General features: G+C 49.3%; 2 protein-coding genes across 2 annotated transcripts; one reads left to right on the forward strand and one right to left on the reverse strand.

Annotated features, from left to right (window-relative positions):
- Window positions 1-3,783: 3,783 nt before the first annotated feature.
- LOC147673002 (gap junction beta-4 protein-like) lies at window positions 3,784-8,581 on the forward strand. Its single transcript, XM_086946305.1, has 2 exons — window positions 3,784-3,916; window positions 7,884-8,581. Exon 2 carries the CDS (start codon window positions 7,918-7,920, stop codon window positions 8,569-8,571), a length of 654 nt encoding a protein of 217 aa, XP_086802431.1. The 5' UTR covers window positions 3,784-3,916; window positions 7,884-7,917; the 3' UTR covers window positions 8,572-8,581.
- An 18,870-nt stretch (window positions 8,582-27,451) lies between these two features.
- RPS15 (ribosomal protein S15) lies at window positions 27,452-37,072 on the reverse strand. Its single transcript, XM_086946655.1, has 4 exons — window positions 36,937-37,072; window positions 36,315-36,400; window positions 35,837-36,071; window positions 27,452-27,602 (listed from the first exon to the last, which is right to left on the reverse strand). Exons 1-4 carry the CDS (start codon window positions 36,937-36,939, stop codon window positions 27,489-27,491), a joined length of 438 nt encoding a protein of 145 aa, XP_086802781.1. The 5' UTR covers window positions 36,940-37,072; the 3' UTR covers window positions 27,452-27,488.
- Window positions 37,073-71,810: the final 34,738 nt, after the last annotated feature.

A 71,810-nucleotide genomic window follows, 5' to 3' on the forward strand; every position in this document is an offset into this window, starting at 1 on the left:
GAGACAGAGCGTTGTGCTGGAGATAGAGCGCCGTGCTGGAGACAGAGCGCCGTGCTGGAGACAGAGCGCCGTGCTGGAGGCAGAGCGCCGTGCTGGAGGTAGAGCGCCGTGCTGGAGACGGAGCGCCGTGCTGGAGGCAGAGCGCCGTGCTGGAGACAGAGCGCTGTGCTGGAGATAGAGCGTTGTGCTGGAGACGGAGCGCTGTGCAGGAGACAGAGCGTTGTGCTGGAGACAGAGCGCCGTGCTGGAGACAGAGCGCCGTGCTGGACGCAGAGCGCCGTGCTGGAGACAGAGCGATGTGCTGGAGACAGAGCGCCGTGCTGGAGACAGAGCGCCGTGCTGGACGCAGAGCGCCGTGCTGGAGACAGAGCGATGTGCTGGAGACAGAGCGCCGTGCTGGAGACAGAGCGCCGTTCTGGACGCAGAGCGCCGTGCTGGAGACAAAGCGCTGTGCTGGAGACAGAGCGCCGTGCTGGAGACAGAGCGCCGTGCTGGAGACGGAGCGCTGTGCTAGAGACAGAGCGTTGTGCTGGAGATAGAGCGCCGTGCTGGAGACGGAGCGCTGTGCTGGAGACGGAGCGCTGTGCTGGAGACATAGCGCTGTGCTGGAGATGGAGCGCCGTGCTGGAGACAGAGCGCCGTGCTGGAGACGGAGCGCTGTGCTGGAGACAGAGCGCCGTGCTGGAGACAGAGCGCCGTGCTGGAGACAGAGCGCCGTGCTGGAGACAGAGCGTTGTGCTGGAGATAGAGCGCCGTGCTGGAGACGGAGCGCCGTGCTGGAGACGGAGCGCTGTGCTGGAGACATAGCGCTGTGCTGGAGATGGAGCGCCGTGCTGGAGACAGAGCGCCGTGCTGGAGACAGAGCGCCGTGCTGGAGACAGAGCGCTGTGCTAGAGACAGAGCGTTGTGCTGGAGATAGAGCGCCGTGCTGGAGACGGAGCGCCGTGCTGGAGACGGAGCGCTGTGCTGGAGACAGAGCGCCGTGCTGGAGACAGAGCGCTGGGCTGGAGATGGAGCGCCGTGCTGGAGACATAGCGCCGTGCTGGAGACAGAGCGCTGGGCTGGAGATGGAGCGCCGTGCTGGAGACATAGCGCTGTGCTGGAGACAGAGCGCTGTGCTGGAGACAGAGCGTTGTGCTGGAGATAGAGCGCCGTGCTGGAGACAGAGCGCCGTGCTGGAGACAGAGCGCCGTGCTGGAGGCAGAGCGCCGTGCTGGAGGTAGAGCGCCGTGCTGGAGACGGAGCGCCGTGCTGGAGGCAGAGCGCCGTGCTGGAGACAGAGCGCTGTGCTGGAGATAGAGCGTTGTGCTGGAGACGGAGCGCTGTGCAGGAGACAGAGCGTTGTGCTGGAGACAGAGCGCCGTGCTGGAGACAGAGCGCCGTGCTGGACGCAGAGCGCCGTGCTGGAGACAGAGCGATGTGCTGGAGACAGAGCGCCGTGCTGGAGACAGAGCGCCGTGCTGGACGCAGAGCGCCGTGCTGGAGACAGAGCGATGTGCTGGAGACAGAGCGCCGTGCTGGAGACAGAGCGCCGTTCTGGACGCAGAGCGCCGTGCTGGAGACAAAGCGCTGTGCTGGAGACAGAGCGCTGTGCAGGAGGCAGAGCGCCGTGCTGGAGGTAGAGCGCCGTGCTGGAGACGGAGCGCCGTGCTGGAGGCAGAGCGCCGTGCTGGAGACAGAGCGCTGTGCTAGAGACAGAGCGTTGTGCTGGAGATAGAGCGCCGTGCTGGAGACGGAGCGCCGTGCTGGAGACGGAGCGCTGTGCTGGAGACAGAGCGCCGTGCTGGAGACAGAGCGCTGGGCTGGAGATGGAGCGCCGTGCTGGAGACATAGCGCCGTGCTGGAGACAGAGCGCTGTGCTGGAGACAGAGCGTTGTGCTGGAGATAGAGCGCCGTGCTGGAGACAGAGCGCCGTGCTGGAGACAGAGCGCCGTGCTGGAGGCAGAGCGCCGTGCTGGAGGTAGAGCGCCGTGCTGGAGACAGAGCGCCGTGCTGGAGACAGAGCGCCGTGCTGGAGGCAGAGCGCCGTGCTGGAGGTAGAGCGCCGTGCTGGAGACAGAGCGCCGTGCTGGAGACAGAGCGCCGTGCTGGAGGCAGAGCGCCGTGCTGGAGGTAGAGCGCCGTGCTGGAGACAGAGCGCTGTGCTAGAGACAGAGCGCTGTGCAGGACGCAGAGCGCCGTGCTGGAGACGGAGCGCCGTGCTGGAAGCAGAGCGCCGTGCTGGAGACGGAGCGCCGTGCTGGAAGCAGAGCGCCGTGCTGGAGACGGAGCGCCGTGCTGGAGACAGAGCGCTGTGCAGGACGCAGAGCGCCGTGCTGGAGACGGAGCGCCGTGCTGGAGACAGAGCGCCGTGCTGGAGACGGAGCGCCGTGCTGGAGACAGAGCGCCGTGCTGGAAGCAGAGCGCCGTGCTGGAGACGGAGCGCCGTGCTGGAGATAGAGCGCCGTGCTGGAGATAGAGCGCTGTGCTAGAGACAGAGCGCCGTGCTGGAAGCAGAGTGCCGTGCTGGAGATAGAGCGCCGTGCTGGAGACAGAGCGCCGTGCTGGAAGCAGAGTGCCGTGCTGGAGATAGAGCGCCGTGCTGGAGACAGAGCGCCGTGCTGGAAGCAGAGTGCCGTGCTGGAAGCAGAGCGCCGTGCTGGAGACGGAGCGCTGTGCTAGAGACAGAGCGCCGTGCTGGAAGCAGAGTGCCGTGCTGGAGATAGAGCGCCGTGCTGGAGACAGAGCGCCGTGCTGGAAGCAGAGTGCCGTGCTGGAGATAGAGCGCCGTGCTGGAGACAGAGCGCCGTGCTGGAAGCAGAGTGCCGTGCTGGAAGCAGAGCGCTGTGCTGGAGACGGAGCGCCGTGCTGGAGACAGAGCGCCGTGCTGGAAGCAGAGTGCCGTGCTGGAGATAGAGCGCCGTGCTGGAGATAGAGCGCCATGGCTCTACGTAGGGCCCTGTCTTACCCGGCTCTCGCCCATGGTGCTGTGCATACGCAAATCCATATGCTGCTCGCCTCAGGAGTTGTGACCAGGGCACAAGTAGGGGGGTACACGGCGTCCACCCTGTCTTTTCACGGGTGGACGCCGTCCTCCCTGCCTAGAATAACAATTTCAATAACACTGTTTTATTTCTTTGATAGCGCTACGCAACCCAAAGCAGGTGTCAGAGCGCTTTACGTAACGCACACATTATACATTGACAATAAATCATGAACATGTGTAAACCAGTGTACACGATGCGTTACATGAGGCAGGGTTACAGGGTGCAGGAGTGACGTGTCCTTCATGGCTCACTGTGCTACAGGACAAGGATTACAATTTATAAACTGCGGGAAACACAAGGAACTCTGTGTCAAAAGCGGTGACCCAGGGCCAGGCGTACACCCCCCCCCCCCTCCCCCTCCCCCTCCCCCTCCCCAGGAGCGTTCCGGACAGAGCCAGCCCTGGGCCCCATCCTGCAGAGGCGCGGTCCAGGGTAATCCGCATCTTCAGCCAGCCCCACCCCTGCCCCCCCCCCCCCTCCCCTCACCTGACGCTCAGCATCTGGTATTTACCATCAAACAGCAGGAAGGCGGCGGCGGCCACACACCTGCCGGGGCCGAGGGGGAGAGAGGAGGGAGGCGAGGGCAGGGAGGGCTCACAAGAGGAAGGACAGAGAGGAGAGGAGACCCAGGGGCCCAGAGGAGAGGGGACCCAGGGGCTCAGAGGAGAAGAGAGGGCCCCAGCAGCAAGAGGGGGCCCAGGTACCCAGGGGAGAGGGCCCAGAGCAAGAGAGGACCCAGGCACCCAGGGGAGAGGGGACCCAGGGGCCCAGAGGAGAAGAGGGGGTCACAGCAGCGAGAGGGGACCCAGGCACTCGGAGAGGGGATTCCTGCGTGGAGTGAAGGACACGAGGCCGACAGGCCGGAGCTGCACCTGCGGGCACCGAGTCAGGTGAGTCCACGCGTGTGAGTGCCGCGTGCCAGAGACTGTGAAAGCGCCGTTCGTGGCAGAGGGCTGGTTCGAGCGCAGTGTGAATATTGCGAGCCAGAGACTGGGGAGTGCTCTCACTGTGGAAGCGCCGTTCGTGGCAGAGGGGGGCAGTCTCAGAGCGTGCGCTCTCTTTCTGTTTGCTCTTCTTGCGGGCGCTATGCCATAAGAGTGCGCGTTTGTAAGGCATGAGTGCAGGAAAGGGCCCCTCTTACATGGTTACCACCCACTTTCTGCCTGACGCTTCTGGCACTTTGAATTGATGTGCCCCACCCATCAGGTTCCACTGGCCTGTGTTTTTTCCCAAAGCTGTACAATTGTACCCACAATTGGCACAACTCTGGCACAGGTCAGCCCCTTGTCAAAGGTACCGAGGGTACCCAGGGCACTGTGACCAGGGAAGGCCTCTGAGGGCTGCAGCGCATATTGTGACACCCTTAGAAGCCTTAACACCCACACACTGCCTTCGCAGGCTGCGTGTTTGGGCGCACAGAAAAGTGGAGAGTCGACACAGCGCACATCCCTGTGTGCCATGCCTGCAATCCACTGCACTGGCATAGGTCAGTCACCCCTCTCGCTGGGTGCGCTATACCAGTGGTGAGGGTACAGGGGCATGAGTCCTGTACCCCTACAGTCTCTAGGTCCATTCTTAGGCATTGTAAGTGCAGTGCTGCCATTAAGAGTATATGGTGCTGGGAGTTTGTCATTACAAACCCCAAAGCTGCATGGTGGCTTTACTGAATTCTGGGAAGTTTGGTAGCAAACGTCTCAGCATAATAAACTCACACTGATGCCAGTGCTGGATTCATTACAAAATGCACTCAGAGGGCATCTTAGAGATGCCCCCTGAAAAACTACCACCCCTGGTGTGGTTCCTGAATGGCTGCCCGCCATTTGCCACCACCAGACAGCTTTCTGGACCCCTGGATGGAAAGCCACCGTTCTGAGTACAGAAACAAAGCCCACCCTGGGCAGAGGCGTCGTCCTTCGCGGGCTGGGACCATGAAGGGGAAGCTTCATAAGCCTACCGCCATTGTGAGCTGTCCCTTCTTTTTGCTGCCCCCAGCAATTGCACCCACCGATCCGGACCCCCACTTTGGGCGGGAGAATCAGCGAGCAGGAAAACAAAAGTGAGCAAGAGAGGTGTGCCCACCTTTGCCAACCCCAGGTGGGGGAGGCAAGGTGAAGCACACATTTCAATCCCCTCCATCTGGAAGATAAGGTGACCCGGCAAATTAGAGAGAGGTTCCTGCCCCTCTCCCACTGGAGGGAGGCATTAGAGGGGGTGTACTAACACCAAGGAAGGGACCTATAAGTTCTGACCTGCACATCCCTGTAACGCCCCTAAGTTTAGTATTTAGGGGCTACCCTGACCCTTGCCTCCTTATATTCAAGGAAGAAAGAAGAAGGACTGAAGAGCCGTGCAGGCCCAGGAAGAAGAGGACATCATCTGCTTTGGCCTCAGTCCTACTGGCTTATCCAAACTCCGAACTGCTTACAGCGAAACCCATGTCCAGCAGCCCCCCAGAACCCAGAGGACCTGCCCTGCACTACTCTGATAGAATCTGTCTCCAGTGAGCACCAGATTTGCTCAACAAAGACTCCAAAACAGAACCCGGATCCAGGCAGCTCCACGGTTCTGCACCTGACGCACATGTCCTGAGTTCGAGAGGCCCAACACTACGAGGAGGTCACCCCAGAGATCCTGGCCGGGGATCTGGTGATCCCTGACCTACCTTGAGGTCCTGAACGATGCCTGCAGCCTCTCCTTGAACGCCCCCGACCGCGTCCTGAGCTGGTAAGAAAATCTGACGCCTAAAGGCAACGCTGACGTAGGTAGTCACTTTCAGGAAACCTCCTTTCCCAAACCTGCAGCCTTTTCTTCAAACAATAGATCTCCATTGCAACCCGCATGTCTTCTTCTTGGCCCTCTGCACCTGGCCTCCCCGTGCCGCTGGTGGTGCAGCTGTGCTGCTTGTTGACCCCTACAGGGCTGATCCTAATACCAGGAGCTTGGCTCCCACGCCCGAGCGGTCTGCTCGTAAGCAGCCTCTGACCAAAGGCCGCCTTAGCCCCACTGAGCCCCTGCACTCTGCACCCGCCACCCCGTGCAGAGGGCGATGCAATTTGAGGTGCCTAACTGAATCTTGGAGAGCCTTGGTTCTAACCCCCAAAAGCTGCTCTACTTACCTCCAAACCAATAACTTTCTTTCCTCCTATAGGAACCAATGTAATGATTTTTGTTCCAAAAATTTTCTGTGTTGAACTGACTTTTTGTATGAAAACCAAAGTAACTTTCTTTAAACCAAAAAGTGTCTTACTTACCTTGGTATTGTAGGATCCGCGGTACGATATCTAGGAATATCACCCCGGGTCGTCGATGCAATTCAAAAGTAATGCAAAAGTAAGTTCTTTGTATTCTAAACTGTTTTAAAAGCAAATACAAACCTGTAACAATTACAATTCGATTCACAACTGCATTTATTTCCCTGTTAAGTTTTGCATTTGAAAGTATATTTTACTTACCTGTGCCAAGTCCTGCTTGGTTCTAGAAATTAAACTTAAGTATACCTTTTTTATACTTGCCCAATTGGTCTGGATTCTGGGAGTGTGTGCCTTTGGGCTTAATTGAGTGAATACAATAAAACACCCTCCTGATAAGACTAACTGCTCAAAAGAGCTGTTAATGATGATCTAATTTAGCCTCTGCTCCACCTCTGGGGATCCACTGGACCTTAATTTCGTATAGTATATACAGAGCCAGTTTCCTCCAATGTGACATTGAATCACTGTTTCAGAGCGTTGCTGTGAGAGTGCTGTCAATGTGAGAGTGCTGTCAATGTGAGAGTGCTGTCAATGTGAGAGTGCTGTCTTTCTGAGAATGAGGTCCAGTGTGGACGCCGTCTCTGCCAGGCAAGTGAGCTTCAGTTCATTCGAGAGCGCAATTCCATTCTGGGCTATTCCGGAGTGCGATACGTGTGAAGTGCTGCTTCCCCTGCCTTAGCACAATATACTAGTCACCATCAGCGTAGGCCGTTGATCAGAGTGCTAGGTACTGTGGGGCTCCTTTATCAGAGCCCTGCGTCACTTTGGCACCGCGTAAGGTGGTGTATGCGCGACGCAGGGCTCTCATTTCGATTCATGAAGCCGCACAGAGCCTCCCTGCGCGGCTTTCAATGACCTCATAAATCAAGAGTAAGACAACGCAGCGCACATCGCTGCGTTGCCTTGCTCTGCACCTGGGAGGCGTTCCATGGACGTTGGGGTGGATTTTCCCACGCAACACTCATGGAATTTGATGCTGCCCAGGATTTACAAAGTGAGGTCTACCCAGGGTCGCGTCAGATCTGTCCCCTCCAAGGTGAGGCGGAATGAGACATATGTTCATTTCTCCTCGTTGTTTCCATTCTGTGTGTGCTGCTTAGAAAGAGGAAAACACCTCGTAGGCTTGTTTTTGTGCAGGAAGGTGCCCCGTCCTGCACAAAACCAATACTGCATGCAGCAGAGGCGCCCGTGCACTATGGTGCAAGGCAGAAGTCGAAGTGTGCGGATCAGAGGGGCATAAGGAGTCCCTACTTTTTTGATTTATGAAAAAACATTCCCTTTCATTTTGTAAAAAAAGACACTCGGTCAGGTACGGTTCATTCCAATACTCCGTGCGCTGCAATCTAACAAACTAATAATGTATGCATCAGAGTGCTGTGTTTGGTGCTGCTGTCCTCTGCACCGTACCACGCGATGCTCTCTGATAGTCTAAGTTGCTGCTCCTAACAGTCTAAATCATACACGAGGGCTGTGTGCCGTGCTGTTCTGGGCTTCTCTCTAACATTCTACGTCGCGCAGCAGAGCGCTGGTTGTTTTGTGCTGTTCTGAGCCTTGACACCTTGTGCTACTTTTTAACAGTCTAAGTTGCCCTTTTTTCATCCTCCAGGAGTCGAGTGCTGCCCTCGGCTGGAATCACTGCCATGGAAGCTGAGACCATGAGCTGCCTCCTGAGTGGTGCCAGTATCCTCACATCCCGCGTGGGCCGCGCCAGCCTGGCCGTCTTTTTCTGCCTTCGACTGGGAGCCTTGGCCATCGGAGCAAAGACCACGTGGAGGGACGAAGAGAGCGACTTCATCTGCAACTCGTCTCGCGAGATCTGCCGCAGCGGCTGCCTCGACGCCTTCTCTCCGGTGTCCCCGTTCAACCTGTTCCTGCTGCAGCTGGTGGTGTTGTTCACGCATGCCCTGGCACTCAGCCACTACACCCGTCAAGACAGCTCCGCCAAGGCCCGCTGGGACCCCTTCCGGAACAGAGTGGGCCAGATCCGGCTGCACTTCCTGTTCCTCCTGGCTAAGGCCGTCCTTGAGTGCACCTTCGTCATCACGTTCAGCAGGCTGTACGGCAGCCTGTTATGGCCAAGTGCTGTCACGTGCGAGCTGGGCCTGTGCGAGGAGCACGTGGCCTGCCTCATTCATGGCGCCAGTGCCAAGAACGTGTTTAACCTTTTCATGCTCGTGGCTGCGGCCTCGTGCGTCCTGGTCTGCCTGGTGGAGATGGGGGCCTCCCTGAAGGAAATGCACCGAGTGATATGGCTTCAGGCGAAGTCCCTCACTGCGCAGAAGGCCAATGTGTGACTTCAACAAGTGAGGGGTAAGGGCCTCAGTGCAATGTACCCTCACGTGGCCCTGAATGAATGAAGGCGAGCAGCCTGCTTGCGGTGACCTTCCTGGTGATCATATAGGTGCTCAGCGAGGGGTTCCTCATTGGAACGTGATTTGGTGAACACTGCGGCTCCAACTACCAGAGTTGGTTGTTAATGGATGTAATTGAGTGGCGTCAGGTTCTTTGCTCTGCACGTGGCCCAGTGTGATTCCGATCCCATTTAACTATGGGTGTAAGAATTTGAGTACCACTCCGGGACGCTGTCTGGTCTGCAGTGGGAGGAGAATGTGACCGTGACACTGAATTTGTACGTTTATACCAAGCAGGAGATGGTGCAAGGAGGGAGCACTTTTCTCACATAAAATAACTTTTTCAGGAAACTACAAAAGGGGGACTATTGGTGACTTTTGATGTAAGCAGTTTTAGCGTAGTGAGGACTGGCGGCATCACAAGTTGTACTTGATGATACTCCATGACAGGAGCTTGTCAAGTAATTGTAATTCTGGTGTTGGGAGCAGTGTTTTAGGTCTTGCCTACCAGACAGAACACAATGCTGGCAAAAAGGCTGACTGACATTTACTTGCGTTCAATTGGTTAGCTTGGGCAGACATCCCTTCCTCTTCTTGTCTTTGTTCCTCCCCTGGAGCACATCCACATTACTTGTGTCCTTCCACTGCTTACTTTTCAGGCACTAATGTTTGTCTTCTGTTTAAGCAATCCACAAGAGTGAATGTGTTTTTCAGCTGTCTCCCTCGTGTATTTCTCTGCAGATCTGTATTGCTCTCTCTCACCCATGTGCTTCTCTCCCTGCTCCCTATGTGAAGTGCTCACCCTAGGGAGCTTCACCCCCATTCGTTCTTTTCTCACCTATGTGATTCACCCTACAGCTCCATGTTGCTCTTTCGCTCACTCGTGTGCTTTTCTTCTGCCCCCACGATCTACGCTGCTCTCTTGTATTATAGTGCCCCATTATTTTGCAGGTTCATCCATGTGTGGATGATATGTATCATCGCTAAAAACCACTGGCAAAGACAATAGGTCCCAAATGCGAGACCTATTGGCTTTCCGATGCTTGTTTATTCCGAGGAGATTTATTATTAGCAGCAGGGTAACAGCAATGGGGCGAGTTTGGGCCTATCACACGCGTAGCAATATTTTGAGCAACAATTGTACTAACACCTAAAATATAGTATCCCAGAATATTTTAAATTATTTACAGTAGTAGGTGATGTGTTTGGATATGGGAAATAGTTAAATGTGGTGTATGTCCCCTCTGCAGTCCCTCTGACAGAGAAAATTCTATCAATGTTGTATATAACAATCCTATTAACAGAGATAAAACATTATATTGGCAATCAATTTTACCTGAAGTTTGAAAACCTAATTTGCTAATATATACATGTGAGGTGACCTATCAGGGCAGGCAACACTAATGAAGCAAGTTCATTGTCAGTGTGAGAGATATGTAGGCAGAGGATACTGGCTGGCGAGAGTGGAGTGAGTGTAGCTGAAAATTGAGTCGAGAGAGGGGTTGCCTTGCCTCAAGTAGCAGGGAAGGGAAACATCAGAGTAAGTCTTTGGAAACTGTTTAAAAATTATGGGTAACTATCCTCTTAAGACAAAATCTTTTAGTTCGGGATAAGACATAAAATATGATATTAACACTCGTGCTGGATCTACAGACATTTTAAATAAGTGACACAGACATTTAAGAATGTAAGAAAATGCAACGCTCGTGTACACGGCGTGCAGTAACACTGCCATTGAGGATGACACACTTCCATCCATTAAGAATGGCCACCACCTGCGTCTCATGAATTGGGATAGACCAATAAATGTCCCTTGGTGGGAAGAGGGGGGTTGTCTGGCAGAATATCATACACAGAAATATCGCCGGATATACATATGGTGTCCTAAATTTCATTTACAAATACATTGTCCCATGCGGCGACATTTTCAAATGATTTTTAAGACACAATATTATGTGATATTCTAACAATGATAATCCAGTCCCAACCCATAGGGGGTCACACGCAGAAGCAAACCCTCATAGCACAAACGTAGGACGGAGCGCAAGTGCAGAGTCCTCAGTGACCCAACTCTTGACTGAAACTGGTTCAACCGCAGGTCCACTGCTCAGGAGTTGAACCAGGCCGGACTTGAAAGATGGCACTGCAAAACGTTTGAGGAAACAAGAACCCCCTTGGATACAAAATGTGGACACATCGTTTCCAAAGAGTATGAAAGAGTACCTGGATTTTACATGCTTCCAGTAAAACACCCTACTTCAGCTCTAACTGAGAGTGGCTGTTCAAATGTAAGGGCTAGTGATAGAAGTTCTACTATCCAAAGGAACTTAAATTTGTGGAAACGTGGTTTCCTTGAGAAACTATGGATATACTTCATGTAAAACAGACTCCCAAGTGAGTTGCAAAGGCTCTAAAGTCACACCCTGATGGTATGAGAGGGAAGAGAGGATGCAAGCATAGGGAAGCCGATGTTCAAAGCAAAGTGGTTCATTATCAGAGCTCCAATGAAAGAACATGTGGCCATCATGAAATACGCAATTGAGCGAAGCCACAATTGTAATACACAGTTTAACCAATTGTTTAATTATTTTGAAGTGTTACTGTACGATAGAGAAGATAGGTAATTTTGAATCACTAGGTTTGTTTTAAAATATAAATGATCCCTTGGTCCATATGTTAAACTTTATTGCACATTGCTATGGAAACCAAGCAGAAGAACTGCCCAGACAAAGTATGATGCAAAGGTTTCATAGAACTATCAGGGGGGAAACTAAAAAGCCCTCGTTACAGGTGGCCCGGAAATCTGAGTTTAACAGTTCCAATGATATGTATCGGCTAATATGCTTTCACCCTTGGAAATGGGACATTCCATGAGCATTCGGCTGCTCACCAGAATATCACAGTCTGTTCTTAAGGAGAGTCTAGGGGGTTGTTTGGTAGAAGAAAGGGGGCAATTCTGTACCTTAAAAAGGCAGACACCTAAGTAGGAGCTTTTTAACCTTTTAACGGTGAGTAAAGGCTCTATTTTCCAGAAAACTAAATCAGTGTTGCTTTGTGTCGGAACAAAAATCTTTAAAACCAGTGTGGATCAGCCTGCAACCATGATGGCCGCCTGACTCCTCGGCTCCGCCGACCCGCCCGCTTTCTTTCCGACACACCGCTGATCCTGGCATCCATCCTGGTAACGCGTCGGTGTTTCGGAATCGGGTGGCGATCCTGATTCCGATGGTGTGCTCCCCGCTGAATATCCTGCGGCAGAACTGGCGATAACTCCCTACTTTCCTTCCAGCGTGGTGCGTGGGCGACCGGGTCTTTGTTCCCGGAGACGGCTGCCCCATAACTCGGCAGCTGTGGATGCTTGCAGCGGAGAGATCGGTGACTGGCGAGTTACTGTTGCAATTCCTTCCTTGCTACAGTGTACCGCCCGGCCCTGCGCACCTCTACACTTACTGCCTGCAATTGTTGCCGGCGCTTTGTTAACTTGTGGCTGGCACTGGGAGCCTAATTGTTCTTTAGCGCTACGGTGAGTGCCTTCTTTCACCGAGCGCTTAATATTTAGGGACTGCCGACCCTGGAGGACTGATCAGAGAGCTCATTAAGGTGCATGCACATTGTGGCTGGTTCTTGGTAGCCAGGGACAGATTGCGGTTACCAACTCCGCGGCTCCAGTACCTCGTGGATCTAACACTGCTATTGCGATGGGCACCGGTGGACATATGCGAAGACGGCAATATGGCGGCGCCCTCCGGGTGCATGAAACTTCTACAGAGGAACCTCTTGGGATTGCTGCTGTTCTGGGCGCTCTGAATAACCTGCGAGCTTTTATGTGTTTCAATGCCCAGGTCCTAGAGGACCGACTGGATACTATACTGCCTGCTGGGCTCCCGCTTGGCGACGCTGCTCGTCATGCTCTGTGCGCCTTGCCCCATCCTGTGCTCGACGATGGCTCCCTGTCTACCCAGACGTATGTAACAGCACTGGACGCCCCCGGGGATAGTGGCCGCCGCACTACCCAGTCAGGATGTGACGAGTTGCGGGACTCTAGATCCTATCCGTCGGCTGGAGGTTTCTTTTTGGACACCATGCTTTGGATCTACTTTGTGGCCCCTCGGTGGGTCCCTTTGTCTCATTATGGGGTTGTTGCTATGGTCCTGGCCGGTCAACTCTCAGGTATTGCTCCTGTGTTTCCACCGTTACTGGGTAGTTCTGCCCGGTTTGGCTTCACGTTGGACAGACCACTGTGGATGGTGTTTGGCTCGGTTACGTCTAAGATGGCTGCTGCTCGACTGGACTTCATTGACTGGCTGGAACGACAGGGACAAGGTTGAAGATGTTTTCTCTTTCTTTACTTCGTTCTGCTGCGGACAATGCTGGTGATTACCATGGACAGCTGGGGAGGTGAACGTTGGTGCGGTGTCGGGTTGGGGTCGGGGGAGGGGCGGCCGAGGGTGAATCCGTTGATTGCTTGTTTGTTTTATCTGGCCCTCCTCCGCTCTTCCTTCTTCTTCGGGGGTTGTCTTTCCCCCGTCTTTCCCTTATGTGGGTACTCTTGGGGCGACAGGCACGTTAGTAGGGGGGGGTGGGCCGTAGCCTCTTCGACGTGCAGGGTGGGGGGGGGATGGGTCTTTATTCCTTTCTCTTTTTGTTTCTATGGCCTTCTTCTTATCTTTATTCTTATTTCTCTCTCTTCCTATATATTTCGGGTCAGACGGGAGGTTGGGTTTGGTTCTTCACGGGACTTTTTTGTGGTTTGCGTCTATGTCTTTATCACATGGTTTATTGATCCCATTATCCAGATATCGATTTTACTACATAGTCATTGAATGCTTACAGAACTTGCTTTTCCTTCCTTTTTCCACTATCGTTTGAGGGCGCATATCCTGTCATGACTTTTCCCATATAATAAGTGTCCTTCTTATATGTCGTTGGATCCTTTATTGTCGCTATATAATGAACCCTTCCATATCCTACCATACCTGTAGACAAGCTAGACTGTAACTCCTGATGTTATATATTGATTGGGCGGGCGCTAATTGGGGCGACATCTATTTCTGTGCTTGTGTATCCTTATTGTAAATGATTCACGCCAATCTTTTGTTAGCGATGTATAACTTGTGGATATCCTTCATGTGGCTCGCCCACTCAGCTACCCTGTCTGACTTTAGGACGATTCGTCAAAAACATAAAATGAAACCCTCTTTATCCTTTTCCTGTGGCTCCTTGCAAATCCATCGTAGTGTTCTTATCTTTTATTTGTTGCAGCGCAAGGTACCCCAGAATGGTTGTATGTTGTCATAGCGGCCGGCCCGCAGTGGTTGTAGGCAGACGCTGTGTACTGTGTTTACGAAAATAAAGGTTTAAAAAAAAAAAAACAAAACCAGTGTGGATGTTACCAGGATATGAACAACCCACCCTCCCCTCGCCCCGGACGAGGGGGGTCCCGTCAGAGCTACTAATGACAGATTGAAGATAGGCAACTGGAATAAAGGTATACTCCTGGAAAAAAACGTCTGTCTGCTGCACCCCTTGACATCAGTCAGCAACACGAGCAACTGTGCTGCAACCCAACACCATTCAGAGGTGCCTGACATGTGACCCACTCTCATCGCCATGCAGACTTGAAAGCACAGGTCTGATATGCCGCTTAATGCGTCTCAGAACTGCTGACCCCTTGAACCCGGTGTGAGAGCGGTTTTAACCTACAGTTGTGTGTTGTTTAGACCCGGTGTGAGAGCGGATTTTACCTATAGTTGTGTGTTGTTTAGACCCGGTGTGAGAGCGGATTTAACCTATAGTTGTGTGTTGTTTAGACCCGGTGTGAGAGCGGATTTAACCTATAGTTGTGTGTTGTTTAGACCCGGTGTGAGCGGTTTTAACCTACACTTGTGTCTCAGCACTGCTAACTTCTTAGACACGGTGTGAGAGCAGTTTTAACCTACAGTTGTGTGTTTAGATCCGAAGCGAGAGTTTTTAACCTACACTTGTGTCTCAGCACTGCTGACCTCTTAGACCCGGTTTGAGAGCGGTTTTAACCTACAGTTGTGTGTTGTTTAGACCCGGTGTGAGAGCGGATTTAACCTATAGTTGTGTGTTGTTTAGACCCGAAGCGAGAGCGGTTTTAACCTACAGTTGTGTGTTGTTTAGACATGAAGCGAGAGCGGTTTTAGCTACACTTGTCTCAGCACTGCTGACCTCTTGGACCCGGCGCGAGAGCGGTTTTAACCTACAGTGACTGGCCTTTTAAAAGAACTGTGCTAGCACGTGACTGACCCTACCCCAGCTCATCATGCTCTACCACTTCGCTGTGGGTCAGACTTCCACTGCTATAATAGATCCAGATTTAGTACCAGTACTGAAGTGGCCTCCATTGTTGCCCAACCTCACCAGGTATTGAATTTTTCTGCCGGCCCCTGGTGTATGTGAAACAATATCTATGCTGAATGACATCACTTATTGATTTTAAAACTGATTTAGAGACTGCAGGTTTCTATTTAAAACTCCTCACCCGCATAGGCTTCTCTGGTTCTTCCTGTATAGTGCCCTGGCTGGAAAGAGACTGCGTCTTGAAGTGGAGGTAAAAACATGCTCCTATGGTTCAAGGACCCACTCCGAGATGAGGAACCAATCCTACAGATTCAACGTCTGTTAGTCAGGGTCACACCCAGATAGATCCAGGTGGAGAGGACGCAGTCTATAGTGACGAAGGTTGGGTGTGACTCAAGTTAGAAAGAACAGGCCCACTGCCCAAGTCCTCATCTAACCCCCACTGGCTTTCCTTGAAAAGAGACTCAGCCTGGAGTTTACCTGCGGGCCTCACCACCCTCCAGCCTGCGCCTCAGGCAAGGGTCCAGCACAGGCACAGTGGAACTGAGGTGCTCTGCTGTCTCTATAGAGATATCTTACTGTATCTCGCATGGTGACTTCTTTTCAAGGGCAACAGTTTACGTACTTCTCAACTGAGAGGCCAAGGGCCCGGCCCTTCTTCTGGTCTCCAGGGGCCCAGCTGGACATCCAGAGTGTGTAAAAGAGGACCGGCCGGAGACTTTGCGACTTGGCACTTCCCTTAGGATACTCTTACAATCCATCAGACTTCCCGGTGGTCTCGGGGAGTGGCCCAGAGAAACAATCTCCCAAAACACCTCCTCCTTCTAAAATGTCTTTCCGGAGACGAGACTTGCCTGAGAGGAAAGGACTTCGAGGAGGGTGGACAACAGCCTGCCCCCTCATCTGTGAAGGTCCTTGTCCTCTGGGGTAAGGCCAGCCTTGCACTTCAGGAGAGACCGAGCTCTGCAGCTTCCACAGTGCTTGCTCCTCAGTGTCCATAATTGACCCTTCAGGGTGGGATATCTGTGCACCTGATAAGGGCCTGAGACTGCAGCTCCTCCGGAGCCCATAACAGAACCCCTAGGGTAGTGCAGAGAACCCTCAAGGCAGAGACTTAACGGCTCACTCCCAGATACAACCTCAGCAGCAAATCTAACCTGCATCCACATTGGTTCAGCTAGTGAGCATTTCTCACAAGGGTTTCTCCAAAAGATGCTCCTGGTAGGCGGTGTAGTACCAAGCAATGTAAACCTAAAGCAAACCAAGCAAGTAACGTGTGAAGAAATGTAGTGCCAGATCGTCCTTCATGCTCTACCAAAACCCTTACCATCTTGACACACTGCACCTTGGCAATGGCGTACCTAAAAGCCTTACCTGCTAAGAGTCTTATCAGGGTAAGGACTCCACAAAAGCAACTCTCAGGAGATACAGTGAGGAATGCACCATCGTCCTGCAGGCTCTACTGTCCGAGTCCAGTCAGTGGCCATTCGCATACACCATATTCAGACAGGCTTTGGAGTTCAAGGGAATTTGCAGGCAATTGCAGGTTCTGCCTGCACTAAATACAGGGCCACTACACCTACATCCAGAGAGGCCCAGACAGGCTTCTCTCACAGTTGAGTCAGCACATTTGCTACCCACCTAGTCGCCTGCTAAGGGCATTTGTCTCCTTGTACGGTTTGTGGCCTTTTAAAGTCTCTTGGGATTCAGTCTCATCCGGGTGCCAGGGAAGTTAGCATGTTTCAAGCCTCTGCTCAATTAACTGCTAAACTCGCCTTTTCTGTCCTGCACATCTGACTGCAATTGGTAGGTGCCAAAGCAAGCGGCTTTAGATCAGTCCCTTTGAGGTTATGAGACTCTTTCCAGGAGGCACGGTCACTGAAACTTTGTACAAAGCAGTATTATCGATTGCCTTTCAACCAGCTGCCCATGCTCTTCTCAACATCAAATATTCTCGCCAGGTCGCAAAGGAGAACCCAGACTCTCGGAGTTCGGAGGATACCAAGCTGCATGGAGGCCCATCACTCTCATCTTGTATCCTCTTATACTTATTCGCCCTTTCCTGTTAAAATCCAAGACGGTCTCCATCTTGTCAAGAGAAAGCCCTGCAGTTGAGGAGCTGCTGTCTTTCTAAGCGTGGTCAGCTTCAATTGCTTGCAGTGATGTTGTGAGGAGGTCATTATAGCCTATACCTGTGGGTACGTTGGAGCAGTGATGAGTCCGGCTCCTCGAGAAGCGCGTGCTACAGCCCAGGCTTCTGAAGTTCAAAATCACTCACATTCTCGTGCTCCAAGGATGTGTCTCTCGATCGTCTTAAATTATTTTTAGTCTGCAGAAGTGGATTCACTGATGCTAGGAGCCATCAAGGAACTGAGGGGCACTACCAGATTCAAGCAGGGGAAGGGGTCTGGTGAGGGAGTGTGCAGTGGTATCTTACCTGCTAGTCGTGCCCTCTGGGCAGTTATCACTTGGCACTCCCCCACGGGCCATCAATCCCTCTGTAGGGGTGCTCCCACTGAAATGGTACCCGGTTTTTATTAAGAGCTTCCTTTCTGCAATGTAGGGGTTCCGCCTCTTGCCCACCAGTGTCCGGTCTTCCTCGGGGTTCCTGGGGATGTTGTGAATTACTGGGCAATATTCTGTGTGGGTCTCGTGGTCTATTGCTGAACTCTGTAGGCCACCAACTCTATTACAGTCCAGTTGGATAAAAAATAACCTTTACGTACCTAACTCTCCAAGAGTGATACGGGAGAGCTGCCGAGACTTACTCTAAGAGGTGGTAGTGGTTAAAAGCTCAGATCACGAGGCTGCAAATAACACTCAAGGGCAAGCCAGAGAAGATCTCGAAGGGGGCAGGACTGATCTAGGGTTAAGAAAAGAGATAAACAGTGAATTCCAGAAGCTTCTGGTATCATCTATGGCCAGGATAGGACCCTGAACGTTTCTACAGCACTAATAATATGCATGCTATGGGAATCAGGGTTTATCTTAAACGAATGCTGCCCAGTGTTGTCCTCTCGGGCTGTGCTGAGGCTGAACTAATTGGGTCTTTACAAAGTTTATTAACAGCCATCTAGTGTCAGGCACATATCGTAGAATGTAGCAACCAAGCTCTGACGTTTGGCTCAGGAGTGGAAGACTGGAAATTTTGCAGCTCAGGCTTACGCTGACTGATTTGTCCACTCTCAAAAATCCTAGCCAATGGCAAGGAGCTTTAGCACCAGAAAGGATCACAATAGGAGGAGCTGGACATTGATAAACCCGAAAAGCAAAGCATTCTATGAATTTCAGTCCGCTCCTAGGACGAGAATGAACGCCTCCATGTAGGGTGGAATGAACGCCTCCATGGAGGGTGGAATGAACGCCTCCATGGAGGGTGGAATGAACGCCTCCATGGAGGGTGGAATGAACGCCTCCATGGAGGGTGGAATGAACGCCTTCATGTAGGGTGGAATGAACACCTCCATGCAGGGTGTTTTTACCCCGTGGTTGGAATGGCAGATGTGTCACCAGTTACATCTGGTAAATGTAGAAAGAGTTCCCAAAACAAAACTTCTTGTCGAGAAGGGAAATCTGATCATATGAAGACTTGAAATCAAGAAAAAGGCTAAATTCTGTGTAAAAATAATGCAGAAGCATTTCAAGCATTAAACGTTAAAATGAGAAGTTTGAACAGAAAACCAGATGAGGCCATTTTTAACAAAACCAGGCTCAGGTGATTGGATCTCCTGGGCTTCTCGGATCACTTGTCTTCACTCCTCCCCCACCCCTATAACGGTCTCACTTTCTCCTACTCATTCGAAATTTAATTCAGTGGTATTGAATTAGACGTTAACCACAGTGCAGTTCAGAGGGGAAGAGGACGATACTGAATTAACAAGCGAGGCACCTTAGAAGTAAGCTCTGGCCTGAGGCGCGTGTTATGGGGGCGCTTTCTGCGGAGCTCTTAGTCCGAAAGGGACACAACTTGCGAAATTGCACCGTATCCATGCGGTGCCCTCTGGGCACAATGGAGAGATTACTTGCTGTAAACACAACACATTTGCAACTATATCAAAGGGTGCAAAATTAATTCGTTATGGTTAATGGGAAATTATTGCCGTTAGCCAGACAGATGTTATACTGCAGAAATCTAGTTGTTTAAAAAAAATGGAAGTGGATTAAACAAATGAACTCCAAATCACTGTTCAAAGCCTTTGAAATACGAGGGTGACAAGTGTATCAGAACTAAAGCTGCTTGGACAAGAGTACTAAGAACTAATTGCATTGAAAGGGAGGTTTGAAAATGATCTTTTAGTCCTTTTCTACTGGTAAAGGTAAAAAGTAGCAAATGCATTTGTAGGTCAAGGCACTCATCTAGATTTTGTACTTTTCATGGCTGTCCAGGACTCCAGGGGTCATCCCCCCTTACGCAAGGTTATATCAGTTCGTCAAACTGACAAGTGTTTATTTGCACCTTCTGTCACCCTTGTACTTTCCTACGGTTTAAGAATCCGCTGCTATAAACATGCCAAGAAACACTGGAGTAACCCGCCAAAGTTGGAGCGTCAAGAACGCTGTGCACTGGAACAAGCATGACCAATGGTATTTCCGCTTGCTTTCTTGCACCTATTTGAAGCCTTGAAATAAGATGAGCAATGACCCTGGTTTGAATCAGAATTGTTACCACCTAGAAAATGTCTTAACCGCATCGCTGCTGCGGCGATTTTTGCGCTGTGCGGTGTGAGAAGTTGGCCCGATATGCAACGTTCGCTATTCTAGCGACCGCTATGTATCGTTCCAACGACCCTTATGGTGTTTGGTTGTAAGTCAACCTATAGACCAGCTATCCTAGTAGCGTGGATACGAGCAGTCTAAGGCTAAAGACTCGAGAGGGCGCGTTAAGCCAGCTGTTTACCACACATGTACCCCTTGAACACCCAGTGGAAGGACACCACACAAGTGTTATGAAAATAAACAGTATATTTATTAAGAATCACAACAGCCCTGTACTCTTTATGAGGACAGGGTACTTAGCACAAACCAAATCTCTTTAGCAAATACTTTAAGTGCACAATTAAAACAAGTGTCCGAGGACACGGAAAGGTTAAGGCAAGTCGGAAGCGAGGGACTCGGGACCCTAGAGTAAGGAGGCTATGCAGGCACTGAAATGCCGAGTTACCTAGCCACGAGGGCTGCGGTTGCACAAGTCTTACAGGCGTCGGGGTCTTCGCTGACGAGCCAGGAGCCGGAAGAAAAGGAGTTGCTGGCCGGCGACCAGTGATGAATAGTTCGTAGAGATCCAAGCCTGGATCGGAGATTGATGAAACCTGAAAGCAGAGGGGACCAAGTTCGTACTACTAGCCAGTAGTCAGAGGGTACCAGGAAGGCACCAGTTGGCCGTCACCTCGACCAGGTGAGTGGGCGACGCTAGGCTCTGCAGTCTCACGGACCAGGAGGCGTTGTCGGCGACCACGGTGGAGGTGCGAGCTGTCCCACGACGGATGACGCTGTCGGCGTCCTGAGTGGACCAGGAGGGTCCGGGGTGCTTCTCGAAAAGATGGAAGCAAGGGCCAGTCTGGAGCAACCAGACCGGCAGTGATGATTCTCGGATGTCGTCACAGAAGGACACAAGCCAGCGGCTAGTGACCAGACAACGTGCTGAGCAGCGAGCAGAAGGGCCCCACGCAGATCGTGGAGATGCTGGGGGACTGCACTTCGGAGCTGGAGCGGCTCAGGGTCGGGGCTTCTCGGACCCCAGAGCACTCACCAGAGAGTTACCTCGATGGTCGTGCTGGTTTTTAAGAGCGTGCAGGTTCTGATGATGGCCGGTCCCTCGAGGTCTCGTCGCACCCACAGATCACAGCTGAGCTGATGACGGGGGTAGAGGTCAGAGGTGCCAGGGAAGCCGGTTCTCGTCGAGCTGGGCCGTCGGATTCCTTGAGGAAGGACTTACAGCAAACCGCAGAGTTCTTAGATGGTGCCCGCTGATGCAGGGTGACTACTCCTTAGCCACAAGGGAGAAATCTTGAGAAGAGTCTTGAAGTCCTTTCGTAGAAAGTATTCTTGATTCAAAGATGATCTAATTTGGAAGGGTCCCCGCTCCGGCCTTTATCCTAAAGAAAGGGGTGGGTACATGACTAGGTCCTGCCCTAAGGGTGGGACCAGGAAGGGGTGTAGTTACACCCCTCTCCCCTGCCGGACTTTCCCCAGGCCAGGGCTGTCGCCCCTGGAACTGGTTCTAACCGGCAGATGCGTAGTGAGCACCGGGGTGCCACTCCGCAGTCACCTTCTCGCAAAAGCCCTACCTACCCAGAATACACAAACCCTGTCTGGGACGGTGCGAACACCGCCCTCGACAGGAAACCCTTTGTCCAAGCGCTCCTCGCTGGAAGGACTCCCAGCAGCAGGAGGTCAGACTCGTGTCTGTGGTGGCAGCATCCATTTTGTGGAGCTGAGGCTTTCGTTAACTTTAACCGGGGTTCACAGTTACGTACATGTCGTGTCCCTCTAGAAGGGCGGAATGCTAACCTCGTCGCCAGAGTTGGTGAGAGGGCAGCATCCCGATTCGTATGACACCTTACTCGACATGTCTTGATAACGCGACACCGAAGTTACCGATGTGGCACGCGTTATCATGGAACAGCCATTGGGTCTTTTCTCCGCAAGCTGCAACCGGCTCGGCTCGGGCCAGAACACAGTTCACGCGAGCCCATGCACTCTGCCTTCAGGATTGTCAAGGCCTGCCATAGGAGTGACTGATAGGGACTCGGGTGTCCATTGTATGGTTAGATATAGAGCTACTATATCTAAAGCAAAGGGTGATTACACGACTTCGCCCCAGCTGTCATGCAGCCAGTTGTGTCAAATTTAGGAGGCCAGCCAGGGGTGGCATAATACATGCTGCAGCCCCTGGCGGCCCTGGGTACACCTATGCCCTGAGTTACAGGGTCTGATAAGGTGGCCCAGTACCAATTGGTAAATGCACCTAGGGTACATATCGTAATTTAGAAAGAGAACAGCCAGGCTGTGGGTCTGATTGGCAGGCCCACAGCCAGAGAAAGTCGTAAACCAGTGAAACAGAAGCAAAAAATCTGGGTGATCATAGGATTGCAGACCCTACTCTCCTACATGCGGCATTTTTTAAATTACCGCGATACATGACAAGCTCAGCTCGTCATCAGCACACGCCACCCGTGGGTGATGACGAGCAGAGCTCGTCATCAGCATCGATGGGGTTAAACAACGCAAAATGGCATTATCTTCTGTAGATGTGTAAAACCTACCCACCAGGCACTAACCCAACACTGGGCAGGGATGAAACTAGCTAACCCGAAAGCGATTATTGAAGGGCCAGCTTTTAATCTGACATTAGGAGCCAGACTAGCCACCGGTTTATAGTTATGAAATATACAGGCTTGCCATTGGTTAATACACTACTTTTATGTTTTACTGGAGCACGTGTGAACCCCGCCATTATTTTTAAAGTCTTGAGCAGAGCAGCAGGTATTTTATCTGGCTGGTAGCATAGGAGTATTGTATCCCAATTGGTGGCTAGCACTGTTATGGGCATTTTCCAAGTGTTAAGATCTTGTACCAGTTATTTGAAAACTGCTCGAAAGTATATACAATATGGTCATGTTCTGCTCTTAGATACTGCATCAGAACGCCCACAAAGAATTTAAATGTATTCAGATCAGCAAGGGCTGAAGAAATATTATGGTCTGTTCATACTTTGATCACAAAAGACGTAATCCATAGATTTCTTATTCGAAGAAACCTGTGGCGTCCAGACCACCATTTTACCCATGCGTTCATTATTCTCACAGAAACATCGGCCTGCTGCCTTTTTTTACTATTTGTTCTTCATTGTTAAACATCTTAGTTATTGGAATGATTTTCCAAACAGGACTTGTGCAGATTTACTTGACGTAGCTAATCCCCCATGAGGGCATGCTAAGGTGTTCGGTGTCCAGCCCAGTGGAAAGGAGTCGGAGCCAGGTCTTTCTGCTGATTAATACTGTATTTATTAACTTGGCAGCTGCCGATTCAATATTGTTCCGTGTTAACTGAAACCGTCTTTTCTTAGGAGGACGAATAATCAATAGTTTACATGCAAAGTGACTTTAAATACATGCCAAATAGTAACTAAATTGATTTGAAAAATAAACACGAATAAAAAGTTTTCTGATGTCCCTTTCCTCATCAGTCAAGAGGCGTTTGTTACAGGACCACCTGAAGGTGGGTGCGGCTGGATGGAGTTGGATGCAATGGCAACTGAACTGGAATGAGCTGAAAAGAGTTATGTTTTTTCCTTGGTGATCGATCCAGCAGCGGCACTAAAATGTTTAGAATGGCATGACCATGGTCTCAATGAGGTGTTCAAGCCACCAAGGGTAGACGGGACCAGATGTGTTCTTTAGCAAGAAACTATTCAGCAAGCTCTAAGTTTCAGCAGCTGCCTATCCTTCGGCGCGCAGCAGACCCTCCAATATCAGGCAGCCAAGACAACTCGATGTAAAAGATGAAGCTGGTTAGAATCATCTTCGATTGACTCGTAGTAATTAATTATTCCCGTCAACATGGGGACAAACACAAATTACTCGTGTCATTCGAGAGAGCTATTGTTCAGATTCCCAAAAAACCACTCCTTACAGCTCTGGATGACTCATATCAAGAGGAAACCTCAACCAGATTTTAATTACTCCCTCAAATCACACTCTTAATAAAATTTAGGAGGCTGTTAACCCTTCCAATTCATGATTTTAACCCGCTGTGGGCTCTGAGGAATGGTCACTTCAAATGTAGGCTCTGTAATTATCCGCGAGTCCTGGCTACATCTGCTATGTGGTTGCCCTAATCTTGCCAACATCTACTGGTCCCAGTCTATCGGGAAAAGTTCGAGACATCGCAAGGAAGCATCTGATTTGTGCTTCAGTAATAATTCAGCCCAAGTTCTAGCAAGGGCTAGAAAGTCTGATACCATTATTTGAACTTCACAATGCCCAGCACTAGGAATCAGAGAAGTTCTATTTTTATTGCACAAATGAACGTCGATGAAAGTCATCAGTAATAAGCGTTGACACGCGTTATTGTCTTTCATACTATACTCTTCCCTTTTGGACTAAACTACTAATTGCGATATATTGCCATCAACCTGAAATGCTACTTTTGGAATTGAAATTCATTTCGTATTGCCAGATTTTATAAATGTGTACACAATTCTTAAATTTTATTAAGTATCAATATGATGTTTGTAATCTACAGTTTATTAACTGTATAATAAAAGATCCAGAGTATACTACAATTATAGATTTGCCGTTGCGAGTTAATGTGTAAGGGCCGCTCCAACAACTGGGATCGGAATGTTTGCAGGATTTCAGAAAATGGAAAACAGTAATTTGCTAATGTGCCTCCTGTGAGTACGAATACATGGACGCCGCCCACTGTAGGGCCCAAAGTCTTTCTGAAAGTAGGTCTCACTTCCAGCTTAAGATATTCAATCAGAATAGCAACTTTCCAGGTTTGACAGAATGGAGCCCTTTTGGCATTGCTTTCTACACAATTTCTGCTCACTCTTCCTTGTGTGAACTCACCCCCACACAATGTCTTTCCCTAATGCTTGCCACCAAGCGACTGTTGTCAAAAGCAGCGGCCCCATCACTGTAGGACGATACCATGGATTAGCGTCATGGGTTGCATTTATTTTGATTGTCTATGCATTAGTCATACTTTTTTTGGTTTTCACCAAGTAGCATTTTTGATGACCCTTTACTCCAAATCGATTCTTTGAATTGACACACTGAAATTAAGAAGGAATTCTTAAACATTGAAAGGCGCTGCTGCACTAACATGTGGCCAGTGTGGATTCTCCTTTAAAAACATCGACGTTTCTCATCTTGGTGACTGAGTTGTTGATAGTGTTTCCCCAAGTAAGTCGTGATTCAAGCTTGGATTGATTCAGGATCTTTACACAGCCTCAAAGAAGTTTTGAGCTGGGTTCGGCAGCATTGCTAGTACTTATATAGTGTCCCAATTTCCAGGAATCACTGTGGAATCTATAGGGGTCAGCTCACTATAGATCGCTTGCATAATAAAGTGAATAAACATAAGTAAAATTAAATAATCAAAACGAAAATCCAATAAAGGGTACTGGAGAGAGGAGCTTTAAGTATTTTGGCACTATTCCTAATCAAAACTTTTAAAGTGGCAATGTTAAGCCAACAGCCGCAGTACACGGGGACTTAGGCACAATTTGAGGCAGACAGTAATGGAGCCCACCGGACACACCAGTGTGTCCTAGTCAAAGATTTTCCCACCCAGCTGAAGTCTTAAGTCCCAATCCACCACAGTAGTACACTTTTAAGCCCTAGCCAAGGACTTTGGGAGAGGCACTCAGACTCAACGCGTGTCACACAGAGGACAAAAGCGAAGTCCAGTGCAGCTGCAGATGTCACTGGATGGTCAGCTGGATACCTCAGAGAAAATGCTTCTTGCACCTTGCTACACCGGTGAGCCAACTGACCATACGACTTCTCTTTTTTGGCCTGGGCACAATAGAGTAGGACATGCCCTTCAGGTCTCTCCTCGAGTCACACACAACAGGTCTAGCCTGATCTGCTTTAGGTCTAGAAAATGTTCTGCAGAGGATGTTTGTGGATGCCACATTTACGCCTGGTGCTACCGTTTGGGAACAACCTGTGGGCATTTCCTAACCAGCGGGGGACAGAATCCCAATAAAAACACTACCCACTTACAGCATTTATAAGATGGGAGTCTTCAGCCATACTAAAGGTGGGCTTGGAAGGCTGTGGGGTTTATTACGGTAATTCTACGGTCCTCTCAGACAATGTATCCATAAGAGACAGCAGTGCGTTCGGGCATCCCTCGGCAATCAGAATGCATCAACAAGAATGGTCTTGGCATCTTTTTCTCGCCCCTTTGGAGCGTGCCCAGAGTGATAAATGTGAACACCGAATACATGTGGAGTGGGATTTGAAACCAGCGCCAACAGCTCCCACCATGTTTGTTCTGTGGAGTCAGAAGTCATCCCTGCTCATTCGGGTCAGCCTAATGTTTGCTCCTGTGAGATTTTTCTGGCTGGCCTCAGTCCTGTAACACAGGGAAAGCTTTGGGTGTTAACATGTTAACACAAAATTTCTACATGTCCAACTTTTTTAAAAAACGCGTCCTACCTTGTGGGTTGGCAATACCCACGCTGACCCGATAGCATGGAACAGGCGCCTAGTGCTAAAATTCAGAAAGTGGCATAGTACTTGTGTAACTCCACGAGTTTCACCCATGCATCCAATTACACTGCCACTGTAAAGGGTGGCACAATAGGTGCTTCTGTCCCAGGTGGCATTCACTTCCCAATACTGGCTACATTTTAAGGTCTCGGCCAAGCGTACACTGCGCAGCCGAGATTTTAGGTTTACAGTATTAAGGGCTTGAAGCCGCCCCCGCCCCTCTTCTGCATTGGCTGGCTTCCTAACCGGATTGACACGCCCCCCCCCCCCCCCCCCCCGCCCATTCTTTAATGGCCGCTGAATGGGACGTGCAGTACCGCCTGCAAGGTGTGGGTGTGCACTGTAGCACTCCACGCTTCTTCCTCTTTTACAGCTCCCCCAGTTTATGTGCCTCCTGCCAGTGGGCGCCTCTAGGGCGGTGCAGCCCTTGTATTCCTGGAGCCTCCCCCGGATCCTGTCCCGTCCGACCCCCGTGTCATCCCGCCGTGGTCTCTGCACTGCAGAGGGACCCAGAAGCGGCAGTGCTTGTCCCGGTAGAGTTTGCTGGGCCCTGACAGGGTCAGTCAGCCTTTTTGTTGGGAGGCAAGCTAAGGAGTGCTGAATGGCGATCTTGCAGGGAATACTCTGGAAGCGTGTGATACATGTAGAACGTTTCTTAAACTGTATTTGTATAGTAGCAAGGTCATTTAAGAGCCACGACTTAAATGACAGCGCTACTATAAAAATAGTTTGAGAAACGTTCTACATTTATCACAATCTTCGCCTCCCTAGTTGTGCCTGCTTTCCGCTGCTGAAGAGCGGAGCCTGACCCCCGGGCACTAGTGGGGCCGGGCTGGTTGGTCTCCCTCCCCCCCTCTCCTCAGGCCGGCCACCATGTTACGCACCAGAGAGGGAGTTAAAGGAGATGGGGCAGCGAGTGCAGCACACGCCCCCTCTGGAGCCGGCGCAGAGTCTCTCCTGGTCGCGTCTTGCAGCTTGGATAACACAGGTAAGGGGTTTGTGCTTGCTGTCCCGCCTCCACCCCCGTCATTGGTTGTGCTTGTTTATCATATAGGAGGGACTTGTAGGCAAGTCAAATATGTATATGGAGAGGTGCAGGCACTTTGTAGCTGGTTAGCAGGATGAAGAGCACAGGGATCTAAAGGCAGTAGAAATTTAGGGTCGAGCAAAAGGCATAAAAAATTTGGCTGACGCAGAATAAGAGATTTCCAACAGATATAAAACACAGCCTGCAAAGAAACAACAGAATACTGCCCAGACAAAGACAAGAGTCTAGTTGAGAAAACTTTATTTACAAACAGATGCCATTTACTTCAGAGGAATGAACCGAGAAGAATGAGTGGCGCCGATACCCGGTCGGCCGTGCTTGACAGGCTTGTAAGTGATCGAAAATTCACCAAGGTAATGGCCAATCATCTCAGGCTGTAAGAGAAAATAGGAACAAATAAGTGACACTTATAAGAATACAAAAGCAACATATTTAAAAAACAGACACCAACCAGAGATGCAGCAATTAAATGAGGCAGCATCCCGTACCCTTAAAAGACGTATAAGCAAGACCAAGCACGCCTGGCTGCTCGTTTTAATGCCAGTCCATTCTAAACAAAAAACAAAAAAAAAACTAAAAAAAAACTGCAGTCAGCATCAAATCCCACCACCCACAAGACAATCCCTTACATTCTGACCTAGAAAGTGCAGAAGCAATTCCTAAGCCCTTATCCCTCAAACATGAAAGTCATATACGCACAATCAAATGATTAACACAAGAAAGTAGCCAGAACAAAATAAGACATTACAAGCCAAATCAGATTTAAGCCTGCACTAGGAAGCCCTTGTATGGAGTCCACTGCGCGGCAGTGAGAGTGGATCTTTAACCCTGCTTGCAGGTCAGGCTGCTCCTCACGCCACACAGCACCTCCGGTGTGTCCCCTCTCCCCCGCAAGTTCGCTGCTCCTCCGCATCATTCTGCACCAGTGATTGAGTTTCCTGTAATTGTGGTAATTGTTGCCTGCTTCTCTAAACTTTTTTGTGTGCCCCTTACTGTGTTACTTTTACCTGTATTGTGCTGACCCCCCTACTTGTGTTGCGCGGACCCCTTTCGCCTTCTGTATCCAGTGTTTCCCCCAGCACTTACCAGCTGCTCCTCCCTCCCACCTTCCCTTATATAGAAACGCCTGCTGGTGAGCCTAAAGCAAGCAAGTCTGCGCCCAGCGCCAGAAACTCTGCTCCCCACGACGCCCACCTCCGCTCGCAGCGCCCTCCACGCACTTAACGTCAGACGATCACGCACCTGCTGTCTATAAGCGCACCCAAGGACCCTTCTCCTGCCGGAACTGCAGCTTCACCAGCATCGGGCCCGCCAACCCACCTGCGAAAGAACCCAACTTCCTCAGATGCATCCTGCCCAACACCCGATCCGCCCACAAACACGCCGAACTCTGGGACCTATTTGACACCAACGCCCCAAATGCCCCACAACCACCTCATGCTCCGACCAACATAAACAACGACGCCACCATCAAGATCATGAACACCATCCACTCCAGATCCCCGGAAACCCCCTCCCACACCACATCTTCAACTAAGCCAGCAGCACCATCCCACCTCATCTCTGGAAAACCATCAACATCTCCTTCAAGACCGCAACGTTCCCGGAGAGCTGGAAGCACACAGAGATCAACACCTTACTCAAGAAACCCATGGTGGACCCCAAGAACTTCCAACCCATCTCCCTGCGAAGGTAATCGAATACGCAGTCAAAAACACAACTGACCAGCATCCTGGACCCGTCCCAGTCCGGGTTCCGCAGCAAACACAGCACCAAGATTGCCCTCATCGCCGTCACCGGCAACATCAGGACCCTGTTTGACAACAGAGAAACCACGACCCTCATCCTCTTGTCCAGGCCAGCCGCCTTAGACACTGTCTGCCACCACACACTACGAACACGCCTCCACAATGTCGGAATCCAAGAGAAGGCCCTGGACTGTACCACCTCCTTCCTCTCCGGCAGAACACAGTGTCAGCCCCCCCCCCCCCCCCGCTCCGAAACCACCAAGATAATATGCGGCATACCCCAGGTCTCATCCCTCAGCCCAACGCGGTTTAACATCTACATGGCACCGCCCCCCCATGTCGCCCGACCTAAACATCTCCTACGCTGACACCACCCAGCTGATCCTCACACCGCCAAAACCAACCTCCACGAAGATATGAAGGCTTTCGCCAACTGGATGAGACAGTCGACTGAAGCTGAACTCTGACATGACTGAGGTACTCATCCTCAGATCCACCCAGTCGGCCTGGGCCGACTCCTGGTGGCCGACAACTAGGAGCACCCCCTACACCACGCACGCAACCTAGGGGTCACCCTCGGCTCCACCCTTTCCATGACGACGCAGGTCAACACTGTCCTCTTCCTGCTTCAACACCCTCCGCATGCTTCTCAGGATCTTCAAGTGTATCCCCACTCAAACTAAAAGGACGGTCACTCAGGCCCTAGTCAGCAGTAGACTTGACTACAGCAACGCACTACGCAGGGGCCCCGGCAAAACTCCTGAAACTGCTCCTGCACATCCAGAACGCCTCTGCACGCCTGATCCTCGACATACCTCGCCGCAGCCACATCACATCCCCCCTAAGAGACCTGCACTGGCTACCCATCAACAAAAAGATAACTTCCAAGCTCCTCACCCATGCACACAAGGCTGTCCACAACACTGGGCCAGCATACCTCTACAGCCCACTCAGCCCCTACACCCCCACCTGCCAGCTCAGCTCACCACGCCCTCGCCACAGCCCCCGCATCTGAAGAGTGACCGCCGGCGGCATATCATTCTCCCACCTCGCCGCCAAGAAATGAAACACCCTCCCCACCTTCCTGTGGCAGACCAAAGACCTCCTAACCTACAGGAGACTCCTCAAGACATGGCTCTTCGAACAGTAGCAGCGTCCCCCGCATCTTAGACCCTCACGGGTATGTAACAAGCTTTATAAATGCTATGATTTATTGAAGTGCAAGTACAATCAGCCCAAACTGCAATGGTTATACTAATAGCAGGGTGCAAGCTATATAAACATTCTGAACAAATGATCGCCACTTTGGGTACATTATTTAGCAACCAGAAACTCCGACCAGACATTGTTTTTTTTATAAAGCTGGAGAGAATTCAATCTCCAGGATTAAAGAGTGAACGGTGGCCACTGTTTTTACTGCACAGTCCCTTGATCTCCACAACAGCAACTAGGCTTGGACGCGCACAAATGGGCCCCATACCAAGCTCGAGTGATAAACTGCACTCAATCAGCTGGAAAAGGTGTCCGCCAACTGTAGCCAATATGGACTGATTAGATGTGGTAATTATGTGGCAACTATGGTAATGCAAGTGGCCTGAAGAAATCTAAAGGGAGGGCCTATGGTATCTGCAGTGACAAAAAAAAAAAATCAATTGCTCATGATCTAGTGGAACAGATGCATTTTGAAGCTGGTCACAGTTCTTCACAAATAGGGCGATATTGGGACCGCAAAGCAGCCCTGGCGATTTTGACAGACCAGTCCCCCTGCTGCATTTGTTACTGTGGGCAGATCTAGCAGCACCCCTGCAAACCAGATTCCCTGTGACAAACAGCCCCCACCGCTGCAAATCTGGCCCCCCACCCTTCCAGTCTCAAGAGAAAAGCTTGATGCCAGTTACGGCCAGTTCACAAAGGGGTTTGGGCAAAAGCCTGGTGGTATAGGGTTCCTGTGTAGAGGCCAGGAGGAGGGTAAAGGAGCGCTCACTGATCAAGATCGGCACAGCCTGAAAGAAACAGGTGTGGTAAGCAGGTCTTAGGAATTGTAACATTCAGATATCAGAAGACAAGCCACAGGCATGTTCTCCAACTTTAATACTAGACAGAGGGCTGCCTGCAGTGGTTAGAGGATCCCATCTCCACCAGGAAGGAACGAGATTAGAGACTATGGCTCCATGTTGAACTAATATCCATGCATGTGGATGTGCTGCTGTTCACCCCGTGTGCCACCCCTTTACAGGCCAAAAGGGATAGCAGCTATGGCGTTGCCACACCCAAGCTTCCCTTGGCGGTCTGATGAGTCATGAGACGCACGTGGGGACGTGCAGGAAGCAATTTTCTTCCAGCGTGTTGGGAGAAAGGATCTCCCACAAAGGGGAGTTCCCAGGATGTGGGATTACAGAAAAGCCACAAAAGTGAGGTAGCATTTTTAATCTGGAGCTCTGGGAGTACACGGGATAGAAGGAAATTTGTCCCGGTCGTACCACAGCTTCCCCAAATAGAAATGTGAAGAACATTACTTTTTAATTTGGGCTTTGAAGGGGATTCCAATTAAGAAATTGTTAGAATCCACACCAGTCACACCTCCTTGGATTCCCCTGGGTGTCTGATCGGTTTCCCTAGGTGGCAGCTGAGCTGGAGCTGACAATCCACAGCTTTGAAAATAGTAAAAAATAAAAATAAAAAAAAAACACATTCATTCTGCTGGGTGAAAAAGGATGTCTCCTAGGGCACATTTTGAGGGGTTCATGTCGCAGGTGCATGCCTAGTGTACCATTTCTTACTCAGGAGCAATGTGGGAATGTATACAGAACAGTAGGCCATTTGTTATTACCAACTGACCATCTCTACGTTTATGCCTTTCAAATGTAAGGAACGGTGAAGCAAGATTTGAAAAACGCACTCTTATTGGCATTTGTTTCAGATGGCCCAAAAGTTCAGAGATGCATAAACTACCAGTGCACCTAAACTCAGAATCTGGTGTACATTTCAGAAATTGTTTCTTGAAATACCTTTTCCATTCTTTATAATTTATCATATAAATAAATCTGTACAAAACGAGAAGGGTCCAGTGGACACAACGGTATATTGCATTAGAAAATATGCCATTGTAAGAAGACACAGATGAACATACACAAATTGTTTATTTCCCCCCAAATGCATTTCAAATTATTTTTTATTGCAACTGGTACTCGTTTCCATCACAAACTGGAAGGAGGTTGAAATCACAAGATATTGGCCATCTCCCACTAAAATGTCAAAACTGTGCAAAAAATAATTAATAAATTCAGATTGAAGCACGCTGTCCCCAAAACCCTCATTTGATGCCATTTGCAAGGAGAAAACAGAAGCACTCCAGCAGAACCAACAAACCCTGGGTCCTATTAAATTACCTACGACGTTGGGAAAAAAAAAAGACGCAAATTTGGCGTGGATGGCTTACGTGGACAAAATGTTAAGAGGCTTAAGCACGAACTATCCCAAATAGCCAAAAAAAAACAGGGCTTAGCATGAAAGGGGGGTGGGGGCATAAAAATGGAGATCACCTATAAGTAAGGCGCAATACACCAACTGGTAGTGAGGCGGAAATGGACAAGAGCCTCGAGTCCCAGGAGATAAAAGTGAGTTTTGTGATGCTTTGATCGCTATTTGTTGACTAAGCCTGGTTACCTAGCATTTTAGGGTGACCTATCAGGTCGAAAGCAGCACAAGATAGGATGAAAAATGGTAGGATTAAAGAACATGAAGTTGTGCGAGCGTGCCTTTCCCTTTGAAACACACAGAAGCAGTGTTGGAGCATATCAATTGTGGTTGCTGAAAGGCAGGTACAACAAACAGGTAGGTGAAAACTAGATTGTCAGCATCCTCAACAGGCATTGGAAATGCAATAGGTCTCGCATTAGAAACGTTGGAGCTATTGGTTTTGTAAATGACAATTTTTTTATGTGTTGGTCTTGAAAATTGCAAAATTAATAGCTTTGTAATTTACAATGCCAACACTTAACTTTGAAGAACACAAACCAGTGAACTGTAAGGGCAGGGATTCCAAGTAGGGACAGGGAGTGCAAAAAGGACAGGTGGGGGTGGGTGGGAAATGGGGACGTGCACACGGCGACAGTGAAGCAAGCAGGACAGAGAAACCAGGAAGAGACCAAGGAGGGTCATCGAAAGCAAGGAACGACAGAGGAGGGCCAGAGAAAGCAAACCACAGGACAGAGAATCAGGGACAGGGCAAGGCATCTGGGGAAAGCACGGAAAGCAAGCAGGGATAAAGGACCGTCAGAGAAGGCAAGAAGGGGCAGAAGAGTGTTGGAGGAAGCAAGCAAGAGCAGGGCAACGAATCTGGGGCAAGCAGGGGAAGGTGAAACAAGAAGGGTCAGAGAAAGTCACCCAAAAAGGGGACATATTAGGTTTACAGAAATCAAGCAAGTGCGGCGGAGGGTCAGAGAAAGCAAACAGTGACAGGGCTAACAATTAGAGGCTGGGCAAGGAATAGGACGCAAGCAGGAACAGAGGAGGGGCAAGGAAAGCAAAAAGGGAAAAAGAAGAGTGCTGTTAAGAAGGGTTCCGTCGCCTTCCCCGCTCTCCGGGGGTGGAGGAGAGGAACACAAAGTTTAAAATCTATTGTACATAGTACCTAGTGCACTGGAAATCAATTGCTGCTGGTGCGCCGCGCTCAAACATGAAGCGCGGTTCCAGTGTACATAAACATTATGTGCGCAGTGCAATGTGTGGGGCCTCTGATGACGCGTTGTAGCAATTTGAGTGAGGTACGATAAGCCAAGGAGAGGCGAGAAGCTGCTTCCATGCACCGGCTGTGAGTTTGTGCACCTTTAAGAAATGCGCTTTCTAAAGTCAGCCCTCCCGCCTCTCTCTAACAAGGCATTCACGACACAGAGCATTATCGAAGTGGAACTGTTCCTGCGGGAGGGTGGGAAGGAGAGGCTTTGTTTTCACAGTAAAGCAAATAGTGGTCGTGGGTGAGCGTTGCTCGTGCATTCAGTGCAGCGGCCGACCGTGAAGCGGGAAGGAAACCAAATAAAATTGTGTTTGTGGTGCCTACATGTCTGTCAAAGTAAAATGGAAGCAGTGCAATGCGGTGATAAGAGGGCGAAAAGGACGGCCGCAGAAAAAAAAGCGCGAGAGACGACCTGGCGGCCGTCAAAGTAAAATGTAAGCAGTGCCATGCGCTCTGTGGGAGGAGGAGAGGGGTGCAGGCGGGGAGCGGAGCCTTTGAAGAGACAAATAGTGACTGGGAGGAGAAATGCATGAGGACAGCGCAGGCTCTCGAAAAGAGAAGACTAAAGCCTTTGATGCAGCAGGGGGTGGAGCGATGCCTTTCAAGTGAAGCTGCTGGCAGCAGATGGCTGGCTTTGATGTGCACGCGCTTTATGTCAATGCGCATTGAGCTTGCTTTTCACGGGCACTGGATGAAATCACCAGTTAGGTTAACCTCTGGATAAGCCCCTATATTCTTGCAAGCGCATTGACAGGAGAGACCTAAAAAGGTATTTTGAGAAAGAATGGTTGGTAGAAATCCAAGAATGAGAGTTTTTTTTTGTTCTGGTGAAAGGAAAACAGCAGACATTTAACAAGATTTGTCAGTACGGGGGGGGGGGGGGGGGGGGGGGGGAGGTTTAAGTAAAACGATTACGCAAAAAAGTGAGGAGGTGAGAGCAAGAGGTTTGATAGTGTTCTGAAAAGCTCAGATACATTTTCTTATTAGCAGATAACATGCCAGCATAGATTTTGGTGGCCAATGTAGTGAAAAGCTATGCAACTCTGCCATAAATTATGCTCACATCACAGTACATGCAAACATACACTAGGCTAAACGATACCCTAGCTTTATAAGTGCAAGTAGTTAAAGAAACAAATTTGGTTTTCCAAACCACTGTTAACGGCACCCCAATCCATACATAAGAAATGGGACACCCATGATGCACCCAGAGATGCCACATCTTCATATTATGCAGGAGGCCATTCAAATTCCATCTGGTAGTGGAAACCCATGATACAGCCTTGTTTGAAACCAAGTGACTGAAATATTTAACTTTTCCACAAGGGCAACATGTGGTGCAGGAATACACTCAAGCCATTATGACACCCAACATGTAGACATTTGCAATCGTTGTGCCCTGCACTACTGTGGCAGAAGTGAGTATTGCCATTGCTTCAGGTTACCTTGAATAGCAGGACTGCTGCAGTTCAAATTGTTTTTGACAGGTAAAAACCTTCATTTTAAATATTGAAAAGGCACCTCAATGTAAACGTAAGCCTTGTAGCATACAGGAGAGGGTGCATGGTATTTACAAGTGGGACATTCCTAAAATCAGTGTTACTGTATTGCTACTGTAATAGACTAAAAAGCTATCGCCTGCAGAATTTTTAGGTTGTGATTTCTATTATCTTCCATAACTCCTGAAGTGTATGAACCATAGCTTGCCTCCAGCATTAGTTATCTACATTGTCTCAGACTATGACATACATCCACGAAGACTTGCCATCTTGCCCCACTCCGCTGAAGGTGGTAGCCCTCACTAGTTTTCTTACTTCTCCAAACAAAACATATGTGGGTGGGTGTTCCTTGCATTTACATCTCCCCCACTTTTAGGCTTATCTTATACAAATTAGCAGCACATACCACTGGTGATCCCATGGCCACACCACCATTTAATAACGAGCAAACCACAAATAACCCCAGGTTCTCACATTCAAAATCAGCCTATAAGGCCCCAGTGCCAACTGATTACCACACTTTCAGAATCGTGCAGCAAGCACCTCCAACACTTTCATTGGGCGAGCCACCTCTGAAGCAATCCACCCACTCTGTACTACACAGGAATGACAGCTGCCCAGCTCACCTTGATCTCCACCTGGTTGAAGGTCTTCCCGTTGTACACGCCCACCATGCTGCCCACCATCTCCGGGAGGATGATCATGTCGCGCAGGTGAGTCTTCACCACCTCTGGCTTCTCCATGGGCGGAGCCTCTTTCTTGGCTTTGCGGAGGCGCTTCAGGAGGGAGTGCTGCTTGCGGCGCAGGCCCCGGTTCAGCCGCCGGCGCTGGCGGGCGCAGTACAGCTGCATGATCTGCTCACTGCGGGGGAAGAGCATCAATCATACTGTGAAGGGGGTCATGGGCGGTAATCGGCGACAGACGCCACTAAGAAGCTGCTCCAGAACCACACATTACACCCATGCAACCTTCAGAGAGAGCTAGACGGGAAGCAGGCGTTTGATGCGGAAGCAGCCACATACAGAGGTCCAGCAGGGCCTCCCCTGGGTAAACACGGCGCGGGTCCAACCACCGCCACATGCAAAGAACCAATGTCAGACTTACTAGGACATGTCCAGCAGCTGGTCCAGGTCCACTCCCCGGTAGGTGAACTTCCTGAAGGTTCGCTTCTTCTTCTGCTCGACTTCCGCCTGCAAGAAAGAGACACCGTCAGCTGAAGGGCTGCGCGACCCTAGAGCCCACCGCGACCCCCCCAGAGCCCACCGCCCGACCCCCATCAGAGCCCACCGCCCGACCCCCGAAAGCCTCCTAGAGCCCACCGCGACCCCCGAGAGCCCACCGCCCGACCCCCATCAGAGCCCACCGCGGACCCTCAGACCTCCACCCGGCCCGGGTGCACCGCTGACGCGCAGTGTGCTCTGCGGCAGCATCAGGAGAGCGGGGAGCCCCCTCACGCCCCAAGTCAGCCTCTCCCGGCCGCACCCCTCCAGCCCCCGGCTCCAGGGCCCGTGGGGAGCCCCCCCTGCTCTTCCATGCCCCCTCCCAGGGTCCGGATCTCCCGATGCTCTGCACCGACACCGGGCGGAGGGAGCCTCCGGCCCCGAGACCCCTCCAGACTCCCCCGGTGAGAGCGGGCAGAGGCCGGCAGCGCCCCCGGGCCCCGCAGCCCCGGCTCGAGGCAGGATGGCGGCGGATGTCCCGGCCCCGGGCCGCGGCAGGCACCCACCATTTTGACAGCAGCGCTCGGAAAGGACAGATCTCGCGCGAGGCCGGGTTATGTCGCGAGAGGTAGAGGGCGACTTCCGGGTTACGTCATCGTCACGTCCGGTAACTACGTAAAAACCAAACCTCACAGTTCTAATCTTGGCACAGCTGTGCCTGTCCGCCGAAATGGAAGAACACAAAAACAAACAAGCACTGGCAAAGCCAAGAGAACTCTCCGACCCACCTGCAGCCACCTCACACGGGGCCACCACCCGGTGAAGAGCCAACACCACAGGGTGGCAGGAAACACGGGCGGAACATGCTCAGCTGGTGTTTGGAGGCTGTGAACAGCCGATGTCCATCGAGAGGCGTGGAAACACTCCTGGACATCCCTGCAGCCTAATGCGCTGTTTCTATGGGGGCCATCAATTTATTTATTTATGCATTTATATATAGCGCGGACTTTACCCGAGGGCGTCAGAGCGCTTCACATTAGGAACAGAAATGAAACATAATGAGAAACATTATAAAAGAGCAGATTACAAAAGCATACGTTACTTACATAAGGTAATAGTGACAACCGTGAGCAAACAAAATACTTGAGGTAGTAAAAATTGTGAGCAACCAAAAATACATGAGGTAGTAAAGGTAATAGTGACAATTGTGAGCAAACAAAATACTTGAGGTAGTAAAAATTGTGAACAAAAAAATACATGAGGTAGTCAAAAGTGCATAAGAGGAAAAGTGACAAGTGTGCAGTTAAAAGAGAAAACAGAGTATAATTTGAGGTATATGTGTATGTCAGGTCCCTTATTCTCCCCACAAGCTCGTTATTAGTAATAAAATACAACTTACAAAAGTTGTTCTGGCTTTATCTATACTCTTCTATACTACTATTATAAAGAGAGAACTTGCACCTAAGAGAGAACTTAAAAGGCAAGGTAAACTCGAAAACTACACCACCAATCTGAACACCCAATACATCTTAGAAAACCTCAGGGCAAGCAGAAGGACATAGGCTACATAAAAATAAAAATAAAAACGTTGTTTAAAATATTTACAAATAAAAATAAAGTAGTCCCTTGCAAGTAGCGCCGGCCGCGACGTATGCGTGAGGAGAGTAGCGTCGTTCACAGCAACAGGAAGAGCGAGGACATGAGTAGCGTCTGCCTGAGGGGAGGAGCAGAGTTCACCAGCAACAGCAATACAGAGCGGTGAGAAGCGGAGGAGCAGTGGCAGCGCAGGGAGGTACGTCGGGACCTGGGGGGGGGTTTACAAAGCTGAGGCGGGCGGGAGACTCAAGGCGCGAGGAGGGAGGCGGTAGGCGCTATGCTCAATGCTCAATGTCGGGGCGGGGGCGGCGGGCTCAAAGCGGCGCTATGCTCAGTGCTCAATGTCGAGTCGGGGCGGCGGGTGGTGGGCTCAAAGCGGGAGGCGTTATAGCCAATGTCAAGGCGTGAGGGATGCGGACTGGGCAATGTGGGGGGGGGGTGCAGTGCGGTGCACAGAGGCTTAGAATGCTGCCCCCAGCCCCTTTCTGCCCCAGGCAACGCTGGGACGGGCTGCTAGTTATTATTTATACTACTATAATAAAGGAAGAACTTTGAGGCTTTGAGGCGGGTAAACTCGGGAACCACATCGCCAATCCACACACCCGATACACCGTTGTAATCGTCAGGGTGTGCAGATGGTTATAGGCTATATACATTTTTTTTTTAAACGTTATTTAAAAAATGTACATTAAAAAAAAGTAGTCCCTCCGAAGTACCGACCGCCGCGATGTGCGTGCTCACGTCAGGAGCCCGGGGAGGAGCGGCGTCCAGGAGCGCGACGATGAGCGGCGGACATGGTGCGGGGGAGGAGCGGTGACGCGAGGAGCAGCGGACAGGCAGGAGGAGCGGTGACCAGCGGCGGTGAGGTGACGAGCAGCGGACAGGCGGAAGGAGCAGTGACCAGCGGCGGTGAGGTGACGAGCAGCGGACAGGCGGGAGGAGCGGTGACCAGCGGCGGTGAGGAGCGAGGAGCGGCGGAGCGGTAAACTGAGGAACGTGGGGGAGGAGCAGCGGCTGAGGTAAGGGGACCCACGGACAATGTCGGGGCAGGCGGGGGTCGGGGCAGGCGGGGGATGGGCCGGGCGGGGGCCCGGGCTTCTGGACAATGTCGGGGAAGCCTGATTGCTCCCGGACAAGGTTGGGACGGGCTGCTAGTCTATGATACAACAAAATTGGCGACGAGGTCGGGATGCGAATTGTTTATGACGAGCTTGTGGAAGTGATATTGATTCGAGCAGCGTAATTAAGACCACAAGGCAAGTGCTTTTATTTTCTTCTTCACAAAGATATGTTTGCTCATACGTAATTTTTTCTTCTCCGTTATTTTTGGGAGATACTGAATTTCGGTCTGAGACACTTCTTATTACGTAGTCCAGTTTCAAAGGAAGAATATTCCCGAGAGCGGCTAATGTAACTTGTCAACTTCTTCCAAGAAAAATTTCAGGCAAGTTACGAATACTTTTCAATTGTGACAGAATTTTTTCACTTTCTTTAAATTCCTTCAACACGTATCTTTTCGCAGTGGTGACAGGAATTGCCACACACACACACAGAGCCCCCCCCACACACACAGAGCCCCCCACACACAGAGCCCCACACACACACACAGATCCACACACACACACACACAGAGCCCCCCTCACACACACACACAGAGCCCCCCACACACAGAGCCACACACACAGGCCCCCCCCCACACACAGGGCCCCCACACACACAGGGCCAACCCACACACACACAGAGCCCCACACACAGAGCTACACACACAGAGCCACACACCCACAAATCTGTTGAAGCATGCGGAGGAGTAACAGATACTGAAGGGCAAATGAAAAACCTGCGTTAACCCAACTGGTATTTAACAGCGATGCTTTAAATCTAGAGTTGTCAACTGACAGACCACACACCTTTCATTAGATGGGTTACTACACTAGAAGCCGTGGGGAAAGGGGTGGAGGGAGGCTGCTGTAGAACCGTTCTTTAGGTGCAATTTAAAGTCCCCATGCGGCAAAATTAGAGCGGTCTGGAAAGTGCCAAATTTAGCGAGCCTCAGGGTTTGGCTTGAGTAGGCTGGGCAAGCCCAGGTGCAAAGTTAAAAAACGAATACCAGCTTCCCTGATTGCAAGTGGGGATTTATAAGTACCTTCCAGAGAAATTGCTAGAACTGAGTGTAAATGTTACATTAGAAATGTGGCCACTTAGGAGCTGTTGCAATGCGAAAGCACATTTTGTTTAAACCTCGGAGCAGAGGAAACCAGGTTTGAAGCATAATGAAGAAGTCCTTAAACAAAGCGGCCCCCGCGGACAAGGAAGACGCGGCTGCTGCAATAAGTCTCGCAATCGGAGATATGAAGCGATTGGCATTGTAAATGACAATGCCTTTTATTTATGTTTAAAAAACGGATGTATGTCGTTACAACGCATACTTTTACAACGCATTTTTTACACAGCAACATCAATTATAACGCATTCAATTACAACGCATGCCATTACAACAAATTCTTTGAAACTACCTTTACAACGCATTCCACTACAACGCATACTACATTTACAACGCATACCATTACAACGCATACCATTACATTGCATGTATGGTAAGTATTGGATAGTGTAGCGGTAAAAATTACTATTCTAACTCCAGGGGGTGCAACAGTAGGGTAAGTGTTGGATAGTGTAGGGGTATAAATTACTATTCTAACTCCCGGGGGTGCAACAGTAGGGTAAGTATTGGATAGTGTAGGGGTAAAAATTACTATTCTAACTCCAGGGGGTGCAACAGTAGGGTAGGTGTTGGATAGTGTAGGTATGCGTTGTAATGGTATGCGTTGTAATGGTATGCTTTGTAATGACTGCGTTGTAATGACATGCGTTGTAATGGTTGCGTTGTAATGGCATGTGTTGTAATGGATGTTGTGTTGTAAAAGTTTTGTTGTAAAGGTAGTGCGTTGTAAAAGTTGCATTGTAAGTGTTGTTTCCCTTAAAAAACCTGCAGTAAAAAAAGGCATTGCTGTTTACAATACCAATAGGTTAAAGTTTCGAAAATGAGAGACCTATTGCATTGCAAATGCTTGTTTAGATCTGGAGCAAGATTTTAGGTCTCTTTTCTACCAATGAAGCGTTGTTAGATAACTTGAATGTTTGTATTTGCTGAATGTATGTATTTTATGATAATTAGCAGTTTTGTATTTTTATTATTGCACGCGTCCTGCCGCTTACTGTTGTGCTTTATAGATCTACACCTCTGCTGTGAGCGAGTCCTTTGGCTTCCTGGAAAGCATTTCACTGTGTGTGTAAATCTGATATAACAGGGGCGAGACAGGTCTGTCACAGCTCTCACAGCCCACACAGCTCTCACAGCCCACACAGCCCTCTCAGCCCACACAGCTCTCACAGCCCTCAGTTGTGTTGTCACGCAGGCTGCGGGCGCCACCGTAGCCCTCCGGGAGCAGGTACAGCTCTCAGGGTTTTGCGACTGCTGGGTTCTCCTTCAACGGTTTATACTTATTTTATAGCGATTATATTTAATGTGGTTTTTCGAGCACCCCTTAGTATGAAAAAAACCAGAACCCACAGCAATTCTATTTCCGTGAAACATGGCTCCGTCTCCTGCACCTGACAGGGACGCGAAGGGGCGGCGGGGGGATTTGGGGGAGGTGGGGGGGGGCGCGGCAAGGTGAAGATAAAATCTCGCATGAATCGGTGGAGCAGACCGGAAAATATTGGTGAAAATTAAAGCAGGAACAAGAAGGTAGGGGCACAGTAAAAAGGAGAATGGGATATGGGGAGGAAAGAGAGAGAAACACAGGAATTGATGAAGGGAAGAGAGCAAGAACAGAAGGGCTAAAGGAACAAGTGAGTGCGAGGTTAAATACATCACGAGCATGCAGCACGGCAAAGAATACATGGGAAGAGGGAAGGGGGGGCTAGAGCGGGACAAGGAGAGCTGCGGGCGGAGGGAAGGGGTGCACAAACAGGGAGTCAGAGGCAAGAAACAACGGCACAAACAGGGGGGCAGGAAAAACGGCACAAACAGGGGGGCAGGGGTACGAAGAACGGCACAAACAGGGGGGCAGAGGCTTACCTCATGTCCTCGGTAGACGCTGCTCGGAAAGCACAGCGCGCCCTGTAGGGATTCGGGAGCGTGTTTTTCGTGCTTTCCCCTTCCCATTGGCTGGAAGGTAAAATTCCAGCCAATGGGAAGAGGAGAGGGCGGGACTTAAAAAAAGACCCAGAAACGCCCCCGAATTGCGTCGTGACGGGGAAAGAGTGATTGACAACCAATCTCTTCCAATGGCTAGCCTCCATTTATGGAGCTAGCCAATGGAAGAGAGAGGCGGGACAAAACCCCACACTGTACATCAAAAGGTTTCGCCTGCGCGAGCACTGCTGCACAGTGCTACGGCCAGGTGAAACCTAAAAACGAGTGCTATCAGGGGGCAGAAGGCAAGAAAAACTTGTGCAGAGCTCACACAGCAGAGTGAGAGCAGAGTGAGTGCCAGAGTGACTGTGAGTGCAGAGTGAGTGCACAGTGACTCTGACTGCAGAGTGAGTGCAGAGTGGCTGTGAGTGCAGCGGGAGAGCAGAGTGAGTGCCAGAGTGACTGTGAGTGCATAGTGACTGAGTGCAGGGTGACTGTGAGTGCAGGGTGACTGTGAGTGCAGAGTGTGAGCGAGAGTGACTGTGAGTGCAGAGTGAGAGTAGAGTGAGTGCCAGAGTGATTGTGTGCAGAGTGACTGTGAGTGCAGAGTGAGAGCAGAGTGACTGTGAGTGCAGAGTGAGAGCACAGTGACTATGAGTGCAGAGTGAGAGCAGAGTGAGTGCGAGAGTGACAGTGAGTGCAGAGTGAGTGTGAGAGTGACAGTGAGTGCGAGAGTGACAGTGAGTGCAGAGATAGGGAGAGGGAAAATGCCCTATCACCTCAGCAATCTTGTATCGGGCTTTTGATCTACAGGCCCCCCGGCCCTATGGGCACGTTTTTTTGAGGAACTCCACTCCCTGATTTCCACACTATGCCTCAGGCCCAACCATTGCTTGCTCCTGGGCGATTTCAATATTCATATGGACAAGACGGACGACCCGGACAGTATTAAGCTCAACAACATTATCTCTTCCTTAGGGTTTCTTCCGCACCTTCGGTCCCCTACACATTGTAAAGGACATATACTAGATCAAATCTTCTCTACTGTTCCTGTTGTCCTGACCTCCCTTGCTCCTGTCCTATGGTCAGACCACTTCTTAGCAGAATTGGAGATTCCTCCTACAAAAAAGAGCGTAGATAGGGCACAGCGACGCGATGCGCTTCCCTCCAGAGCTTTCCATCGTGTCTCCCCAGCTATGCTGTCGAAGGCCTTAGAGACCCACCCATGCCTGTTATCAGGCTCGCTGGAAACGGACCTTGATCTTTTGCAGGGTTGGCTGACTCAACAACTTGCTGACCTCGCCCCCCCCCCCCCTACCTCCGAGGACGCTCTCGGTGAGATCCTCCGCCCCCTGGTTTTCCCCGGCACTTGCAGTCAAACGACGGCAATACAAAAAAGCTGAAAGGATTTGGCGTAAACACTACGACGCCAGCGCTAAGGAAACCTATAGGGCAATGACTAGAGACTATCACCATGACATCACCGCTAGCAAAAAGTCCTATCTGGCCAGCAGAATAGATGACGCTTCTAACTCCTGCAAAGAAATCTTCAGGATAGTAAAGGATTTCATCTCCCCTCCCTGGTCCACTCCCAAAATTTCGCACTCAGAGTCCTGGATCTCCGAACTAGCTGACTTTTTTGCCAGCAAAATCAGGACAATCCAGACCTCCTTTGGGACCTCTAACACGAGTAACCCTCCCATCTCTTGGCCTCTCGATCCCTCCGTGACCTCGACAGCTCCCTCCCTCTGGAATTTTCCTTCACTGTCCCTCCAGTCCTCCTTAGACCTCCTCTCCAAATTAAAATCTGGCTCGCTCCTCGACCCATGTCCTGCTAAATTCCTCGCGCAGATGGCCTCTACCCTCAACCACCTCATCAATCCTATTCTCAACCTTTCGCTCAAAACAGGTGAAGTCCCCCAATCCAGGAAACAGGCCCTCATTTTACCTCTTCTTAAGAAAGCCAACCTGAACCCCGAATCTCATGCCAACTACAGACCCATCTCCCTTCTGCCTGCTCCAGCAAAGGTGGTCGAAAAACATGTCCACACTACCCTGTCCCACTTTCTAGAGACAAACGAGACATTACATAAATCCCAATCTGGCTTCCGCTCCAATCTGAGCACCGAAACAGCTTTGCTTGAAGTCACCGAAGCGATCAAAGAAACCTTGGACAGGGGAGGAAAAGCTATGCTGGTGATGCTTGACCTCTCCGCAGCCTTCAACACCGTCCCCCACGACCGCCTCCTATCTAGACTCTGGGAAGTGGGTCTAAGGGGGACGGTGTTTAGATGGTTCGGTCTTTTCTCTCCAACCGCCAGCAAACTATCTGGGCCCCATCTTTTTCTGCCGCGATGCCGCCTCTGGAGGTCGGTGGCCCGCAGGACTCGATTTTGAGCCCTTCACTCTTCAACATTTATATGACCCCTCTGGCGGCACTCGCGGAGGACTTCGGGCCCAGATCGTGTCGTACGCTGACGACACCCAACTCCTGTTTACATACGATAGGGGTCACGACTTCGATGGTGCGTCTATCCGTGGCTGCCTTGGGGCTGTGTTAGACTGGTTTAGTCGTCACAGCCTCAAGCGTAACTCCGACAAATCCGAAGTGCTCTTCTTCGGATGCCCCGCAGACCCCAGATGGAAAGAGTGGTGGCCTTCCGCCATGTTCCCTCCTGTCAGCGACTCAGGGGCTGCAAAAAACCTGGGGATTCAGGTCGATAACTGTCTCTCATTCAGGGCCCAGGTGTCGGGCTTAGCCGGCAAATGTTTTGCGATCCTGAAGATGTTGAGGAAGTTCCTGCCGCTCCTTTCCTTGGAGCACAGAAAGACCACAGTACAGGCCCTGATTGGATCGCGGTTGGACTACTCTAACGTCCTGTATCTAGGACTGCCGGAATACCTCTTATCACGTCTCCAGGTTGTGCAGAACTCGGCGGCCCGTGCCATCTTTGGCCTCACTAGGAGAGCCAGGGCCAGTGAGCTCCTCAGAACTCTTCACTGGCTGCCAATAAAGAAGCGGATCACTTTCAAGGCCCTGACCATCGCTTTTAAAGCCCTTCATGGCACAGGCGCCCGCTATCTTCAGAAATGGATCCGTTTCTATTTTCCTTCTAGATCCCTGCATTCTTCAACCCAGGCCAAGGCAGTCACTCCTATGATCCGTCGTGCTCGCTGTGGGGGGCGCTCTTTCAAACATCTCGCCCCCGGTTGTGGAACGACCTTCCTCTTACCCTCAGATCTAGCCCCAATCTGTTGGCTTTCAGGAAAGACCTGAAGACCCTGCTTTTCCTACAATAACTCCGCCCCTCTGAGCTACGCTCTTTTCACTCGTCCTTTCTCTCCACTCTGGACCTGTGAGGCTCCGACAGCGCCGGGACACTCTTCGGAGTAGCCATGCGCTATAGAAGCACCCCCTATAACATAACATAACATAACAGTGAGTGCGAGAGTGACAGTGAGTGCAAAGTGAGTGCGAGAGTGACAGTGAGTGCAGAGTGAGTGCGAGAGTGACTGAGTGCAAAGTGAGTGCCAGAGTGACACTGAGTGCAGAGTGAGTGCCAGAGTGCAGAGTGAGTGCCAGAGTGCAGAGTGAGTGCCAGAGTGACAGTGAGTGCAAAGTGAGTGCAGAGTGACAGTGAGTGCAGAGTGAGTGCGAGAGTGACAGTGAGTGCAGAGTGACTGTGAGTGCAGAGTGAGTGCGAGAGTGACTGTGAGTGCAGAGTGAGAGTGAGTGCAGAATAACTGCAGAGTGAGTGTAGACTGAGGGCAAAATGACTGCAGAGTAACAGTGAGTGCGCAGGATAAGACCACACACATAAGACCACACACTCACCACCACCACACACTCACCACCACACACACACCACCAGCCGTCACTGCAAACTTTCACCAGACATAAACACAACCAGCTGTCAGTGCAAGCTTTCACCGGGCAGAAACACCACCAGCCGCCAGTGCACGCTTTCACCGGGCACAAACACCACCAGCCGTTAGTGCAGGCTTCCACCAGGTACACAACACCAGACGTCAGTGCACGCTTTCACAAAACACACACACCACCAGCCATCAGTGCACACTTTCACCATACACACACAACACCAGCCGTCAGTGCACGCTTTCACCAGGCACACACACCTCCGGCCGTCTGTGAGTGCTTTTACCAGGCACACACACCACCAGCCATCAGTGCACGCTTCCACCAAGCACACACACCTCCAGCCGGCAGTGCACGCTTCCACCAAGCACACACACCACCCGCTGTTAGTCACAATGTCTACAGGCACACACACCACCAGCCATAAGTGCACAAATTAATTGTTAACGCATCCACAATAAACTATTGTAGCAATCGCAGTATGGTGCACTTTACTTTTAAATATATTCATCTAAAGCGCAGCATGCACCATTGCTACTAGTCCAATCCAACCCACATAATTCCACTGCACACCACATGCATACACTCCATAACACATGGCTAAAAGACATTGCCATTTACAATGCCATTATCTCTAACTCAAATAAATCTGAGACCTATTGCATTTCTAATGCTTGTTTAATTAACTTGTCGAACATATATCCAGCTAGGGTTGGATTTAGAAGGCGGCATTCATCCGGTGGCCAAGGCCAGATATTGGCCATTTTTTTTATCCTGAGCTGCAGCAGCCCCTCCCCATCCTACTAGCACAGACTGTTGATCAGTCAATTTGTCACTCTGTCCACCGGCCCATTGGCACATACAGACTGACAATAGGCCAGCCCCAGCAGGCAGCTTCTAGTGCCCCAGCCTTAAGGCATGCGAGTGAGACTGCCGCAGGAGATGCTGCTTCTGAGCAGAAACGTTCACGCTCACCGCGCAAGGGGCAGTGGTGGGGGGCACTAAGGGCATTCTGTTTTTGCCGAGGGGGTAGCTAACATTGCTGCAGCCTAAAGGAATAGACTTCCGACCCTCCAACCCTCCAGTGATGGCTGTTGTGTAGGCCCCGTCAACCCAACCTTTTAAATAAATGGTTTAAGGAGGAATGCAAGTGGCAGTACTGCAGCAGCTGATCGTGCGATGGATTGGTTGGAACTCATAGCCTATAAACAGAGGGCTTTCATTTTATTGTTTATTGTAATATGAGGTTGAGTAAGTGCAAAGGGAGGTTACTTGACCTAAAGATGAGCTTTAGTAGACCAGTGGATGAGATGCAGTGGAATAATGAAGTTTTCATTCCTATCGAATGTTACTAGTCTTACAGGCAATAGGAACCATTATTTATGACAATATTCTCACAAAATTAACCCCTGATACTAACCAAGTAATGCTTCTCAAAAGGATGCGATCCACAAGTGTGAGAACCTTTTCTTGGGGGGGTGCCTGGGCCTATTTTTGTTCCTAATCCGATCTGTATTCGGTGAGGCAACATTGAAATAATTAGAGGGTTCAATGCGACGTTCTGAAGGTCGTGTTTACTTATTTGGAAGAAGTGCGAGTTGTGCAAGTGTAAATCCAGGGTGTGTGGTGCGCCTCTGTAGATCCAGGTTGAAGGGAATGTATGTGTGAATGCAAGCTGAACGGCGTGCATGTGTGTCTACGACTGTGCGTTTGCTGACACCAGTTTGTCAATAAGTGAACACATGAGTAAATCAAACAAGCATTGGTATAGCCAATAGGTCTCGCCTTTGGGACCTTATGTGTTTATCCATGCAACAGTTGATGTTGTTGCACCAAGGAAATTGTGCTGCATAACTAAATACTTATAAGGTCCCCAAAACGAGACCTATTGGCTATGCCAATGCTTGTTACGTTTCCTATGAAAAGGAATTTCGGGCAGCCTCCGGAATACCATCATGGTATATAAAAATCGACACAAAAGTACGGCAAATATTATTTGGCTAATTCTGAAAGCGCCATGTGATGTGTTTACAAGCTAGAGAAAGGCAACATTTAAAGTGAGCATTGAGTGCCGCATGATGACGCATAAATGTACAGATGTGCACATTCTCACTTCTCTGCACATATGTGTCACATGGTTGCTCGGCGGGGTACATGTGGCCAGTGCTGTGCTTTACTCAGCATTGCTGTGCACGTGTTCACCTGCGTATTTTACCCAGGACGGTTTGAGTACTTTGCACAGGTTGTATGTAGATAAAAAAGAAAAAGACAGACACCAGAATAAAATGTGCAAAAATAAATAAAGCAAATCAGCAGGGCAGCAGCAGGAGATATACGAAAGATGAAGTAAAAACCTGCTCTTGCACAAGCCTTCCCTTCTTCGAGGCCTCCACGCCTTTTCCTCTCTCCCTGCAGATTCAAGACTTCTGCTGGAGAGAGCTCCTCAGCGATTCATTTTATGAGCAAGCCTTGGTGATGTCACTGTAAACAATTAATTCCTTCCCAGACCCCTTCTTTCATCCTCCTTGAACTGAAATAATTCACTTTTTGTGAGCCCCTCCCCTTGAAAATTGACAGATAAGAACACAGGTGGAGCGTGCAAGGTCTAGAAGTTTTTGTTCTTTAAAACCAGAAAACAAAATTACACATTTATTGTGTCCTTCTCAATACTAGAACAACTGCTGGTCTCTGTTCTATCTGTTGATGGGGGTGGCTGATTGGGTGGGCAGGGGTCCTCGGCGCATCACGGTGCTTCAGGGTAAGTTACTTTATCAAAGAAAAAGTTTCTAAGAAGATGCAATTTCTGTGAAAAAATGTGTATTTGTTTTTTTTTTACAAAATTGTGTTGGTCATTTCGTGAACCCTTCCCCCTTGACCCTAAAATGCCCAAAGGGATTGTTCCTAAGTATACAGAATGTGATGCCATCACAAAATGGTTTACAGCATTCAATAGAATTTTTACAAATTTTGTATACATAAAGCTGCACAATCCTTCAACTTTGCTGATGAAACAGCATTTCTTCACTGTTGCCTTTTGCCTCGTGGTTGCTGAATTTAACATCTGGTTGCTGCCGTTCGCCTCTCTCTTTAAACCCTTCCCCCTCAAGGTTATCCTAGTTTGTACCCTCGCAGCTGCAGCATTTGACTGCAAGGAATTTACAACAGTTGTATCCTTCCTGAAGATTCCATTCTCTGGCAGGTAAGAGTGAGGAGCTATTTGTTTTCATTTGTTTTAAGTGTCGCTCCTTTCCCCTTTGTCCCACTACTAGTGGAAACGTTGGATGTTTCAAGGAGGAGCGCAGTTGGCAATAATGCCATAGATGCTCACTTTGGTTCTGGGGACCCGGGTTTGAGTCCTGGCAGCGGCCAAACATCATGTTATCTTGGGCAAAATCACGTAATTTACCAGTGACTTATGAAAAATAAATTTGACCTTGATTAAAGTCGCTGGTGCTTGTTTAACATGTTCCAATCCCTAGAGCTCAGTCCACAAGCCTAATATTACAAATATTATGAAGTATGTCTACCATCTGTCCTTACTTCTTTCGTAGATTAACTTTAATTTCTTTCTTGTGCAGCTATTTCTGAAGCTTTGGAAGGCGATTTCCTTTATAAGCCAACTATGCTAACAAATTGACTTGATGCTGCTAGAGATTAAAGATGTATATATCCTTTTGTATCACTTATATCACATGTGCATGATGTAAATGTCCCCTAGGCCTTCTTGGAAAACTATGGCTGGCTTCCTACTGGCATGGCAACACCTGGCCATGGTAAATGGAGGGCGTCACCAAGTCAGGGATACATGTCTCCTTCATTATTAATAATTGTATTCGGAAGGGAGCGTCTCCCCCATTTGCGTCAAAATTGTATTGTTTGAGCACTGAATCGCGTTGCCATAAGCGTGCAGTTGTTCGCTTTTTCTTTTTGGGGAGTTAATTTGTCAGCGAGAAATGGGTTCTGGATGTAGTGATCACAGTGGGTTTGTAAACATATCAATATAGCAGTTGTTACTTGGAGGCAGATAAATTAAATCTTGTCTGAGTCACACGCAGTCGGACCCGAAGCATGGACGAATATGCTTGAGTCTTCATTTCATTGAGCTAGAAGTAGGATTATGTATTGGGGAGAATAGGAACAACTTACTGGCTATTAAGTGGAATTATAGTAACATGTAGGGCCATACATAACGTAAACCCTATTTACGTGTGAACAGTCTGCTGTGTAATAAGGATATATATGGTTATAAACGCACACAGTCGGTCTGTTGGTTGGTCTGCATTCACAGAACTAAATATCATGGCCACACAAGTTAACTGTTCTCGTAATCGTGTCAGTAACTTCATGAATGCAACCGTAATTGAGTCAGTTACAACGTGAGTGCAAATGGAGATCTTCTTCACTATGTTAAATATTGAGTTACAACCACACATGATGTTGTAACTTAAGTGGTGATATAGTCAATAAAGGCGTTTCCCCCGTCTTTTTCCCTATTTATCTTGTAATGTCTCTACATCATTGCTTAATCAAGCACATAGTGAAGAAGGGCACCTGAAAATCCACATGTAATACGAGCCTACTTTAATCTTTAAGGTCAGTATGTTCCCACCTAACTGAGATAGATACACAGTTGATGTAGTTACAAAGACAGTCCGTAGTAAGCTAATGAAGATACATTTATTATTACAGTGATATCACACATTTATCAGGTCTCCGATTGGACTTTTTTGAACCAGCAACTGAATTAACATTGAATAAAGGAAGGTGTTATAATAGACGAGGTAAGTAGTGACCAAGTATATAAACTAGTAGCATGTACGTAGATAAGTTAGTAATAGAGACTATTAGCTTGTAATATTTTACTATGCATTCTACTCAGTCTCCAGGTAATTCAAGCCCTCGGATCCATCTACAAGGATCTTAGACAATGATCTGAAGTACCATTTTGATGGTAGAGGTATATATAGTCTTGCTATCTGTAGTGGAAAAGTGTTTAAGATATATGACCTCTAGGACACAGGTATATTTAAATAAGGCAGAAGGAAAGAGGCGCTTATGCTTGGCTGTATATTTTTTCATTTTAGAGATACTTTATGCGGTTAATCAAAGTCCCTATCATCAAAAGATGAGGACCAGTTTCAATCAAAGTATAACAAATATATCGGAAGGAGGTAAACCATATAGCAATTAATGGACCTTAATCGAATTGCTAACCATTTCTTGACCCTTTCAGATAGGGAAATGGGCATGGTGTAGTAAACTGGTATGTCTTAACATATGCCTGGGCTAATCAACAGAAAAGGCATTGTAAGACAAGATTCCCATTGAAAATAACATATGATTATACAGATTTGGGTAGTTCTCCATCAAATTGAAAAAATAATGTATTGGCCAACTCAACTACTAACATTCTGGTTAATCATATAACTCTGACATGAAGAGAAAACATTGTTTAAGGTTTTTAATGCATGGACATCACTTGTTGGGTGAGGTAAGAGATTGTGTGTTATTTTTTCATATTTATTGTGTAGTATTAATTGTTGTGGTTCTCAGCAGGGGTCAGATTCAAGATTTCTTAGACCATGTATATAGGGGAGGGTTTCTAGGCTGTACACATGTACACTCATGTTATTGTTGTAACATGCACTTAAGCTCTAGACCACAAATTTATTTTAACTAAAATAAAACTTTTTCTCATTCTAGTAACCACTGGTATGAAAACCCTGAAGAAGGCTTTGCCGAAACGCGTTGGTAGTCAACAGCTGTAACTAGTGTTTCCAAAATTGGCATACATTTTTGTGTCTAGCCTAAAAGAGATCAGGCAGCTCTTTGCAGATTGGTTTTGATTGCTCTGTTTATACCAACTGGAGATACATATGCTTTTCAGGTTATACCATACAGTGCAATAATCTGTGGTTCAAATATGTATAACAATATCTAGTATGTATATTTTATGAAAAGAATAAGTTATCATGTAGTAAGTATATTTATAAATGATTTTCTATCCTGAAATACTTTGACAAAAAGAAGTTAAAAAAAAACAAAATATATTTTTAGGTCTCGCCTTTTCCATTCCGAAGGAATGGGAAATGGCGAGAATTCAAGTGCTCAAAATACTCGTGAAACCACGGGTTTTTTCGTGCGGTTTTCTTCGAGTTCACGTGGCCACAGGCACGCGCTTTTGGGCCATAAACTTTCACGGCCATCTGTTCCCCAGCTCGCCAATGTCTCTCCCACCCTTCCTTTGATCCTGCCACGAGTTCTTACAGGCTAATGGCCCTCCCCCAGCACAGAGCGCGCACCGCTTGTTGACATTGACGCCATAGTTCTTCCTCTCTGGGGCTCTCCCATACAGCACGCCTACCCTGCACACCAGCGGCAGGCAACAGGACGCTCTCAAACGCTTTCTCTTTTACTTCAGCCCCCTCACTCACACCGCAGGGTGCCTCTGCTCTCGGGTACTAGAGCGACCATGCAGTTCTTTTGCTTGCTGCGTCATCGCACAGCGGCACCAGCCATACCACTCACCATGGGACGCCAGCTTACTCAGCACAACTTACTCCCTCTTGCCGGTCATCACAACAGAGGCTGCAGGGCCTTCATTTTCCGGGCGCCGCCAGCCTCGCTTCTCCTCCCCCACCGCACTTTACTTTTTTGTCTGTCACAGGTGCTGGATGGGGGTCCGCCACCCAGTGGGCTTCTGGGGTGATCTCTTCACTCCACGCAGGCACTTCTGACAGCCCAACTGCTTACTGTTCAGACCGTTGGGCTCATCTCTCACCCGTTGGGTCACTGGGTCGCCTCCAGGTCTGCCTCTGCCACTTGCTATAGGTGGGGGTGCTTTTCGGTGCAGCACACGCCCCCGCCCAAGCAGCATAACGTGGCTCCCGCCCTCCTGCATACGGGTCCGTTCTGACTCAACGCCAATGAAATGTTGTGGGGCCATAGGCCCCCATGAATTAAATCTAACAACAATGACGCAGTATTCAGCAGGACGCTCTCAAGCGCTTTCTCTTTTACTTCAGCCCCCTCACTCACACCGCAGGGTGCCTCTGCTCTCGGGTACTAGAGCGACCATGCAGTTCTTTTGCTTGCTACGTCATCGCACAGCGGCACCAGCCATACCACTCACCATGGGACGCCAGCTTACTCATCACAACAGAGGCTGCAGGGCCTTCATTTTCCGGGCGCCGCCAGCCTCGCTTCTCCTCCCCCACCGCACTTTACTTTTTTGTCTGTCACAGGTGCTGGATGGGGGTCCGCCACCCAGTGGGCTTCTGGGGTGATCTCTTCACTCCACGCAGGCACTTCTGACAGCCCAACTGCTTACTGTTCAGACCGTTGGGCTCATCTCTCACCCGTTGGGTCACTGGTTCGCCTTCAGGTCTGCCACTGCTACTTGCTATAGGTGGGGGTGCTTTTCGATGCAGCACACGCCCCCGCCCAAGCAGCATAACGTGGCTCCCGCCCTCCTGCATACGGGTCCGTTCTGACTCAACGCCAATGAAATGTTGTGGGGCCATAGGCCCCCATGAATTAAATGTAACAACAATGACGCAGTATTATAGTAGGTAGAACTGGCCCTGGAAACTTGTGCATGGCCCCTTTTATTAACAGGGTCACATGTCCTGTGATGCCTGTGTTGACTGGGTGTGGGTTGGGGTGCAAGCCAGCCCTCGGGGAGTGGCTGGCAAAGCAAAAACTAGAACAGTGACCAGCAGGTCAATACAGATAGGAGGCAAACCTACATTGCCGTCACCCATGTTGACGTTTCTAGCACTATAAACAGATTTTATTTTTTGTTGCAGTTTCGCAGAGCGCAAACGTGACCTGAAGTTAATGGAGGGCTTTAAATGAGTACCAATTACATTGCACAAAGGCACACTCTTTTTTGGCGTGCAAAGTGAGATTACTTTATTTACCCAGAATCCCGGGATGTTGAGCTGACGCCGACACTTGAACCTGGTCCCCCAGCGCCAAAGTCGGGAGCTCTGGTCATTAGGCCACATCCTGCGCAGACAACTTAGCTTTGAACACAGTAAGCTTCCATGGCATGAAATGAGCACGTCAAGTTACGTAACAGCACATCTTGGCTTGTCTTAGCTTTAAAAGGAGGCCAAATCACAAAAATGTTGCTTTGACTTACTCTTGTTTGCTCCTCCCGACTTACTCGTAAGATTCAGGAGGAAACTAGAAATGCTCCTAGACTAAGACTCATAACTTTAAAGAACAGTGGTCCTTAGCAATTAAGGAAGTAAGACAGTCAATGTTATATAGACCATGATAGGATACTATATAGTTACCATGTCCAGCCGGACAAGGATTTTTATTTTCAGAAATTCCCAGAATAAATTCAGGGATATTGGAACAACAACAGTTGTAGTAGGGCACAGTCCTGTACCGTACAAGGGGGGGGGATGGGGGAGTTTAGGATGGGGAAAAAGGTAAACAAACAAACATTTATGTGAATACAGGCAAAGAGTGAGCAAAAGGGTTACTTTTCTGAATTAGTATCTCAAGTGTACCAGAAGTGGTAGCAAACAACAGAATATACACAATGGTAAGTTGGGAGACCCCTATAAAAGGTCGACGTTTCGATCCCGTCCAAACAACATTTTCTATTATTCATACACAATTATGAAATCGATAGCCAGGTAGAGAACACAAACATACACACTCCACATTTACTCACAATCACACACAATCATAACACTCATATATCTGGACATGTTAACATTCCTATTAGTTGTTGTCTCTATTGTCCAGTATTTATCCACTCAATTCAGTGGGATGTTAAGAGTAAATGTGGAGTGTGTATGTTTGTGTTCTCTACCTCGCTATCGATTTCATAATTGTGTATGAATAATAGAAAATGTTGTTTGGAATCATGATGTCTTTCTGACTACAATGAATTATGTATAGAAATTAATTGCTTTTTAATTTAAAAAAATGTTATGAAAATAATCATGTTATAATTGTTTAAAAAAGGAATAAAATAATAACTTTAATAAAAAAAAGAAATGAAAAAGTAAAAATGAAGTATGATTTTTGATTGGTTATGCCCAGATAATCTAAGGTAAAACCAGTGAAAATAATAAGAGGCCGTGGGGGAGTTGTTTTCTGATTGTTAGATTGTTATTCCCCTCTGCTACCTGGCCTTAAAATGACTGCTTGAGAGGAGGTCCCTGAAATTCTACTTGTTTGGTGCGGTTTTCTTCGAGTTCACGTGAATCACGTGACCAAACAAGCACGCGCATCAGCCTCCCTCCCTCCCTCCTAATTGCATTTTTTCACGGCTGCCACCACATCAAAGGGCTTCTCCCAGCGTGCGCTCTGCGGCTTCTCCTCCCCTAATTACACAACTACACATACGCAACCCCACACACACAACCCCACACACAACCACACACACCCCCAAACACCCACACACACACAACCCCACACACAACCCTACCACCATACACGCATACAACCACTCACACATACAACCACTCACACATACAACCACTCACACATACAACCACCCACACATACAACCACCCACACATACAACCACCCACACATACAACCACTCACACATACAACCACCCACACATACAACCACTCACACATACAACCACTCAAACAACTACACACACAACCGCACACACACAAACACACACATCTGTCGCCCTCACTCTATCTATTCCCCTCACTCTATCTATCTATTGCCCTCACTCTATCTATTCCCCTCACTCTATCTATCTATTGCCCTCACTCTATCTCTCTATCGCCCTCACTCTCTATCTATCGCCCTCACTCTATCTATCGCCCTCACTCTGTCTATCTATCTATCGCCGTCACTCTGTCTATCTATCTATCACCCTCTATCTATCTATCGCTCCACCACAGCATCACTCAGGGTTACCACAGCATCACTCAGCACCACCACAGCATCACTCAGCACTACCACAGCATCACTGGTTCAAATATGTTCTCTCAATGTTTGAAGCTTTATTGCAAATGTCACAAAAAAATGTTAATATTTCACTTCTGTTCTTGGATTTTAGTCACTGAACATAATCTTCACAACAGTTATTTACAAAAGTTTAAGCTATTGCCATTAAAAATTACAATCACTTTTATTTAAGTATTAATTATTTTAAAAAATTAAAAGTCAATGTTAATTGTAATATCAATACATCTAAGTAAAGGCAATACAAAACATGTGACATTACAAATACTAAAAGTGTCACATATGCTAAAGTTAAAAGTATTGGCATTGTAAATCACAAAACATAAATATAAAATGTCATTTACAAAACCAATAGCTCCAACTTTCCTACTGCGAGACCTTTTGGCAACGCCAGTGCTTGTTTTATATTAGTTGTATTGTTTGCATATCTTGGTTTGTGGGTGTAAAGTTTAATTGCTTTGCCAGCATTATCCAGCACTATGCCCGGTGCAAAATATTTTTCCAAATAAACACCCGGCCATACTCCACATAATGACAGATTTTTCAGTTGTGTCAGAAAGCATGTTTTGGGTAACTCCTTTTTTTAGGTCTCGCCTAGCGTTACAGCGCGCAAGCGATACTCGCGTAGCGAGATTTATTGGGGTAAAGTATTTTTTGTAAAGGGACTTCTGTTACCGCCCATGCTTTCAATTGGGCAATGTTGATATTTATGTTAAACTTTTGTTTGTGATTGGTCTTCAGCGGGTTTTTGTTACCGCCCTATATTTGTTTTCACAGGCCCATGGGACAGCGAGTCTACAGCGTGTCTTACTCACGCTGCCTGCACATGCCAGTACGCTCTGTGATTGGTTGGCAACTTGCAAATAAGCAGTGTAATTGGTGGACCTTGTCAACCAATTAAGAGCGTACTGGCGTGTGCAAGCAGCGTGAGCAAGACACGCTGTAGACTCGCTGTCCCAAGGGCAGCAACGGCGCCTATTCCTTTTAGGTCTCGCGACTCCCTTCCCCCCGTTTCTCAGGAGAAACACGCTACGCGCGTCTTCTGTTTCCCACCCTCCCCTCGCTACTCCCAATCATCTGGGGCTTCATCCTCCCTTTCTCTCACACCTACCCTTCTTCTGAAACTCTATCCCTGCTCCCCTTTGACTCCCTCCGCTCTCACCCTGTCTCTTCCTCTTCTCTCCTGTCCTGGTGCTTTATTGCCTTTCTTGTCCCTTTCAGTTTCTTCCACCCACTGTGGCCCCCTCACTTCCTCCTTTGCAGCTCTCTCTGACCATTAAGAGGAGACAGTTCTAGCCCGCCAGATTGGGTGTGAGGTCTTGCGGGTGTCGGAGGTGTGGTTGTCCGTGTGTCTGACCGTACGTGCCTCGGTAGGGCTGTGCTGTTGGCTGCGAGGAGGAGCGCTCAGTCCCGACCTCGTCAGCGGCCGCCGCACCTCTTTCAGCTCCCGCTGGCATCCACATACGCCAAAGCAGAGCCAATGTAGGTGGCTGACGGCTGGAAAGGGGGCCCCATGGCGCATCTACTTCACGCCCTTGGGTGTTTTCTTTGTCATCCACTGACCGGCCACCGGACCCGCCTGCCTGAGCCAGAAAGGTCAGTTCATGCTTTTGCTCTGGAAGGCGAGGAAACTTTCCTCAACTTGTAGAGAAAGGGTGATTTATTGGCGTCGCGGGTGACCCCCTTGCGGCTCACTGTCCCCGAGTTTTGAAATTTGACAGTAATGAAGAGTGATAGGTTGCCCTCGTGCAGCTCAGCACCTGATGCCTTCATTAGGAACTGTAGTCTGGATAACATATTTGCACAAAAGCACAAGTTTGCTCTGCTGTTGCGTGCCTGTCTCTTAAATCTGACTTTTCCGAAAGTTAGTTACCCAGAGTTAACCCGCCTCACGCCGACACACTCTGCTCTGTGAATGGGTGCAAACAATACCTTTGCATTTCTCATGCTCCAGAATAACAGCAGCAAACGTGAGAGATTCTCCCTCCCCAAACTTCCTCTGCCCGGCCTCCACGCTGCCCCCTTCCCGCTCCTCACCCCCTCCCATCCGTGTCCAGTGCACAAGAGGCAGGCCGGCCGGCGCAGACTTCAGTTGCCATCGTGGACATTAGCAGGCCTGCTGTGTGTCTGTTTCCCAGCAGATTTCATTACTCTAAGTCCCGCATAATGATGCACGCCAAGTGGCGAAGCATTGTTAAAGGCACACACAGACCGCCATGTCTCCAGGACGCATGTTCATCTTAAAGGATGCAAGCAGCGGTGAAGCTGGGACCTGCTGGAGAGGGAGAGGCCTGGTACAGCTTTTTAAACTGAAATATTTATGCTGAAAGATGCTAGTTCTGAACATGGCATCTGGCTCTCTCTACACACTTTAGGGACTCCCCCAGCTCTCCCCATCCGCATGTTCAAGCCACATCTCAGATGACCGAGTGTCTGTGGAATTGCAGGCCTGGCCCTCTCTGCTATGTATGGAAATCCGGGGATTAACAAAGCAACATACCTTAAGTTATTTCTTGACCATAACAACATCATATTAGCGTGGCCTGTTGCATAATTGAACCCATCCAACACTAACCCGCACCCATCCACCCACCCTTCAACCCGGCCAACACTAACCCACTGCTATCCACTCTTCAACCGGCCAACACTGACCCACGCCCGTCCACCCTTCAACATAGCCAACACTGAGCCACTCCTATCCCTCGTTTTAAATCCTACGAAACTCACGGGTTCTGTCTGCCAACAGTGACGTTCTGGACCAACCTGTGATTTCCACTCACATACATTGCAGTAAATCAACATTTTGCTAGGTCACCGCTGGGAAAGTGTCTTTTATACCGTTTGCTTAAAATGAGTATAGAATGTTAGTAGGTCCGTCAATCTCTATTACTACCTGGTATTTATTTTTATCATCGATTCCATTTCAGACTAGCAGCCAGGCAGTCGCCACATTGCTTTACTCTTTTGGCTGGAAGCGACTGCGCGGTTTAGAGTAGACCTTACCAGGGAAAGTAACCTGATTATAAATCAGCAGTGAATCAACGGCGTTGTCTGCCACAATGAGGGAGCGTGGATCACACAGGCTGTCAGCCCGGGTGGGAAGGTTGCCGGGAAGGGGGCAAGGCTCCGAGGGAGTGTTACATCGGTGAACACTATCCTTAGAAAGGACCCATCTTATGGCAAGCCCACCATCTCCTCAGTATTCTTAAAACTCTTGCAGCATTTCTTTCTTGAAACGTCATCCCACCTCCTCTCCATTCTCAAAAACCTCTATTTCTGAGCCCTCCCCCACTCACACTCGAAAACCTCTACCTCCGCGCATTCCCCCACTCAAAGACTTGTATATGTGTGCTATCATACGCTTCAACTCAAATATCTCAACCTCTACCCTGTCACTCACTCCTAATCAAAGACCTCTACCAATGTACCACCACTCACTCCCTCCTTCCCTCTCAGACATCTATTTCTACTTGATCACTCACACTCAAAGACTGCTTCCTCTACGCCATCCCTCATTCATACAAATAACTTAAGCCCCCAACGTGTCTTAAAGGGCAGGGCCACTGGAATTATGCGATTTCTCTGCTGCTGCTTTTTCACATAATTATGGATTTACCACATTTGCCACATAATCCATCATTGGCAGCCGCGTGCGTCCATTGGGGCATAGCCCCACCAGCCACATGGACCTGCATCGCGGCCGCAAGCTGTCCTATCTATCTTAACAAAATACATTGCAACCAGCAACCAATCAGCCGCCGGGAATTGGGGGGGGTGTGGCCTGCTGCAGCTTGAGTGACAGTCCACACACTCAGGCTGCAGCAGACCGAGGGCGCAGTCCCGCTGGGGAACTTACAGTGCGCATGCTTGGGATAGTTGGCAACTATCTCAAGCATGCGCACTGTAAGTTCCCCAGCGGGACCCAGGGGTACTTGTTCGCCTGCCACAGCCCGGGTTTACAAAGGGCGACAGGGCGAGCAGCAAATGTGCCTCCCTAGCCAATCCTGGCGCTGCATGCAGCGACAGGATTGGCTGGTCCACCACGCAGCATCCATCATTGGATGCCGCGCGTGGGGGTGGCTAGAAAATTAAAAGGTGTTTCTGTGTATGAGAGACTGAGCTAAAGGCGTTTAACCTAAAATGGAGTCCAATAATCAGCAAAAGAAAGAGGGGTACAGGCCTCGGTTTGTGGTTTTAAAAACATAATTGTTATTACAATCGGTGCCTTACTCGCTAGAGGAATTTCAGGTGGGAGTAGACCTGCCCTGAATACCTCGTGGAACTGAAGGCGGGCGTCTTCCCGGTGGCACGTGGCGGGCACGGTGACAAATACCTGCCCTGACACTGTCAGGCTCCGTCTTCTCCACTTCTTCGGGCTGTGCTGAATGACCTATAACCTCCCCTACACAACTCCCCCAGAGCCTGAAGTATAAACACAGGCGACTAGGACAGTCCCGCAAGGGAGGGAAAGGAAGGGGACAGCGGGAGGGAGATCTGAAACGAGATCGACAATTGATTAGAACACACCCTCTCACTCCCTTAAACAAATTCCTAATACCTTTCTTTCTTTCTGGATAATACCTGAAACTATCCCTACCTGTAAAGGAAAATATGGTGGACCAGGGTCCTAGAGGAAGAGATTCGGGGCGCTGCCAGAGTGTGATCACCACTGTATCTAAGAGACATACAATAACAAACATATAATTCACATTCCCCAAATGGATGAAGAATCATAGCTACTATACTCACGCATACCTAACAGTTTGTTTGTTTTCTCTCTTGTTGTCACCACACCACAGGCTTGAACCCCCTTGTCTCTCTTCTCCTATGTTTAGGGATGAAAGTAAGGTATGTACATAAAAGGCAGACTTCACATCAGTCTTAGCGCTTCTCAAAGAACAACAATACCACAAAACCAGTAGATCTCTGGCACTCAAACGGCTTATACTTCTTAGCCGCTCCAAAATAGCACAATACACAATGTCAGCTGTTCGAGTTCTGAATTCCCAAAACTTGAAGTTAACACTCAGTGCATCGGTTCAGGTACCTCCCTGCAATGAGACGATCGACTGCATCTCTTCCAACAGGGAGATTGTTAGCTTCTAGATAACGAAATGTTGTCATGAGCAGATTTCCGCTCAAAACAAGTGCAAGGGTGTGTCCGACCCAGAACGGGACACCAGTGATCTCCGCAGGTATAGAAACAATAGTATCTTACCAGTCCGGCTCGATACCAACCCTCGTAACGTCCAACACAGGAATAATCGGCGTGTCGGCGTCTTTGTTACCCCCTTTACTTCCGTGTCTTGCGTGTGTCTGCGTCAATCACGCCACGTGTTCCCGTGCATGCCGGGAAATGTAGTTTTCCGCGTCTTTGTTGTTGTTTGTTGCCGTACTCGGGTCATGACGAGCCTGCTGAGAGCCGCGGACTTAACCCCTTCGCTGCGGCGGCTATTCCGCCGCAGCGCTAAAGGGGCGGGGCGGGGCGGCCGCATGCTGGTGACGGAGCCGCTCCGTCACCAGCCGCGGTTGAGCTATGCTGGTGACGGAGCGGTTCCGTCATGACCCGCCCCGCTCATTAGAACGCCCGCGCAGGCGCGAAATCAGCGCCGTGCAGGCGCGGCGGTTGAGCCATGACCGAACCGCTCCGTCATCAGCACAGCTCAACTGTAGCTGATGACGGAGCGGTTCCGTCATCAGCAGGGGAGGGGTTAATAAACATGACAGACACGTCACGCGAGTTTTAGAATTCCTGCACTGAAGCAGTATTGGATTCTTCTAAGCTTTCCAGCCCAGGCCGGAGCGTCTCACAGACATTGCTGCTCGGAGCGCTTGCCAGCCCGACGCGCTAATGAGCACACCGAGTTCAGAGGGGCTTGCAATGACTCTGACGAAGTACATGTAAGTCTCCCACCAGCCGCTCCGCTATCTTATTAGCTCTTCCTGGGGAAGAATGCATTTGCATTTAAATGGACATGCATGGGAACTGGGCCAAAGGGGACTGCTCGGTTCCACAAAATCACGAGCAATCCTCTTCACAATTGAATAAAAACACTCATGCTTGTTAACGCTTTGTACATACGAGCTTCAGCCTGCTTTAAGGGTCTATCATCACACAGATTTGTATTTGTGAATTAATAAATATGTAAAGTTTGGAATAAAGACGTAGATTACAATCCAGTCATTGTGCGGTCTACAGGCCTCTAGGCGCGTTAAATGCCCTCATTTTAATGGTATAGCTTTTAGAAGAGCTTTGCCTGCCTGCTCCACCTGTCTGACAAAATACATCAAATTGTTTATTTCACACAAAAGACTGGAGAGATGAAGCTATGCTGGGCAGCAGGTGCAGAGACACCCGGACTCATGGATGTAAGGGACCCTCTAAACCAGGCCTGGTTCAAGGAAGTGGGATGTTGGAAGGGGAAGCGTTGGTAGGCCATAAAGATAAGTAGGTTTTACTTTTTCCCAGCTGTCTAAAAGCTGGGTCTGGGCCTACCAGATGCCCTTGAACGAAGAGATGTACACCACACCTACTGCCAGACCAGTCTTCTCGTTTAAACTGTGCATTTCTTAAGGTTTAAAACGAGGGGCTGTATCTCTTCTGCTCTCTCCACCTCACCCTTCTCTCTGTTTGTCCCTCGCCTTTCCTGACTTCATCCTGCTTTCCCACTCACCACACCCTCTACTTCCTCCTACCTCACCCTTTTCTGCTCCTACTTTCCGCCATATCGACCCTGTTCCCTTCTTTTTCTCAACTTCACACTCATATTTCGCTCACCTCACACTCTGCTCTTTGCGCGTTTTCCGACTTTCACTCTCTTCTCTCACTGTGCATCGACTTACTCTCACTCCACTTCACCCTTCTCTCTCCACCTCACCGTTCTCTCTTTTCCTCAAGATCTTGTTTCCCTCACCTTTCTCTCGCTTCCTCACCCTTCTCTCTCTTTTTTTACACTCATCTCAATCTTGCTTGCCCTTCTTTGTCTTCCTGACTCACCTTCTCTCCTCCGCACTATCCTCCATTGTGCCTCAGCCTCCCCCATTACCCTTCCGTCTCTCTGTGTCACTGTCCCCTCTCTTCACCTCACCCTTCTTTCGCTCCCCCTCACCCTTTACTCTTTACCTCAACCTCTTCTGTTAGCCCACTCTCACTGCTGCTGCCTATGTGGGTAATGCTTTTGTGTATGCAAACAAATGATCGCTGTGCATGAGCTTGTGTTGGTGCATGGGCAGAGGCGGTTCATCCCCAGGAATGCCAAAATCACGAACCCTCTCTGGGGCCATCTGTCACGGCAAGACACGCTGATAACACACTCCACTTAAAGACCCCTTGACATGCCTTCTTCAGACAGCCCAGCGCCTGGACGCCCCTGCCGAGCTGTGAGGAGCTAAAGCGTGTGTGTTTCAACACCGGAAGTTTCAAAGTAAGATTTACACTCGGATTGGGGGATAGACTTTTTAAATCCGGCTCTGCAGTAACTTTACACAGCTGTCCCGCTGCTGCCGGTTAGCTGAGTGGGTCCAGGTGCCTGTTGCTCTGTCTGTCAGCAGTGCCGAAGAGCCACCATTTCCATCTTTATTGTATTGTAGCCTGCTTCATATAGCGCTTCACACCCCTACGTGGAGCGCCGAAGCGTCTTTCTGGGTGGGTAGGCGCTACACCGTGGCGGAGTGCGGGGTTGGCGGCTGCATTAGTAGTTATCACAAGTGGGAGTCGTTTTGGGCCGCAGCGCATAGAAGTGTGATGCAGGAGAAGGTGCAAGACATAGGCACTATTTGTGTGCTAGAGGCGGGGTCAACCCGGGGTGGTCGGTGTTATGAATTGTCCCGTTGGTGGTGGGTGGGGGCCACAGCATCAAGCTATGGGGCTCTGGCGTGGGTGCTGTGGGGCAGCTGCGCATGCCATGTGCCTTGCAGGGAGATTTGTTGGCATCTGTGTTGTGCCAGTCATGACTATTGGCATCACGGCGGCTCTTTGATGTAGACCATTATCACATTTTTTAAGCTCTAGGCAAAATATAATAGTGACATTTTCTAGAGCCTGCAGTAACACCAGAGAGTTTCCTAGCACTAAGCGGCTCATCCAGAACTCCCCTCCAGCACTCCCCACGTGGAAACGCATCTGCGCTGGAATCCCGAGAGGTGTACAACTTCCAGTGTGAGGTAATGCCATGCTCTTAGCCACTCCTACTCACACAAGTGGATTTGGTTTAAATAGGCGTATTAATTGGCATGGGAACTTATTTTTTTCTTTGGCACAGCACAGTTGTTTACAAGACCCCAAACCTGTACTCAGAGTCTATGGGGGGGGGGGGCGTATTTGACGGTCCAGGGGCACTGAAACACCTGCCAAATTGCCAAATATTGTAAGAAGAGCCTGACATTTCTGACAATAACTTTACAAATGCCCGACTGTCCGAATGGAGCTCTCGGTCAGACACCTCACTGGCAGAAAAGGTTTGGGGAAAACCGCCTCTTCCACAGCCTCAGTACATCTATTCAACCCTTTACCAGCCATCCTCAACTTTTCTCCTTCTACTGCTCTCTGCACCACAATACGAGCACATCCCAGGCCCTGCAGAGGACACAAACACACTGCTCATCTCCTAACCAACACCAATGAGCTTTCAGCCACACTTCGCTCCCCCATTGCTCGCCATTTCTCCCACATGCATCTTCCACCTGCTGCTGCAACATACTCAGTTCAACACACATGGAGTACTCTGCAGTCGTCATCCAAATTACTCCTCCTTCTTTACATATAGATCACAGCAACCAACACGTGCATGCCAGCTAGCGAACAGAGCCTCGTGGCCATCCTATTGGTAGCGATGAGATATATAATAGCAGTGTCCAATCATATAAAGGTAAAACACCATTCTCTACATCCATACACGCAAGATGTGTATGAGAAAGTGAGGTTTTTCAACTTTTGTGGTAAGGCACAGTGTTCACTTGCGTTCACAGAAAAATGAGGCCTTACACTTCACAATGAGGTTAACGTGCCTGCCTTGTATTAATGAATACTGATGTCAGCAGAGTTGTGCATCTTAGCCAATAAACAGTGTTAGAAGTCATGATCTCATTAACTTGGAGTAAGGGCTTCTCCTTCAGCGTGGGTTACTTCCTGGTTCTGGGCATTCTGGGTGACTGTTGCTCTATTTAGGTGGTTACATGCATGTGTATGTCTCTGATATTCCTGGATTAACTGCTATTTTTATGTTATATCTCTTTCGTTTATCATGATTGTTTACTAAACCATCATTCACCTTATTTATTGCAGTTGGCTGATTACTTTCATTTCAAAAAAGGAATTTCCAAATTGAATTTGAGTTCTTGTTGATTACTTTCGAGAAGGTTTTAGTTGCATTTGCTTTTGATTGGGGCTGACTTCGAAGTCTGTTTGTAAATGTTGCTGCTGACCTTGTTCCCTCGTGGGTTCCTTGAGTTATAAGTGCTTGTTCCATTTATTTACGTACATCTGGTAAGGTAGCTCATTTGGTGCATGCGTTTGTTTTCCTGTGACTAGTTTGTTCTGATATAATTGTCTTATTTCCAATAGTTTTCACTACACAGTTTGCTCAATCAGTTATGATTTTGTGTGACTACCTGGATTCCTGGAGTGCCTCTGACTTCATTCTGTTTCTTTACTTTTTGTGACTGTTGGTCCTGCGGGGAAACATTTTCAATTTATGTTGTCTTGTTTACTGGGAGCATTGCTTTTATTTTCCTTTAGTGTAATAGGCTGGCTGGTGAAGTGCACTTCCCATAGTGTGCAGTCACTTCAATTTGCCTTTAGGTGACTACCTGGCTTGATGGTGGTTTTCTATTTGATTTCATGTAACTCCTTGTCTTGACACACAGCTGACACCCACCCTGAGAAAGCCAGAGCTGCCCTGTTAGTGGTATCAACACCAGTGCGCTTAGGTTCCTTACAGCTCCTTACAGCTCCTTCACTTGAAGTGGGTTACCACCTACCCGTTACTTTTTGTATCCTGCTCGTACCAAGTCAGATCCAGACCCAGACCAGTCCCCACAGTTGTTCCGGATTAAGGGACATTGTCATGTCATCTCAGGCGCGATGTAAAGACTCCCAGTGAGCTGAGGACTCTTTTGGCTCAAGAACCAACTAGCTGGAGACCCTTGTGGTCGTTTAAAGATTTAAGATCAGCCTGTAACTCAGTCTTCAGCTGTGTGGGTAACCTCCATTACAAAGTGGCTGTGCCAGATGTCCCATTATGACCCCTTTTGCCTGTCTCCCCTTCAGACGCACAGGGCATAAAACTGGGGGCTGCTCAACCCTGCCAAAAAACTGAGGGGTGACCCTAAGAGCATAGCTGCCATCCAATCAGGGGTGGGATGCTTTGGTGTGCTGGTCTGGTTTTCTGGGTGTATTGGCTCAAGTTTTTTCCCAGGTAATTGATTGGGTGTCTTGGTAAGTTGTTTTTATGTGAATGTCTGACTTATGACTGCGCATTCCATTCAGTGTGCACTTGCTTCAGTTTACTTTTTGAGTCACTGTCTAGTTTGCTGGATGTATTGCTTTCATTTTTTTGTTTCATTAAACTGTTTGACTTGCTTGGTGCTTTTATGTTGGTGCCTGCATGCTGAGGTGTACTCTTCTTCAGTTTAAATGTATGTGACTGGCCTGTTGACTAGCACCCTGCTTTCAAAGTGAAGGTTCACAGGTTCACACTTGCTCTAGTTTACTTTTGTATGGTTGACTGCATGCACTGTTTTGCTGGATGCATTGCTTTAAGTTACTACTTGATGCATTGCTTTCAGTTTGCTTTCAAGTAATTGCCTCTCATTTTCCTAATGCTTTGTGAAGGCTGTTTCCCAACTACTGTTCACTTTCTTCTACTCTTAGAGCTGAGATTTTCATGAAAGTCTTCTAGTCTGAATTCAGCACCTGAGCGTAATAGGACGGAATGTATGAAGCTCTGTGGTTATACTGAATAAGCAGCTACCTATGTTATGCCATTTATTAATGTAATAACTGCACTTTCACAATTGCTTTATTAACCTTCCTGCTTTCTCAAATTTGCTTGAAAATGCACGATTTTTCTTCTTTTTTTTCAAAAATTTCTTGGGGGGGGGGGGGGGGGGGGGGGGGGGGGGTCACCCCCCCCTAAAACCCCCTTTAAGGGTTCGGGCTAGCTCGCTGTGCTCGCTCGCTACGGTGCTGTATGCAAATCACTTTGCGCCCCACCACTTTGAAATGTCACCCACCGCCCCTGATCATTGGCTTAAAAATCTGCAGATTGTAACAAAAAAAATGTTTCAAACTAAAGAGGTTCAAAAGCTACTAAAACGTGGCGACATGTGTTTGCACGCCTGAGGGTCCCTTCACCAAGTTTAACTGGCTATTTTTCAGTTGCTTTCTGTTTGGGTGTTAAACTAGTATCAATGAGGCAAAATATTTGCCCAGACAGTATTAGCACGTGTAAAATATTACATAATAATGAAGTAATACTATAAAAAAAAAAGTGCAGCATTATTCTGCATAATCTGCCTTTTTTTGCCACATAATTTGGTGGTCCCCTGCCGCATAATTCCAGTGTCCAAAGACAGATCATTTACTTGCTCTCTGCAGCAAATCTGTTGAGGTGCTCAGCGGGTAAACACAGACGGAAACAACCATTACTCCAATTACAATGATCCGCTTGCACCCGACATCGCAACTGCTGCCCAATTCGTAGCCTAGCACGGGTACTGGGTGGCCAGCGTGGGCTATGCGGGGCTCGGGTGCCCCACGTGGGTGACAGCAGGCAGGGGTAGTAAACAGCTCTGTTTGTGGCCTGTTAGTGATGAGAAGTTCACAGGATTCGCAGCTTCAAAGCCCTTCCTCAAAGCAGCCAGCTCCCTTTTCATCATCCCCTCCGAGAACCAATTGTCTGTCCGACAACGGAAGGCGCTGTTCTTCTGCAGCATCTCTTCTGCGTCCGTAAACCCGCCGCTGTGCGCGGGGTGCAGGAGCACCAGGGCTGCAGTCAACCCCCCATTAACTCAGCCGTTCCTCTGCTACCTCACCAAGGCCCGTAATGTGGACCGGGGATTAATTTATACACCTGGGAGCCAGAACACCTGTGTTGTATTCTTGGCTTCTCCACTTGGTCAAAACGGTGTGATCTTTGGCAGATGATTACTTCAATATCTAGCAGATGGACTGAGCTGTAGTGATGTATTAATCGGTGAGCAGGTCCATTGAGCGGTATTGATTTGGGAACTTGTGAGCGGGAAACATCACTTACAACGCAACTTTTACCATGCAGTGCCTTTACGACGCAACTTTTACAACGCACACCATTACAACGCATTGCGCTGGGGGGCGCTCTAGGATAGGGAATAGGTTTAATTTACTGTCCAATACCTTCCCTACTATCCACGGGGACTGGAGTAGGAATAGTAAATTAAACTATTCACTATCCAGCGCCCCAAAGCACTATGCGTTGTAATGGTATGCGTTGTAAAATCCGCGTTGTAAAAGCATGCTTTGTAATGTCGTACATCCCTTGTGAGCAGGTGCACAGAGCTGTACTGAGTTTGTACACGGTGAGTGTAGGAAGGTGGATACCTGACTATGGTTGCCCCCAACTTTTTGCCTGGTGTTTTGCTGGTTTTCTGACTTAGTTGGCCTGGGGCCCTGCCAATCAGGACCCCAGGCCTACTGCTCTCTCTCTAAAATGGATTCCATGTACCTTAGGTACATTTCCAATTGGTACTGGGCCACCTTATCAGACCCTGTAACTCAGGGCATAGGTGTACCCAGGGCCTACCAGGGGCTGAAGCATGTATTATGCCACCCCTGGATGGCCACCTAAATCTGACACAACTGGCTGCACGACAGCTGGGGAAAGGTGGTGTAATCACCCTTTGCTTTAGATATAGTATACCTATATCTAACCCTAAAAATGGACACACAGATTCCTATCAGTCACTCCTATGGCAGGCCTTGACAATCCTGAAGGCAGAGTGCTTGGAATCGTGTGAGATGGTGCTCTGGCATGAGCTGAGCCCTTTTGCAGCTTGCGGAACCAAGTCCGAATAGCTGTTCCATGATAACGCATACCATATACTCTTAAGTGCATTATAATCCTCGCGGTTAAACGCTATCTTTGGTATCGCTTTATCAAAACATGTCGAGTAAGGTGTCATACGAATTGGAATACTAACCCCTCGCCAATTCTGGCGACGGGGTTAGCATTCCACCCTTCTAGAGGGACACGACATGTAGGTAACTGTGAACCCCAGTTAAAGTTAACTCAAGCCTCAGCATCACAAAATGGATGCTGCCACCACAGACACGAGTCTGACCCCCTGCAGCTGGGAGTCCTTCCAGCGAGGGGAGCTTGGACAAAGGGTTTCCTGTCAGGGGCGGTGCTAGCACCATCCCAGACAGGGTTTTGTGTATCCTGGGTTGGCAGGGCTTTACAGGAAGGTGACTGCAGAGTGGCACCCCTGTGCTCACTACGCATCTGCCGGCTAGAACCAGTTCCAGGGGCACACCAGCCCCTGGCCTGGGGAAAGTCCGGCATGGGAGAGGGGTGTAACCACCCCCCTTCCTGGTCCCACCCCTAGGGCAGGACCTAGTCACGTACCCACCCCTTTCTTTAGGATAAAGGCAGGAGCGGGGACCCTTCCAAATTAGATCATCTTTGAATCAAGAAACTACTTTCTACGAAAGGAACTCTCGACTTCTTCTCAAGATTTCTCCCTTGTGACTAGTGAGTAGTCACCCTGCATCCGCAGGCACCATCTAAGAACTCTGCGGTTTGCTGCACATCCTTCCTCCGGAATCCGACTGACCAGCTCTACGAGACCCGGCTTGCCTGGCACCTCTGACCTCTACCTACCTCTACAGCTAAGCTGAGAACCGTAGATGCGACGAGACCTCGAGGGACGGCCATCATCAGAACTGCACGACTTCTATCCAGCACGACCGCCGAGGGATCCTCTGGTGAGTGCTTTGGGGTCCAAGAAGCCCCGACCCTGAGCAGCTCCAGCACCGAAGTCCAGCCTCCCAGCATCCACGAGATCTGCGTGGGGCCCTTCTGCTTTTTTGCTGCTCACCGCGTTGTTTGGCTACTAGCCCGCTGGCTTGTGGCCTTCCCAACGACGCCCGACGACATCACCGCTGCTAGTCTGGTTGCTCCAGACTGGCTCTTGCACCCTTCCAAAAGAGGAGCACCCCGGACCCTCCTGGTCCACTCCAGACGCCATTTTGAGTCCACCACGTGGGCTTGAATTTGCCAAGACTTGTTGCCCCAATCCTGGGTCCAGCGACGTCGACAGCATCAACCATCGTGGGACAGCTCGCACCTCCATCCTGGTCGCCGACAACGCCTCCTGGTCCGTGAGACTGCAGAGCCCAGCGTCGCCCACTCACCTGGTCGAGGTGACTACCATCCGGTGCCCTCCTGGTGCCATCTGACTACTGGCTAGTGGTCACGAACTTGGTCCCCTCTGCTTTCAGGTGTCATCCATCTTCGATCCAGGCTTGGATCACTTCGAACAATCTTCACTGGTCGCCTGCCAGCAACTTCTTTCTTCAGGCTCCTGGTTCGTCAACGAGGATTCCCGACGTCTTTTCAGACCTATGCAGCTGTAGCCCCTGGGCTAGGTAACTTCGGCATTTCGGTGCCCCAGCATCGAGGAAAGAAATGATCAAAAAGATCAAAAAGTTTAGTCACAAAATGACTAGGGGTAGAGCTTCTCCGGATCTGCGCTAGCTGGCGCGGAAAAAAGAAGCACTGATGTCAGCGCGCATGGGCGGCGTCTAAGTACTCCGACGACGTCATTCCGGCGCTAACGACGCCGACGACGGACGCGGAGCCGCGGACGACGCCTACCAAGGCGCAGGGGTATTGCTACGCAAAAATATCCAGATCCAGTCTGACGCCTGGGGATATTTTAAGGTAAGGAATCTATCACTAACGTGTCTATTTAAGATCTTTTTTGTGTGGTGGTGGAAAGGGGGTGGGCTTGACGAGTAAAAAGGTTTAGATGGGGGTGGAGGGGGACGCAGCCAACAAAAGTTTAAAGACCACTGCCTTAGAGCCTGATGGCATTTGAAATCAGTATTGCGACTTTTTGTTGGGCTGGTGTCACAATGTAGCATTTTCAGAGGCTTAGGCCTGTCTTCACAAAGTGAATCCCCTCCCCCCCCCCCCCACTCTACGCTCCCCCAAATAGATGATGTGTATTTAAGTGGGAACCACACCACCCTAATCTGTTTCAGTTCCACGTCCTTCGTGACCACAAAACTGAGTGCTCTACAGAGTATTCAAAGGACTGATGTGTGACCAAGGCCAGTGTCTGCATGACAGTCAGTCTCCAAGAGGAGCGAAAGGACATCACCTCATGTCTGCTCTTTCTACTGGAGGAGCAGCGGGTCAGCCTAGAAGCCTTCCTGTCTGCTGAGAGATGGAATGAGTGTGCCTCACCAGCAGACACTGTGCACACCAGGGATTCCCATCTTGGGGAACATCAGAGAAAGTAAGCAACTATTAGGGATAAAAGCCATTAATGAACTGGGGAAAGAGGTTCCTAGGTATCCTGAAGTGATATTTGCCAGGAACTGCACCAAGACTTTGAAACTGCCAAACAATGTCAAGGCTTTTACCTATAACTTGCACAGCAGCAGAACGAAGCTTGTTCCCAGTGCCCCTCTCAAAACTCCCCTGACTCCCAGGAATACTAGAAGTCAGTAGTGCTCCAAGAGGGGAAAGGGGATGGGGATAAAGAAGAGACTGCCCGGTCTGTCTTCGGTTTCTTTCTTTCCTGTTCTGATTATTCTCCTTCACTTGTCACCAGATAAGAATAATGCGATATATCATTGCAGGTAGACTTGAGAACAGTAAAACATATGACA

The sequence above is a fragment of the Lissotriton vulgaris genome, chromosome 12, assembly GCF_964263255.1.
Source record: "Lissotriton vulgaris chromosome 12, aLisVul1.2, whole genome shotgun sequence".
In the NCBI taxonomy this organism is placed as follows: Eukaryota; Metazoa; Chordata; class Amphibia; order Caudata; family Salamandridae; genus Lissotriton; species Lissotriton vulgaris.

Excerpts from the sequence above, each read along its gene's own strand:
- LOC147673002 (XM_086946305.1), top strand. The coding sequence starts at position 7,918 with ATGGAAGCTGAGACCATGAGCTGCCTCCTGAGTGGTGCCAGTATCCTC.
- RPS15 (XM_086946655.1), bottom strand. Across the intron at positions 36,072-36,314 it reads CAGCTGCTGGACATGTCCTA|TGAGCAGATCATGCAGCTGT; the intron begins GTAAGTCTGACA and ends CTTCCCCCGCAG. Across the intron at positions 27,603-35,836 it reads TCAACCAGGTGGAGATCAAG|CCTGAGATGATTGGCCATTA; the intron begins GTGAGCTGGGCA and ends TTTCTCTTACAG.